This window comes from Nelumbo lutea, chromosome 3 (genome assembly GCF_056320005.1).
Source record: "Nelumbo lutea isolate HS-2025 chromosome 3, American lotus-T2T, whole genome shotgun sequence".
NCBI classification, from domain to species: Eukaryota; Viridiplantae; Streptophyta; class Magnoliopsida; order Proteales; family Nelumbonaceae; genus Nelumbo; species Nelumbo lutea.
Genome location: NC_142686.1, coordinates 63,201,114 through 63,273,202, shown reverse-complemented (window position 1 = coordinate 63,273,202; position 72,089 = coordinate 63,201,114). Strand labels below are relative to the sequence as shown.

The window sequence follows — 72,089 nt, the reverse complement described above, 5'->3', positions numbered from 1 at the left end:
GAGAAGCATTGGATTTGTGATTGTCTTACAAAGAAGAAGATTAATGCCCTTATTGTCAAGCTCAATGATGATGAGCAAAGCGATGAGGAGAAGTCTGTGCAGGCACCAAGAGTGGGCGCCCTACAATTTTTCAATGCTATGGTGAAGAAATTGGTCAATCCTAAATGGCCAAGAAAGCCCAAAAGGGGTTGAAGTATGTAAACAATCTCTCTCTTTGGTGGGAAGCCAACTTGGGCCCTAGTTGATACAAGGGCATCCCACAACTTCATTTTGTCGCTAAAGCTAGGTGACTTAACCTGGATATTACCAAGAAGACTGGGTGGCTCAAGGCCGTGAACTCTAGTGCCAAGGAGACGTGGGGTTGATCTCCAAGTTGAGCCTTGGACAAGGAATTGACTTATCCGTGGTACCCCTAGACGACTTCCATATTGTTTTAGAATGACTTTCTTGATGCAAGTAGAAGCAACACTCATGCCTCACAACTCATTATGCATATTGGATGAGCACTCCCCTTGTATGGTACACGTCAAGACTTCCACTAGAGTCATGCTTCCTACCACGTCATGACTTCCACGAGAAGCAAGTATCAGCGCTACAACTTTTCTATGTTGAAGACCTATTCGAAGCCAACAACAATAATACAACAAAGAAGACATCCATGCTTCCTACCAAAGCAATCACTTCGAAGCCTAACCTCGACGCTAGCATGAAGCAACAACCCATCAAGTCATCTTCAGCATTCCAGTAGCAACGGTCGTTGTGCCCGCCATCAACTGTCAAGCAAAGTAGAAGACCCAACATAATCTCCAACTATAGCCACACCTACTACCACAACCACCAAGGAGAGTGAGTGCCACTCAATCCACATAGAAAACCACTTTTGCACCTTTCCTCAAGCCAAACCATGTAGTAGCCTTGTGAATAGCCATCCTTGGATAAAAATGCATGGGAACAAATCCCCCAACAATTCAAAACATCAATTTGACCATAACCTAGCCCAAACCTTACCTAGAACTAAGTCAAATCATCCAATGTCATACCTTGAAGCAGCTAGGAAATAACATAGCCAAAGGTTTAGCCATAGGATTCCCCAACCTAGCAAGCCACTTCAACCCTACCACCCAAGTGTACATCCAAGCCTTGGACAACAGCATGTTCATGGAATAGCTAAAGAATCCTCCTTCCATTCCAGTAGCTCCAAGAGTTCAATTGATCTTTTGAGGATATAGATCAAATTGAGTGGGGAGACTGTCACAAGTGACTCCTCCACCGTGTCATCAAGCACCTTCCATCATGCCCTTAGTATGCCTTCAAAGTGTCATCATGTGTGTCATGGGTGGGCTATGTTTGTATTTTGTATGGAGAGAATGCTAATGGCATTATTGAAATTATTCAGTATGATTTTTCACCATTTTGATGCTTCCTTTTGTCACTCCCCCAAAAGCTTAACATACTCTTTGATGGGAGGTAGGCAGTTGAGTGGTGCCAAGACCGCATAAAGTATAAGCACGAAATCCCTCAACACAAACTTGTGTGCTTGTGCTTGTCATCTTAATGCAATATAAAGTGCATTTTGACTAATCCATGTGCTTTCTTTGTTGCCTTTTGTGTGTTGTTGCTTTCTTTCGTAGGCTTACACTACCCAATTGAGCACCGCATAGAGCCTCGTGACACATTTGGGAGAACTTTTAGGTAGTGGCTTTTGGCTTTTTGAGGTGGGCCCTAACAAAAAGCCCATACGTTATGTTTGGTGCATATATGGAAGGCCTACATTAACGTCTAAAACACCAGTTGAATGATTAAAACATGAAACTACTATCAACTAGGGGTGAGTAAATGGGTAGGTTCGACCCCGAACTGAGTAGAACTGATCTCATACCTGCCATGAACCGACCCTACCCAATTTATTATTGGGTAGGTTGTGGTTCAAAATATTTAGAACTAACCCCCACCCAAGCTATTTCCAAGGTCTAGGGATTTATCCTAGTTGGCCTTAGTTGGCCTTAGTGGAACCAATCTTGGAACCAAACTTGCATAGAAATAAATCGTAGAACACTTTGAGGATGTAAAAATTTGAACTCAAGCAATCATGGTTACAAAGGCCATGATCTCACTTTACAATTAAGTCACTTAAGTGATTTGATTTTTTTTCTTCACTTTAATATTTGAATTTGTATAATAAGTAATGCAAAAGGTAATGTTTACAAAATTTAAATTATAATGATAAAATTTGAACCATATATTAATATATTATGATAATTTATATATTAAATTACTTAATTTAATTATAAAGATAATATTAGTTGAATTTTTCAACTATATATTATAAATTTATAAATATTGAAAATCAAGTTTTTAAAGATTTTTTTTTTTTTTGGGGGGGGGGGGGGGGTTAAGTAAAGAAAGAACATATTTCACAGGTAGACTCTAGAACCAACCCCAAAACCACTAAGGCCAAAATTGATCTTGAAACCGACCTTCATAGGGTATATTGCAGTTCCAAAAACTTGAAAACTACCCATCTGCCTTGGATCCAAACCAAATCGACCCATGCTCACCCCCTATTATGAATAACTTATCAAAATTCAAGAACACATGATCAACATGATAACATGAGCGGCTTTTCTGTAGCAACTCAACTCAAATGCAGAAGCCCTTCCAAATAGGCCTTAGTCACCAAATTGGCATTTTGAACATTAATGTGGGCCTTTCATATTTTCACCAAACGTAACTTATGTAGGTCCCAGTATGCCAAAAGTCGCTACGTTAAAAATGGATCAAGAGAGTGGATCCGTCTATCCAATTCACGTTTAATAGAAGCTAAACCACATCCAATTCTTTAACCAGTAAATGCATCTATTTTTTCTTGTTATATAGCAAATGTATCTACTTGGGTAGGATATGAATATGAACCTGAGTCATTAACTTTTGAGTTTATTGCTCGCACATTAAAAATCAACTCATAAGGTTCATTTGTTTGTGATGCAAATTTTATTTGCACCGGTGTGAAATGTACAAAGAATGCAAATGGTGTAAATCCTAATTTGCTTTTACTTCAAATGTGACATTGTTTTGTTTGTTTGTAAGAGAAAGGAGGTTAGAGGAAAGTTACTTATTTGGGGGTTTAAGATAGGAAGTAAATCGATGTGATCCCACCTGGATGGTCGAACCGTTCGGCCTGGGAATCGTCCAGGCAACTACTTCCGTTTTACTCCAAACCGGGTCCCTGGCCAAAAACCATTGAATTGGTCAAAGACCCATTGACTTGGGTATCAAACCATCGACCTTTTCGACCCATTCAATGGTTTTTGACCATTTTTTATTTTAATTATATCTTTTTTATTTTTTTATTTTTTTCGTTGTAATGGACCGCCCATTCAAACCGGAGAGCCGAACTACCGACCTAAAAACTAGTCACCATAACGGTTCTGGTTTCAGGTTGGTTTTTAAAACCTTGGTTAGGAGGAAGTGGTGCAAATTTTACATTAGTATTTCAGATGCAAAATTTGCACTACTAATAGATGAAAATGAGTCAAAAAGTACAAAATTTGCATCAGAGGTAAGAGTATAAATGATAATTGCGAACAAATGGGTCAATGTAAAAATGAACTAGGTGAAAATTTTGTATCCAATTGAGATTACCTTGCAAATAAATGGATGAGATTTACTTAATTTCACTCTAATATAGGTAACGTGTGGGTAAATGCATAATTATGATATATAAAATATTATAGGGAAAATTCTGGATTAGTACCTTGTACTTTGGGCCTAGTGCCACTTTGGTCATCAAACTTTAAAACGCGACAAATTAGTACCCAAACTTTCAAAACATGCCAATCCATTATGTGTTGTTAACCAGCCCATTAACTAGCCATTAAGTGGCATTTGAAAAGACATAAATGCCACTCAAGTGTCATCTAATTTTGCTTATCAAGCATCCAAACGTTGATAAAAAAGAACAGTCTCAAATCCTTAACTCTTCTATCCAAGAAAGTTGGGATCACCAGAATGCCTGCTAAGACGTGACCCCGACTTTCTTGAATAGAAGAGGCAAGGATTTGGGACTGTTCATTTTTTGTCAACATTTGGATGGTTGATAAAGAGAATTAAGTGGCACACGAAGGACATTTGTGTCTTTTCAAATTTCACTTAACGGGTTGGTTAACGATAGGTACTGAATTGTCACATTTTAAAGTTCAGGGACCAAAATGGCATTAGGCCCAAAGTAGAGGGTACTAATCAAGAATTTTCCCAATATTATATTATATGAAGGCATTAATATTAAATATGTCTCACCGCCCAAACCCATATCCATTTTGAAACAAACCAATACTATATTTGAGGCATTAATGGATCCAAGTAATGACTTAAATATGGATATCATACCTATTCTTAGTGAAAACTATATTACAAGAAAAAGTCAATTTTACTATATCAATTGTGATATAAATTTTATGAACATTTCATTCAAAATATGTCATTTGTATATTTATAAAAGTTTCATGATAAAAAATATAGGTTTCAGGTTAGATAAGCAACTATATGACACAAAATCACAAAATGTTTTAATGTCTTACAAAATAACCAAGTTACATAACAAGAACGAATGGACCCTAGGTCTATGAAGAATAATATTTTCATCATAAGAGTGTTCATCCAGCGAGATAGAGAGGATAAACACTATTAGAATTGAGAGTTGATGATCTAATATCGTCGTCATCAACTAAGCAGCCTTGTTTTACTATATGGGGTTAGTTTCATGGATCCTATTTTACAATTCCATTCTATTCAATGCTATATCTATTATTAAATTACAAATACTTAAATTATTTCTTATTACTATTTCAGCCCTTCAATTTGCAATAAATCAATATAGTCTTCCATGCATATGACCATATCATCTTAGTCTACTTTTCTCATGTTATCACTTAATTGATGATCTTAATATTTTTAATTTTAATTCCCAATAATTTCTAGTTTTAGGCTTAATATCCTTACATGGATTATTTGTGATTTTATGAACAATTCCAGAACCCATTAGTTGATTTGGTAGTCCGGGACTTTTGGGAAAACAATTAGTATTGTTGGGATGACATTTATTGAAAAGAATTTTTTGTTGACGTTGTTAGGTCTTATTGTATGTGTGTGTGTGTGAGAGAGAGAGAGAGAAAGGGTAATCAGAAAGAATAGATAGGTGGAACAATTCTTCTTAGTATTTCATTAAGATTTTATATCAGTTCCCCTACCAATCGGTTACAATGAGATGCAATGGCACAACTTGTGTAACAACTTCTGTGTGAGCACTCGTCTATCTAATAGAGAGTCTTCTGGACCTTCCAAGACAATGGCAATTGGCAGTTAACATATTTAATAAGTGGGGTGTTGGGTTAGGGCTAATTCCCATACATGCTCCATTATATGGGAGTTGGTGGTCCTGCCAATCGGGATCACCCAATGACGATAGGACATAGAACTAATTAGATTTGGCACACTTGGATTCTTGGGCTATGCATGCGTAGAGTTAGGCCTTGGGCCCATGGAGGCCCATACTAGTTTAGAGGCTTCCATGTAGATCAAATCCATTTATTTGGCTTTGACATTTACATGTTTCTATGATAATCATTTGCAAGAATGGGCCTACTTAATTGACCTCAGTTTAACCAAGGCCTTAGAGACGACCAACGGTTAAATGGCTAGGCTTTCCCCGAACATTATAATGAGCATAAATGTGAAAATTATGAGTGTAAAAGGACTAAGGAGTCAACTCGTAAATGTTTAGAGTTACCTATTTGAAGCTCCTAAGGTGGGACATAGTCATTAGTTAACTACCCAAAAGGCAGTAGTCGACTACATGTGACAGCCAAGTTTGATGTCACACTGACTCTCGCCAATAGACTATTAAAATAGGGGAATTCGACTATGTCTATCAACCAAGAACATGATACACTTAATAGTCGAGTACCAGAAAGAAAAGATTCACACTAGAACCTAACAGTCAACTACCTACTTCTAACAAAGTTAAAACATTTGTACTCAATGGTTTTTTGTGTTCTGGTAAGACTTCAATCTTGTTGGGAACAAGCGCTAAATATTTCTAAAAATAGTTTAATCCCTTCCCAATGGATTTATAATGGTCAAAAGCTCTTTAAGCTTGATTCATACTATAAAATCATGAATTTGAGCTGAAAAAGAATTAAAGGAAGCAAATTGAGCTATACTATGAAAAAAGAGAAAGAAAACAAGCTTGTTTAAAGAGATTCTGAGATAAAAGAGTTTTTATCCTTGGAGAAACAACATGAAAAGAAAAAATATGGTACTTCATTAATTCTCTCCAATAATCATTAGTCTATTCACGTGCATTAGGCCATATTTGTTTATGCTCATTCTTGCATTTGAATAGTTTGTTTTATATTTTCATATCAGCCTAGTTAGAGGCATTTATTATTGTGCTTTGATTATTTATATCTGTTGTAATTGTTTAGTTAGTGGTGCTAATAGTTGTTAATTGTTCAAGGTTCGAACATGATAAAGGTTGGATAGCACCAATAAGTCTCTCCGGTTGAAAATTTTGTTGACACTGGAAAATCCAACTAGTTGTAAAGGTTTTGCTAGCACTTAGAAAGCCCATCTAGTTTAGTGGAAATTCTCAAGTGTGCCTAGGGAGAGGACAGACGCCTGGGTTGGCTAAACCTCTATAAATTTTGTGTATTTTTTATTTTCTTACAAGTGTTATTTATATTTTTTGGTACTTATTATTTAAATTGTTATTGTTTATCACACAAGTATCGTGTTCTTATTACTCTCTAGTATTTGTTTATAGCTATTAAGTATTAGAAGGCTTCAGTTGAGGAAAATCAATAGAACCCAATGCACCCCCTCTTGGGTTAGGCTACCTAGAGCAGCACATGTCGTGTCATGCCGGCCATGGGCCTCAAAACCAAGCCCAGCATGGCACAAGGGTTTGTACCAGGCTTAGCACATCCCAACTACTATAATGACCAGGTCATGCCTTTGTCATGCTGGGCCATGCCAGCCCGTGAGTGGCCTGACCCACTTTACAACTCTAAATCTACCTATCCCAAGACCCCTATATAGCTAGGATGAACATTGGGTAATAGCCTTTTCATCATTTAGGATTTAAAAAAGTGTTGAGTTTAGGAGACTTGGACTTGTGCACAAATACCCATTTAGGTTGATTGAGATTTTTAATTACATTTTAGTAATTTGAGTACAACACTAGAGTTGTTATAATAGGATGCTTTTTAAATTTCTAAAAACTTGATTCAATAGCTTCAATAGGATCACTTACAATAGTATTTCTTATTTTAAACCTCATTAAAAGTTAAAAACTCTAAAACTAAAGACTAGGGTGTGATTGACAACATGGTTTTGGTTTTGTTTTTGAAATCAAATATAACTGCAACATCAGCAAAAACAATATAATTTTGCTGATGTGGTGTTTTAAAGAACAAAACCAACCATACTATCAAACACCCCTAGATTTTCCCATTATTCTTATTTAGTTTCTATGACTAGAGTTTCAACTATACTAGAAGATTGAAGGTGCAAGTCCCTCTATTGTTGTTGACAAAATGACATTAGTAAAATATTTGGCTCTTACCCGATTGTAGGTAAAACTGCTTTTTCATGGTGGATGTTAAAGGCATACCTCTTATTTTTCTTTTTTCTTAATTTCTAAGGATTATTTGACTATGACATAGGAAAGATATGATCCCAAAAAAAGTTATAAACAATCAACTAGTATCATAAAAGTGGTAATCATCAAAATTCACAAAGTTTTGATTGGTCAAAACTTTCCTATATCATACCTGTCACAAATCATAGATTTACCCAATTTTTAAGTTTGGATGAGGTGGTTTAACATCCACCATTGAAAAGCAATTGTATCTACAATCAAGATTCAAAATTTTGATATTGTATCATATCTATAAGCCCCCAAAACCCTAAATAAAGGGTGTTTTAGATCGGATTCAAGGGGAGCATAGGCCTAAAATCAACTTCTTTAAGCAATTTTGAAAAAAAAAAAGAAAGTAAAAGAAAAATTCTTAAGTATCAAAGCCCTCATGTGTATCTAGTGTATCAATACTTTGAACCTTGCCTAAAAATAGGAAGGGGCCAAAGAAACCCTTGGTACTGCAAAGAAACCCTAGGTCTGGTTGTAGAACCCAGTAAACCCTATATCTAGGGTTTCTCTTGGTTGTAGGGCCCAAGGGGAGTTAGTCCCAGTAGCTGATGCCCTAAGAGACACACATAGCAAGTTGTAGCCATTCGGCTAAGTGAGATCTGTGTAGAACAGATCTGGAAGAGAGGAGTGATCTCAGCAGTCCTAGAACAATTCGTGGGTGAGGGTTCAGCCTGCGATAGAAGTGGTTAGCACGTGGTAGAAGCCACAACAACAAGGTCTAGGCTACGGCAACAGTGGCTAAACATAGTAGAAGGGTTTCAGTTCGATGCTTCAGCAGTTTGGTGGCATCTTGCAACAACAGTAGTTAGAGCAATACAACATAGTAGAACTTGGTATTTCAGCCCTGATACGGACCCTCCGGTCTGAGTTTATAGTGCTGCAAGCTCCGTAAGTCTGAAGTGGTTTCATATAACTTGTGTGACAGTTTTTTGGTACTCTTGCAAGTTGGAGAAGATGTCTTCCATATCCGGGGAAGTGTCTTCTAGAGATGTTAGGGCTAGTGGGAGGTCTCCTAATTTGGAGAACCCAAATCTGCACAGCCTATAGATAACAAATGTGTTGCTAGACGAATACAACTTTAGGGAATGGTCTGTTTCAGCCATGCTCTTTATCACATCTTGGGATCTTACCAGCTACTTGGACGGGCAGAAGAAAAAACCCAAAATAGGGAGTGCTGAATATGCTATTTGGAGAAGAGAATGCTACAGTCATGTCCTGGCTACTTGCTTCAATGACTCCAAGGGTAGCTAGGACCGTTCAACACTTTTCCATAACTGCCAAGATATGGGAAAAGGTGTCTAAGACCTATGGGCAGAAAAAAAATAATGCCCGAATCTATAGACTGAATCAAGATATTGTTGCTCTGAGGCAAGGAGATATGAGTGTTGCAACATACTTTGCTACATTAGAAGGATTATGAGAAGAGCTGGATCACCACCTTATCATTGACTGGGAGAATGCCAGAGACAAGGAGAAACATGACAAACAAGTTGAAGAGGGTCGAGCATTCAAATTTTTGGCTGGCCTAGATCCAATATATGACAACATAAGGTCCCAAATTCTAGGAAGAGATGAGATACACGACTTACATCATGTCTACTACCTTGTGAGAAATGAAGAGGTGAGAAGAAAAGAGATGCAAGTTGATGCTCGGACTAAACTAGCTGAACAGTCTATAGAACATTCAGCCATAATTTCTACAAATCAAAGGGGGAACAAGTTCTCTGACAAGAGACACCTGAAGTGTACTCACTGTAGGGGAGAAAAGCATGTGAAAGAGAACTGTTGGGTTCTCTATCCTCATCTGAAACCAGCCGCATTGAGGAAAGATAAGAAGTACCAGAATCTGCAAGTGGTGGAGGTTCCAAACACTCATCCACAATTGCTTCCTCTTCCATGGGACAGACTACTAATTCCTAAGGACATGGGTTTATGGATTTCACAATTGATGAGGTAGAGGTACTTAGCCTGGCACTTGCCCGCCTAAGGACAAATTCCCTTGCTTCCACCTCCCTTGCCAGATCAAGTATTGTCTCCACCTTTAGTGCAACTAGTTCCATTGGTCCAGCCTCCTGAATTATTGATTCCGGTGTGACTGACCACATGACTCACATGTCTTCTTTATTTTCTTCCTATCATTTAATGTCTGGCCAAGACAAGATGAAGGTTGTTGATGGTTCCTTCTCTACCATATCTGGGAAAGGAGTGGTTGACCTAAGCAAGGACCTCTCACTCAAATCTGTCTTGCATGTTCCCAATCTCTCTTCAAACCTTTTATCCGTTTCAAAACTTACTAGAAACTTGAACTGCAGCATAACATTTTTTCCTACTCATTGTGTTTTTCAGGACAGATTGATGAAGAAAACGATTGGGAGCGGTCATGAGCGTAGAGGCCTCTACTACCTTGATGCAGACATCAGTTCGACCCTACAAACATCTACTACTAGTGGTTAATCTAATGTGAAGTCATTAACTAAGCTACACCTGTGGCATGCTATTCTAGGTCATTTACAGTTTTCGTCATTGGAAATGTTGTTTCTAGAATTGTTCTAAGGTGTTTCAAATCAAAAGTTAGTTTGTGAAGTCTGTCAATTATCAAAACTGTGTAGAATTGTGTATTCAACTTCTAGCAATGAACTTCAAGCACCTTTTGACTTAGTCCACTCTGATGTTCAGGGTCCTTCTCCCATTGTTTCTATTGATGGCTATCGATACTTTATCAGTTTTATTGATCACTATTTTTGATGTACATGGATCATTAAAGACACGAGATGAAGTGCCACGGGTAACCATAGCATTTTGCAAAATGATTGAAATGCAATTTGTCAAGAAAATCAAGTAATTCTGGTCAGATAATGTTACTGAATATTTCGAAAGGTCCTTAAACTTGATTATGGAAGATGCGGGAATGATCCATTAGTCATCTTGTGCTAGTACCCCCCAACAGAAAGGGGTTGCTGAGCGCAAGAATAGACACTTATTGGAGACTGCACGAGCTTTATTATTTCAGCACAAGGTTCCAAAAGCCTATTGGCCTCAAGCAATCCTTACTGCATCATATCTATAAACCGAATGTCATCTAAGGTCTTGGAGATGAAGACTCCATTTTCTGTTATTTGTCCTTACCTTCCTATTTTTTCTCTTCCACCAAGGGTCTTTGGGTGTGTATGTTTTATACATGTCAAGGATCCGAAGAATACCAAATTGGATCCTCAAGCTACAAAGAGAATTTTCTTGGGGTACTCTCCTACTCAGAAGGGATACAAGTGTTACGATCCAATCACCAAGAAAAAATGTCACAAAATATGTGTTCTTTGAGTCTCAATCCTACTTTCAATCTTCCCCGGATCCTCTTCAGGGGGAGACTAGTGGGATGGAAGAGGACCCTCCTGTTGATCCTTTTATTCCCTCCTTTGTGCCCCTTTCTGGCTTGGATCTTCCATCCTCTCCTCTTGATCCTCCTAGTTGTAGTATCCCAGGTGAATCTAGTGAGGCTCCAATTGGCCCAACTACTACTAGTGAAGTTGCAAATGTTACTAAAGACTCCAACAGACAGTATAAAAAAATCAGAATCACCTACAATAGAATGAAGAAGAGTCCTCCAACTCATGACAACAACCAATTGGACTCGGATCAAACTATCTCAATAACTCAAGGTAATCCTATCAATTCCTCTGACTTGGATCTTCCGATTGGCCTTCGTAAGTCTACCTATTCTTGTACTATTGGACACCCTATTGCTAATTTTGTGTCTTACTCACATTTGTCCTATTGTTATTGTTCTTTTGTGTCTGTTCTCTCTTCTGTGTATGTTCCTATTATGTACTCAGAGGCAATGTCTGACCCAAAGTGGAAAGAGGCTATGAATGAAGAAATGAAGGCCTTAATGAAAGCAGGGACTTGGGAATTAGTAGATCTACCAGAAGGGAAATGCACTATTGGATGCAAGTGGGTGTTCATTGTGAAGCATATGGAGGATGGGTTCATTGAAAGATACAAGGCTAGACTCATAGCAAATGTATTTACTCAAAAGAAAGGAATTGACTACAAAGAAACATTTGCTCCGATAAAAAAACTCAACACTATTAGAGTTCTACTATCATTAGCTGTAAATTTTTCGTAGGAGTTTCATCAGTTGGATGTGAAAAATGCCATTTTAAATGGTGATCTACATGAGGAGGTATTCATGGATCCTCCACCAGGTTATGAATTTGACAAGAAAGTGTGTAGACTGAGAAAATCACTATATGGCCTTAAACAGTCCCTCGAGCTTGGTTTGAGAAGCTATGTGGAGCCATGAAAAAAAGTGGTTATACTCAAAGCGGGGCAGATCATACCCTATTCATAAGGAAGAGAAATGGGAAATTTACAACTCTTATCATCTATGTAGATGATATGGTAATTACTGGGGATGATAAGGAAGAGATTAAAAGGTTGAAGGAGGTCCTAGCTGCTGATTTTGAAATCAAAGACCTAGGTCAATTGAGATACTTTCTAGGGATTGAAGTTGCTAGATCCAAAGAGGGCATCTATATATGTCAACGGAAATACTTCATTGACCTTCTATAAGAGACAGACATTTTGGGGGTGCAGGCCAGCAGATACTCCAATAGAACCAAACCATGGTCTACAGGAGTCAGTAGGAGATGACGACCCTGACAAGGAAATATACTAAAAGCTAGTGGGAAAATTAGTTTACCTGTCCCTCACTTGTCCTGACATTGCTTATGTTGTTCATGTTGTCAGTCAGTTCATGCACAATCCAAAAATTCCTCACATGAAAGCTGTAAAAAGGATTCTCAGATATTTGAAGTCTTGCCTTGGGAAAGGGATTTTGTTCAGAAAAAACAATAAAATTGAAGTTGAAGGACATACTGATGTAGATTGGGCTAGTTCTATGGGTGACAGAAAATCGACTTTAGGATACTGCACATTTGCTGGAGGAAATTTAGTTACATGGAGAAGTAAAAAACAGAATGTGGTTGCTAGGTCTAGTGCAGAGGTTGAATATCGGGCTATGGCTCATGGTGTTGTGGAACTGTTGTGGCTTAAGATTCTTCTTGGTGAACTGGGAGTGAAGATTGAGTGTCCTCTCAAGTTGTACTGTGACAACAAGGCTGCCATCAACATTGCAAATAACCCAGTGCAACATGATAGAACAAAACATATTGAGATAGACCGTCACTTTGTTAAATAATAGTTTCAAGAGAACTTTGCATTCCTTACACTCCCTCAGAGATGCAGATTGTAGATGTCTTAACTAAATGGCTAACCACAATGAAATTCTTGGACTTACTTGGCAAACTAAACATGATTGACATCCATGCTTAGCTTGAGGGGGAGTGTTGATTCGACTGATATTTTGTTATCCTCTTGTCTGGGTTGGGTATTAAGTTTTTAGTTAATGGGCCTTAGTTACTGGGCCTATTTTTATTTAGTGTCTTATTTGACTAGGTGTCCCATCACTAATTAGGGGCATCCTAGTCTTTTTATGTAACTTTATTTACTGTTATTATATAAGTGAACATGGCTGGCTGATGAACTGTGCCCATTTGAACATTTCTTCCTTTCTCCTCTTATCTTCCTTTTCTTCTTCCTCTTCTACTCTGCTCACTTAACAGATTCAGTTCAGCAAACAGTATAAATACATACAAAATAATATAGAATACAAGGTTTTGCACTCTACATATTTGTATTTGTATTCCTTCCAATCTAAGCCTTAGTTAAAGATTAATCATTTGTTTCTTTATTCACTCTACAAGATTCTATTAGGTGAATAATTCTCACACTCATTTCCTTTTTCTTTTTAATTTTTAAGCCTAACATGGCAAATTCATTGGCTACCCAAAAGAACAACATCAGTCAAAATACAATTTTCTACAAAGTTAGGGCGCAATGACCAAGTATAAGAATGAGAGAGTACAAGACAAATTTTTGCAATAAGATGAACAGCTGCCCTGATCACAGTTTTGGGGGTGAAAGATATTGAGCAATATGGGATTCTTAACATGTAACCTCTGCATGCGCCAAAGTGTGATTGATATGCCAAGGAGGAGTGGAATTCTCCAACAAAGCTTTATAGCATCAAGCGCATCACCTTCAATCAACAATTTATCCACCAGCTAAATATCCACTACAAATTTTGATGGTTAGCAAGACAGATGGGCTAAGGCCTTTAGTTGAATTTGATACACCTGTTCAATCTAGGCTTGGGCCCCAACTAAAATAGATTGCATATTAGCTTGTTTTCCATAGCAATTTTCCATCTGGCTTTCTACATGTGCTATAGAACAATCCTACATTTTGGCAAACAAGGACACTTGAAAATCATAGTGGCATCATGACATCATCCACTTTCACCCAGTCAACCCACCAGCTCATCTACCTCTCCCACTATCCAACCGAATCCCCAAGATTACCCAAACCAAATGGCTTGTGCCACCTTGAATCTTTACCAATCATTTCTCCAACTCATCTTTCACTAGTAACATCTAGAGTTGTGTTTGGTTGCAATGCAAATATGGATATGAGCATTGCATATTTACCCTTTTTTCGGTTCATGAATGCAAACACAGTTTACATTTTAAACCGTTTTTACACTCATCTTATTTGTTTGAAATCGATGCAAAGTGTGGACCCATCATTAATGCTCCAACTATCTTATGCTCCAATGCCTTAACTTTGGTCAAAAAGTTAATTATCAAAAGAACACAAATTTGTATCCAAAAAATAGGTACAGTAACGTTCTATTCTCAGAGTACAAGAGTGTCAGAAAATACATTTTTAATCTATTAATCATTACACTTTTTACATATCAAACAAACACTCACAAATGTGAACTGAGGTACATAAATACCTTCGTTCGATGTTTGTATTACAAAAAAACGGAGCCTAGAGGTATCATTGAATTCTTAGGGGGTATGTGTTTAATGCGCCAAGGCATTCCATGACACATCACCAAAAACTAGTTTGATTGAAGAGCTACTAGGCTCCAGATGTTTTAAGGATTTATAAGCACCTGTAGTAGTTAACAACCCATGCTTTGAATCCATCCAAATTAATTCATCTTCATGGCCCATTGAGGCCTCAAATAATGGGGAGTATCTAGAATTACCTGTATATATTCATGTAAGATATCTTAGAATTTCATCTTCCTTCCAACACAAATTTTCTACATCAATTAACTCAGCAACATTATGTCTCTCTGGAGTCCTATCAAAACTTTGAAAAATATTCATTAATGAGGTAGAGTAACTAGGAACCAAGGATCATTAAGTATGATTGTAGAGAACTCATTGTGCTTTTAAGGAACATTGTTTTTCCAACACGGAACAAATATTGTTGCTTCCATCCTTGAACCCCGATTTGTTCCTCTGCCTCCTCCCCTGTTTTATTTTGTAGAAGGAAACCTACAAGATATTCTTCCTTGTCATTCATTAGCTTAATGCCTAGTTAACTGAGAATCTTCCTTCTATTAGTTGTATTAGTATTTTTATTGAACCATATGGTTGATTTGTCAAAATTAACCAATTGCCCAGACCACTGAAAAAACAATTGGAGGATGCTCTTTACTCTTTCATCTTCTGCCTCCAAACTCCTTCCCATAATTAGGATGTCATCTGCAAATATTAAGTGATTCAGCTTGATTATCCCCATTCCCAACTTAATACCATGCAACAATTGCACTTCCAATGATGCTAGAGAGGACATCCATCCCAAGAATGAACAAATATCGGGAGAGGGGGCAACCCTACCGAATGCCTCACATGAACTCCAATGTAGAAGAGGGGAAACCATTAATAAGCACTAAAACTGAGGCTAGAGAGATACAAATTGCTCACTAAGTTACAAAACTCATTAGAAAAACCCCTCAGGGACAATACATGCATTAAGAAGGTCCATTCCATTTTGTCGTACACTTTAGAAAAATATAATTTTAATAGGAAACCTCTTGTTGTGGCTTCCCTAACCAGAGGGATACGATGGAGTCTCCACCTAAATTTTTGGGAAATGGGAATTTAAAGAAACCAAGAATTTTTACAAAAAATATAATTTTTTTCTTGGTAATTCATCTGCCCAATTGAAATAGAGATTCTTGGGGTTTGGGAATCAAGGTACAGTGTGGGAAGGTGTTAGGCACCCAACACACACCTGGCTAAAGTGGCATCTACTTCACCAATGATCCAAGGAATTCTAAAAAATTTGGTCTTAAAGCTTTATTGAAATATAGCATGCACACACACAAACTTGTTAAAACACAAGGAATGAGAGATGAGAATTACCCAAAAGAAAGTTAACAACATAATTTAAACAACAAGCGAATTAGCTTAAAAGATTAACGGATGAAACATAAAAAAGTTATTGACAAAATGATAAACTAGATATACAATAGGAAATGATAAACTAGTAAGCTAAACATGTGAATGAGAATGACCTGTTAGGGATCGTGCCTTCTTAGCTAAAATTAGTCTCACAACTATGCTATGCAAATGCAAAGTGTGTTGGCTAAATGCTAAATGACTAATAGATGAACTTAACTAGTAGAGTGTGTGCAAATGATGAATGAACTTATTCACTTGAAGTGAATCGACAACCAAGGGACTTATTTAACAATTGAATATCCCGGTGGTCTAAAGAAAGAATCTAGAAGTGACTTAGAGATTTTTTAATAAAAAAATACTATGCAAGTGATACTTCGTCTCTAATGCAGGACTAATGAACAAATGCCTATAGAATTGGACTAAGTGACCTATGGAGATGATGCTAACTAATACTAGGTAGGACTGATTATTAACCTACAAAATAGGTGTATTCTTAACTAGAGAAATTAATTGAAAGGAAAAAACAAAACAAAAAATGCAGTGTTGGCTAGTTGGACAATTCCCTCTATTTAAATCTTACATTTTTTTTTTTATAAATGAACAAAAAAAAAACATTACAAAAAGAAGAGTTTAGCCAAACAAGTAAGCCTATTAATGATACTTGAAACTTTATAACTCGATCTTATTATCGTGGATTGTATGCATGAAAGGTAATACACTAAAATCTAAAACAGAAAATGGTGAAATGGTGTTTTAGTTAAAACATCTTGAATGCTATCACATTATTAGGTAGATGCTAGGATGATACAATGTAGTTGCCAAGTATAATGGTGAATGTGCAAGTGTTCTTAATTGGATTAAAAGACTAAAAAAATGAATGCATAGACCGATTATCAAACGGATGGAACTTGAAAATTGATGAACAACAAAAAGACAAAGAAAAAGTTAAAAATTGATTCATGCAACTATAAAATGATAGAATGAGAAAAAAAAAACATATGAACAAAATGATAAAATAGAAACTAAGAGATTTAACTATGCCATGTTTAACGATTGGACAATCTTACTAAACTATTTTATAAGAGAGCAAAAATTGCCTAAGAAAGTAAAAAGCACCAGAAATCATCATTCATAAGATCTAGAGAGAGTGATTATTTGACAAATTAAAGAAAATAAAAGGGGGAGAAGGCACACCTTGGGGATGGATAATGACATGAAAAAAAAAAATCACCTTACTTCAGACATTCTACCAACATCTTCGACTTCAACAGCCAACCTTTTATGTATTCTTTGAACATAATTTATTCCTTAGGAGACCGCATGGCTTTAGGATGAATTTTGGTTCATTTTGGAGGACCAATGGCATTGGTTATGTAGCCCAAAAAATGGTGTGGGAGCATTTGTATGATTGGTTTTCTGCTGCACTATTCTTGTCATCAAGAGCATTTCAAGCTTTTTTTTTTTTTATTGATCTTGGTGGATTAGATGATCTTGGTATAGTTAGACTCAATCTTGGAATTAGATGATTTTAGTATAGTTAGAATCGGAATTTTGAGCTCTGTGCATTTATAGGGTTGTATTTTTTTTTTATTTCATATGAGATATGGTTCAAGATCAAAATGATCCTGATCAGATGATCGAAAGCAGTTTTAGCTTTGCGTCTTGAGATGAATGGGATAGACGGCGTTGGATTTGATTGATCTTGGTGTCATTAGATTATAAATTTTGAACTCTATGTACTTATGTGTTAGATTTCTGATTTGATATGAGATGAGGTTTAGGATCAAAATGATCCTAATTAGACGATCGAAATTAGTTCTAACGTTGGACCTTAAGATGAAGGGGTAAACAGTGCTAGATTTGGGTGATCTTGGTGTCATCAGATTTGGAATTTTGGGCTCTACATATCTATAGTAGAGAAATTAGCTGAAGCATGCTTGAATTTCAAAGTACTACAGAAAGACTGAAGGACACAAAAATAAGATATCTACACTCTACCCCTGTCCTTCTTTTTTCGTAATGTATGTACAACTTCTACTATAAAGAATTTCACATCTAGGAACAAATGCATTTTAATAGGGGCTAATTAATAACGAAAAGGATGGCTCAAGGTCTATGGGCAATTATTTTTGCAATAATGTTAAACCCTGTGTGTCTAAAGTCAAGCACACATTCAGCTCCATTTAGGCCTGTAAACGGATTGAATTCGAACTAAATCAGGCTAGATTCGAATTCAAAACCGATTATGAACACTAATATTCGAATTCGATTCGATATCCGATGGATATCAAATCTTTGAGTTTGAATTCGATTTCGATTATCAAATCGAATGTTCGATTCGATTTGAATTCGACCGATGGCAGTGGTGGCTGGTGAGCGGTGATGGCAGTGCGGCAACAACGAAGGAGAGATATAGAAGATGTTGGATGTCGTCAACGATGGTGCTTGCCATCGAGACTACTACCACTAACGATGGCAGTGTGGTGGTGGAGAGATAGAGAAGATAATGGTTGTCATTGGTGATGGTGGTTGCCGTCGAAACTATTGTCACTCGACTGCTATCACTGACGTTGTTGTTGCCTATTAGTGATGGTGGTTGCTCAAGCGGCTACGATAATGGATCGAGATTTTAAAGAGACGAGATAAAGGAGAAGATGATAAGATGAGATACAGGAGAGAACTGAGGAGAGGCAGAGGATGAGGGGCGGTGGCCGATGACTGATACTCGATCATCGAGATTCTAGTGTGGCCAATGTGGTTGCTTGGGCGACGACGATGGCGAGCGGCAAAGGGAGGATTAGGGTTAGGGTTTGCAAGGAGATGAAAGAGAGAAAAAAACTTGGGCTGAGAAGAAAATGTCGAGTGATTTAGGGTTTAGGGCTGGCTGATTAGGGGTTTGAGGAACAGATTTCCTCATTTACCCCTAAGAGATTTTATTTATTACATTAATGTACAATAGTATTATATTTATTTATTTATTTATTTATTTATATATTGGTTTAGATAATTATCGGATCGGATCAATGCATATCTGAATTCGATCCGGTAATTTAATCGGTAAGAAATTAATATTCAAATTCGACCAAATATCCAATTCGAATTATCCGAATTTGATTCGGTTGTGTTGAATTTCAGATTCAAATTCGGATTTTTGAATACCATTACAGGCCTAGCTCCATTCTTCCTAGCTAACAAAATTGCATGGTGATTTTTTCTAGATTTTACCACAAGTACCGAATGAAATTAACAAAATCTGGTCCCACTACATTCCATGACTTTTTGATGGAAAACCGCGTGGATGTCGTGGAGCCCCAGGGCCTTAAAGGGGAATATCCATCCAAGGCTTTATTTAAAGCAAAATGGCTTTACATAATGGACATATTGGATCCAATTGGTATAAATTGGCATAACTTTAATAATCGAGCAACTTAAGTGTCTGTTTGGCATCGATGTCATTGCTCCAGAAAATGGTAATACATTAGCGTTACATTGAAAAAAATAGTGCTCTAGGAAATGCCTATTTGTTTGAATTCGTTTTTCCATAAAAAATGGTGCTCCAAACCACGCCTTAGAAATCAAGAAGGCGTGACTTGGAGCAACACCGAGTTTTGTGTTTCCTGGAGGTGCAGCTCATTGCTGCCTATAGGGACATGATGTGGCACTGGATGATAAGTATCAATGCTGAAAACGTTTCTTGGAACATTAGTACCAAACAGAAAACATTGTTGTTGTTCTAGGAAACATCATACCTGACAATAACGTTTCCAAACAAAAAATAAGAAAATTTTCTCATAAAACAGTGCTTCCAACCCACACATTGATGTATCTGCAGCATCCTTGCCAAATACATACTTAGGCTCCGATTGAGAATTTATTAAAATTAGAACGGGCTCGGCTCAAAAGTTTGTTTGACCAAATGCAAATGCAGTGTAAATTTCCTAAACTTTAACCAGTATTCTTACTTCCATCTCCCACAAATCCCAAAGCAGATATTATGAAAAAACATTTGTTACGGCCCACTTCTTATATAAAATCAACATGATATTGTGACATACTTTTAGTGCCCGTTTGGGAAATCTTTATCATGGTAGCTTTTGACTTTATAAGGTCAGTCCCTATCCGGACAGCTTAAAAGTAACGTTTGGTGAAAGACCCAAATTGTCCTTGGGCTGTATCTGTGTTATTTTGGGGGGTTTTACTATTTAGTCCACCTTATAAATCTTAGTTCTACTGTACAGTTGGCATAGGTGTTAACTCGCCATATCGGAATTAATTGATGTCAATAGGGGCGGAGTCAGAAATTTTTTTGTAAGGGGGCCAAAATCTAAAGTGGAATGGGGGAGAGAGGGAATAAGTACGGGTGGACCCATAGGGGGGGCGAACCATTGGGGTGGAGAGTTTGGGAAGAGGGAATTTTACATGGAAAACTCTATTCCAAGTGGAGAATTCTGGACCATAGGGGGGTGCCATGGCTCCCCTAGGTCACCCTTGGTTCGGCCCCTGGATGTCAATACACGGGTGGATATTGATATTTAGGTGGAGGTATCTAAAATCTTGAATTGTTGTAGATCTACAATAAAATTCAGAATTCTAAGATGGAGTGGAGTATACTTATTGTTTTTCTTTTTTTTTTTTTATTCGACTGCACCTGGTTTGAAGGAAAAGGTTGGGAATTGGCATATTACCAAAACATCTTTAATACTTATTATTTTCATGATAAATTTATAATAATTTTACTTTATATGGTGTTTCAATGTTTCCTATGTTTCAATTTGACAAATGAGTAGGTGCCTCAATTATAACCTGGTGTTATCGGATCGGACCCAATACTCCTAGGTATAATTCAGAACTATTTATGCACATTTATTTATCAGTTCGGATCTTCGGAACAGGGTCTAATTAGAACTGGCCAGACCCGACCAAATTGACCGCACTATCTCCATGTGGTGAATTTGGGCCCACATGCCTATGATGTTGACTTAAATCATCTTCTTGTGCTAAAATGTCCCAAGTAGAGACAAATTTCAATGTGGTGAGTTGTGGGCCCACATAATACTCCCTTTGTATCATAATTCAGAAGCAACTCCCTTAATCCCTTTGCATTAGAATTCAGAAGCAAGGTAGTTGCAAATATGTCAATTCAAGCAAATTTACCATCTTCATTAATTACCACATTGATCCTTGGGGTCAACTGCATAGAAACCATCTATGAGAATAAATATGGGAAAATTATCATGTTGATGACAATCCAGAATCCAAGCTTTTAAAACGTGTTAATTTAATATAATCAGCCGTCACTATTTGTTAAGTGTCATTTGATAAGATAATGTCCTTCGAGTGTTATCTAGACCTGTTTATGGGCAGGGTGGCCTGACGAATGGGCTCGGCCTGACCCAATCTCTGAACGGGCTTGAAGAGGCTTTTCGGCCCACGGGTTTAACCTTGGGCTAAAAAGCCCGATCCACATAAAATTCGAGTTGGGCTCGGGCTTTGCCAAAATAGCACGGCTCGAGCCCGGCCCCGCCCGACTTATCGTTAAACCTAAGTTAACCCAGCCCGACCTATAGTTAAACCTAAGTAAAAACCCTATGTGATGTCCATTTGAATAAATTTTTTTGATTTGAGAAGGTTGTTGATTCACTTGTAGGCTCATTGTTCATTTAAGTAAAAACCCTATTGTTCATTCAAATAGATAATGTCTATTTGAATAGGGAAAATTTTGATTTTCTTTTATTAGGTCGGGCTTTGGGCTTTTTAGGTCGGGCCGGGCTCGGGCTAGGGCTCGGACCTGTTATTTTTCTGTTCATGAACACTAAAAGCCCGGCCTGGCCCAGCCCATGAATAGGTCTACTGTTATCTAATTTTTTTTATCAATCATCCAAACCTTGGCAAAAAATGAACAGCCCCAAATCCTTGTCTCTTCTATTCAAGAAAATTGGAGTCACTAAAATGCCCACTAAGGCGTAACCCCTAATGATCCCAACTTTTTTGAATAGAAGAGAAAAGGATTTGAGGCTGTTCATTTTTTTGTCAATGTTTGGTGGTTAATAAAGAAAATTATGACATTCAAAGGGCATTTGTGTCTTTTCAAATGCCACTTAACAGCAGGTACTAGATGGGTATGTTTTGAAAGTTTGGGTACTAAATTGTAACATTTTAAAGTTTGGGGACCAAAGTGGCACTAGACACAAAGTATAGAGTACTAATCGGGAATTTTCCTAATAAATAATGTGTTGCAAATTAAAAGGGTTAAGGATAGATGGAAAGGTGAGTTGAAAAAAAGGATAAATGGAAAGAAATATGGGACAAAGTAGTAAAAAATGATTTAAGTACTCATAATTTAACCATGGATATAGATTATAAAATTGAATAGAGTGATTGGGAGAAGCCATGATGATCCTTGGGAGCCCAATTCAAATGAAAGCACACGATCCATTTATAAGAAATCCAGATTCAAGGGATTATTTACACGTGGTAAGTCAAAGGATATGTCTTGATCCTCTTGGAAGGAGTCCCACAAACTAGTACACTATTGATTTGAGAGGATAGTGAGAGCTACAATGACCTATTGACCTAATGTCTCCTCCTTTCGGGAAATCTGACATATGGTTGGTTAAATGTAAGACGCCAGATTAGGGGTGAGTATTCGGTTTATTAGATTAAAAATTAAATCGAATAAATAGAAATAAAAAAATGAAAACCAAACTAAAACTGAATTACAAGAAAACCGAAATAACTGAAACCAAAATTTTCGGTTTGATTTTTTATTAAAAACTGAATTTAATATATATTATATATAATAAATTTTATATATTATATAAATTTTATAATAAATTTTAAATGTTATATATTATATATTATATATTACATATTATATAATAAATTTTAGTTAATTCGATTTTTTCGATTAATTGAATTTCTAATTCTGAAAACTGAAGCCAAAATTTTCAATTTGATATTTCGGATTTAACCGAATAATGCTCACCCCCTATATAACCTTGCAATTTCTTGGCTACTTTAGTCCCACACGACCAAATGCTAAAATTCACTTCCAACAATCTGGCATATGCTTGCTACATATTTTATATGAAATAGAATTGATTCCTTCTCCTGTTTGCTTTCTTTATGACTTTTTCAGAAAGTGAATAAAGTTGGTGGGTATAGCAATGGCGTACGCATGGGAATTGGTAATGTAAAATCATAAAGGCTTGTCCATTTTATGGATTTTGATAGGGGAGGTTCGTCAATGGGATTTTAGTTCTCATTTATCAAGATATTTATGTTTCTTTTTTAGATTTGTATAGGATTTAAAGAAAATTTGTTTGTCTTTGGTATCGGGTAAGTGACACCCATTACTCAAAGTGAGAAAAATTATCGACATTTGGATGGATAAAATTTTCCGTTTTAATTAACAATGGCTTTTTATGACTAAAATGGTCATTATCTTATTTATTAAAAAAATAAAAGAACATGGATAAATAACTTTCAGGGCCCAAATGTAAAAGTGATTCTATTCTAAAATTAAAAACACCCCAATACAATGATTCGGTGTCTCACCACTTATTTGTAAATGATAATGCATGGGTATTTAGGTGATTATTTTACTCTTTAAAAAATTATAACATACCAGAATTAAGCTGCTTTTAAATGGCATTCAGCAAAAAACTGCTTTTGTACTTAAAATTTTTTACATTCTTTCATCAACAAATTTGGTTCAGATGCTTTGGTTTCATCTGTTTTGAAGAAACTAAAACTTGCCCGAGGGTAGGGAGAGCCCTTTAAATGACTGTACAATGATCAAATTGGATTGTCTGAATGATTTTACCAAACGTTGCTTATAGGCTTTTAGGATGAGCTCCACCTTGAAAAGCCAAAAGCCTTGGTGTGAATGCCCTCCCAAGGAAGCACTCAATTGTCAAACACCACCAAAAGCCAAAATGAGCTCGACTAATAAACTGTTAGGTTCTGTTTGTTTGCAGTGTAAATCTGGACTAGATACAAATTTTGCAACCAGTCCAGTTTTACATTCATTTGTTTGTAAACTAGGCATGACCCCATACTAAGTAGAGGATAATTCTGATATATATTTTTTAACTCATGTATGTTTATCATTTTTGTTTAACACCCATTTTTTATTATTTAACTTAAGAGGTTAAATTAAGTTTATTTTTATATAGATGGGAAACGGTTATTTAGTTGTTTTTTATTTAACTACCCTCGCTTTTGAAAGAATGGTTTGACACATGGCTAAACTTGAAACCTCCTAATTGAAAGTAGAGTTAATCACTCTCAAAATTTTTAGTGATTTGAATTCTACTTAAAAATGGGAGCAAGCCACTTGTGAAAACCCGAGGGGATGATTTGTACTTTTACCTGAATGCAAAATTTGCACCCCCCATCTTACCATCTTACCCAAGGTTCAAAATATTATTACGTATTGGCCAGTATCAGTCAATACGTACATATTGGGGTCTTTCTGATATGCCCCTACAGGATTTGTATCGGGTCAGGCCATGGTTCAGAGGACAGCCAACTGACCCCTCTAAACCGGTTTTGAATAAATAAATAAATACATAAAACATAAGAAAAAGCATCCATACAAGCCGATACACCCTGTATCAATATTTAAAACCTTGATCTTATCTCAATCTCTCACATATAAAATGGTATTCACATTATCTTGCCTTCTTCCTCACTCCCAAAGTCCCAAACAAATAACCCTCTTAGAACCTTCATAGTGGTGGGAACTCAACCTATTTACACTCAACACTCCCATGCATTTACACCAGTACAAAATGAAATTTGCACCACAAGCCTCGATGGTTTTCGTCCCACCACCACTCCATGCAATTGGGTTTGAGGGGGTAGCGTATAGCTGAATGCTCTATGATAAGGTCATTCCAATTCCCAAGTGGATTAACATGCACAAGAATCCTCAATTAGGAATCTACTTTGATTAGAGGGCATCGAATAATCAATGTTGGTCTCCAAAAGTCTTGGGTGTGCAGAGTAACTGAAGAATAATTGGATTTCAAAAAGGGTTTTAAGCATATGTTGTTAGGCTTGTGGGGTTTATAGACCTTTCAATGGTGAATATTGTTCCCCATGTGCGGCTGTGGTGCCCTCTGGGTAAGTTTGGATAGGGTTGTTGTGGGTAGGTGATTCAGTTTGGCTTTGTTCTAAGGGCCTAGATCTGCTGCTCACACCACCATGTATGCTTGATACGATATACCGCATATCGAGTAGAGTCTGATACACATGCTTATATAATGGCATGTGGGGTTTCAAGTATCAATGTACCTTCATCAATACATAGAGATGTATCGATACTTTGAGCCTTGTGAATACGTATAGGAAAAATTGATGTAATTACTGTGATTCCTTACATAGTCTATGATACACAGCGGTGGGAGAAACAGATTACAAGTGTTATTCTAGAGGCTTCCAAACTCTATGACTATAAAAATTATAAATAAATTATAATAAATTAGAGGAGACCCATGCAATGCATGGACTGTTGTTATAAAATACCCATGTTCTATATATAAAAGAGTAATTACATTCAGTTTAAGAAACTGAATTTAAGGTGATCGGGTTATCAATATGTTTCCTTTGCTTGTCCCATTTAAGGTTTTAAATGGTTAAAGGAATAGTTGAGGTGTGAGGCCCAAAAAATTAAATAAAGAGATTAATTAAATTTTATAAATTAAATAATAAAAAACCATGATGATAAACCAAGATAAAGTAGTATCTTAAAATAGAGGTCTATAAGCAATGATTTCTAAGCTATTAATATTTACCAAAATAATAAATAATCAACTAGCGTTAATCATTAACCTTTTATATTTCAAATTTCAAGATTCAAAATTCTCAAATTGCTCAGATTACTAATTATAAAGTTTTAGATCATCAAAATTTCTTTCAATATTGGGATGATCAAATGAATCATCTATATAATTATTGATATTAGATTTCTAATGGTAGAAAAAAGAAACCATTCGGTTGATTTGATCTATAAAAAAGTAGGAAAAAATCCATTAAGAAGAAAAACAAGATAGGCAATATTTTTATTGTTGATCAGAAAATAGAGTAAAATAACAAACCTAGGATAGATAAAGTGTAAAATAATAAGAATATAAATTTCAATTAATTTGACTCGTTAGCCCAACTATGAAATTACCACAGAATATAAATTTCATATTTGATGTCATCATCATCCATGCCTTATCGCAATTATATTAAATTGATTGATTGATCCTATTTTCTTTTAACACACCTATAATCAATTGGCTTGGCCCATTCTGATTTCAACTGATCGGTTGAATAGAATTAGAATCACATTCCCATGGCAAATTCCTATTTGAGGGAATAGCCACTCCCTCCTCCTCTCTTGGGAAGGAGATCTCACTTCAGCTGATTATTCAAATTCCGATTCTGATTTCTATTTGAATCAAATAGACTATGGGAATAGACCATTTCAACAAGGGATTTTGATTCTGATTCCAGTTGCAAAGTACCCTTGGAAATAGACCAGATAGAGTTTTGAGGTCAGAGTAGGTCCAGACCAACCTACAAACATTGTGTTCAAGATGGGTCATGATTCAGACTCAGTCCAACATGCTGACACGTAAAACATATGACAAATATTTTATTATATTTAAAATACAAGTTATATATATATATATATATATAGGTTTGGGTGGACTGAGTCATCCTTTTAGTACCAGTTCAAACATAATTTCTTTTATAGTCAAACTTAGATAGAAGAATTTATAAATTAAGGGTGTTCACATGTGGATGATTTTATCTTTTAAAATAAAAACAATTGCCACCTCAGCAAAAATATATACTGTTTTTTTCTGATGTGGCAAAATAAATTCATTAACAAGGAAACTTCCTTATTGTTAGGACATAAGAACAAATATTCAGCTTTTTTGACTAATGAAAGTCCCCCCTTGTTGGGCAAGCATTAATTAATAACCATTTTCTTTAATCTTTTGAAAGTCCACACATCCATTAACTACTAAAACTCGGGATACATCACAAATCTCTCTCAGCAAGTCATGCTATGATGCTCAAGAACATGTAATTTTGATTTGAAAATTGTTAAAATTCACCCAATAGAGGTGAATCTCCTAAATGGAATAGCCCCAATTTGCTTTTTAGTAATTAAGTTGGTCAATGGGAAAGTTGATCAATTAATCTACACTCGTTTTCCGGTAATTATAGGTTTTACAATAAATCGATTCTTTCACATGGTGATAAATATCTTTTCCATCTAGGAAAAATTACCGAACCATTATTAGATAAAATTACCCTTCTAATAATAAAATATATGGGTAAAAATGGTCAATTATTTAACTTACTTAATACATTAATGATAAAAAATATTTGGACAAAAGCACTTGGTAACCGTGTGGGGCCAATATTCAAGAGCCGATAGTTCTCAATAATCTTAAAAGATTTTTAACACCTAAGTAAATGGAATTAGATATAACTTACATTGGTCAAAAGTATGAAATTTCTTAACAATATATAAATAAAAAATATTTATTTTCTTTGGAAAATGATCTATATATGTATTTTGTAGTTATTTTTTTGTCTATTTTCATAGGGTTCACCATCTTTATGGTTGGCACAATTGGCCCTAGAAACCGGCTCAACCATTTTCAATGTGTGTGTGTATGTGTTTTTTCTAACTTTGCTACTTTGCTTAATTTTCTATGCTCAGTTAGTTTGCAGTGTAAATTTCATTTCTGTTGGAGTAAATTCATGGGAGTGCAAACGGATTGAGTTAAATTCTAATCTGCTTTTGCTTGGTCTCAAGTTTGTTGCTGGTGCAAATTTCATTTACATTGGTGTAAATGAATGGGAGTGCAAATTGGCTGACTACAAATTATGGTATACTTTTACAAATGATTTAACCTTATTTTGTTTGTTTCTAATAAGTAAAAATGATGTGATCCCCAACTTGTATGAAAGAGAGTGCAGGCAACATGAATTACTATTTGCTTGGTAGGAAGCAAATTGAAGTGGTTCCAATTTTATATGAGAGAGAAATTAAGAGCACGTAGTGCAAAATTTGCATCACTTTTTAAGATGCAAAATTTGCACTACTCAGGTGAAAATGAGACAAAAAGAGCAAATATTGTATCCGGTAAGAATAAAAAATAAAAAGTTATGGTCACAAACAAACATATGCAAAACTAAACTGGATGCAAAATTTGTATCCAATTCAAATTTGCATCACGATTAACAAACAAAGCCTTCCTAATTTAGCCTTGTTTTGTTTGTTTGTGAGAAGTAAAATGATATGATCTCCACAGGGCCCACACTTTATATGATAAATTATGGAGACAAAGGAAGATCATTTATTTAGGCTCAGTTTAGAAAAAGTACAATACAAATATATACAAAATAATACAAAATTTAAGATTTTGCACTCTACATATTTGTATTTATACTCCTTCCAAACTGAGCCTTAGGTATTTTATATGAGAAATTTAAGGTAAGAGGAAGGTGGTGCAAATTTTATAAAATTTCAATGACTAATAAGTGCAAAAGAGACGGTAAATGCAAAGTTTGCAAAATATAGGTACAAATTATAATGGATACCAAACTGCACCGACTGCGAAATTGTTTTCGGTTCAGATTTGCATTGCCAACAAACATAGGCTTATTAAAAAAATCCAGCAATTGGTTTCTTCTCATTCCGTCGTCCTGATTGGCTGGCTGTAACGTCTCTTTCTCTCTCTCTCCACTCTCCCTCCCCTGGTCCTCTCTCTCTCTCTCTCTCTCTTTCTCTCTCTCTCTCTCTTACACACCAAGAAAGCGTCTCTGTCTGTGGCACAACCTACGCAGCCGATTGGAACAAGCAGCCGTCCATCCACCCACGGCGCAGAGAACAGCAGGGGATGAACAAAACAACTGAACCTCTCTAACCAACACCAGACATCCAGTAAAAACAAAACCACCTAACCACCTCGAGCCGGAGTTATTCTCCAACACAATTCTCATATCACCTCATTCCTTCATGCCCTCCTCCTAATCTTTCTTTCTAAAACCCTGAAGAAATCTAGAGAATTTGCAGATGGGAGATGTCTCAGACACCGCCGGCCATCGGAAAATCCCCAAACTCCCCATTGAGGGCCGTAGGAACATTCTGATCACCAGTGCTTTACCATATGTCAACAATGTTCCCCACCTCGGGAACATCATCGGCTGTAACCTCTCTCTCTCTCTCTCTTTATGTAAATTGCAGTTTTCTGCTCTCAAATTTTCTTTTGTACTGATTTGAATTTGCTCCCCTTCTTTCTCTAATTGAGTTAATAATTGAGTAATCTTGTTTTTCAGGTGTTTTGAGTGCTGATGTCTTTGCTCGGTACTGCCGTCTCCGTGGATACAACACCATTTACATATGTGGTACAGACGAGTATGGCACAGCGACTGAGACAAAAGCCATGGAAGAAAACTGCACCCCTCAGCAGATTTGCGACAAGTAAGTGCTTTTATTACTTCAAATCTACTCTATAGGTTAATTTTCAATTGACAACAATCTGGGAAGTTCAGAGTGAACCCATGTTGAGCCTAGCTGCCGGGTTGCAGATTAAGTTAATTTTGCCCGGAGCTCGAAGTCAAGGCTTTCATACGAAACCCAATAAATGGAAGGAGAAAATACACAGGATTTAAGTTCGATATACTTAGAAACCTATTACGAAAAAGAAAGATAGATATGGTTAGAAAGTGGTGCTCTAACAGTTTCCAATTAAACTACATGATTTAAAGCATCTTAGCAGGGTAGCCTTGGCTTCTGACCTTTCTTCTTCTCTTCCTTCTCCTTTTAGTCATTCATTTATTCTTATATTTGAACTCGTGTATGTGATCCATGCAGATACCATGCGATTCATAATGAGGTATATAAGTGGTTTGACATAAGTTTTGATGAGTTTGGGCGAACATCTACTCCACAGCAGACTGAAATTTGCCAAGCAATTTTCAAGAAGCTTTCGGAGAACAATTGGCTTTCAGAAAACACTATGCAGCAGGCTAGTCTTCATGTTCTTTCTTTATAGCTTTCCATGTGTTTGTAAGAACCAGTGCTTTATGTCTTCTGTTTGTTTGGTGGAATAATTTGTACCTTATGAATTGTCTTCCCCTTTGACCTGAACTTCATGATATACGGTATTGAATCGCCATTAAACTCTAATGTAATACAGCTCTACTGCAACACTTGCAAACGCTTTTTAGCTGACAGGTTCGTGGAGGGCACCTGCCCTACACCAGATTGCAACTATGAATCTGCAAGAGGTGATCAGTGCGAAAAATGTGGCAAAATGTTGAATCCAACAGAACTAAAGGATCCTAGATGCAAGGTATAATGTGCAGTTTTAACCTGCTAGGATTGTAGAATGAGTTGCACTTGAAATTGATGGAAGTTTGAACATGCTACATTTTGGAGTTTCAATCTTCTGTTTCTTCTACTTCACTTGAGTTTGTTTTGTCTGCAGATCTGTCGGACAACCCCACATATTCGTGATACAGATCACATGTTTCTAGAACTCCCACTGTTGAAGCATAAGTTAGAGGAGTATATCAACAACATGTCAGTGGCTGGATCGTGGAGTCAGAATGCTGTTCAAGCTACAAATGCCTGGCTAAAAGAGGGACTAAAACCACGGTGTATTACCAGGGATCTTAAGTGGGGGGTTCCTGTTCCACATGAGAAATTCAAAGACAAGGTAAATAAGATTGATATAGTGTTACATATAGTTTTCATCTTATATTGGCTATATCCTATATCCTTGTTTACCACATTTTTATTCCATTTCTCCTTTTGTTTTAAGGTATGTACAACTTATGTTATGTATAATTTTACAAAATTGTATGTTCATACTACATATATTGATTGATTTTACTCTAATGATAGGTTTTCTATGTATGGTTTGATGCTCCTATTGGATATGTTTCAATCACTAAATGCTACACAGATGAATGGGAGAAATGGTGGAAAAATCCTGAAAATGTGGAGCTTTTTCAGTTTATGGGCAAGGACAATGTGCCATTTCATACTGTAAGCATGCATAATCCCTTATAGTGCTGACTTCTGTAAGTTATCTTACAATGAGACTGCAGTGGAAAAACCATATATTTTGGTATTTTGGCAAATGATAAGTGCCCTTTTGTTTTGGATGTTGTACATTCTAGTTGAGATTCTTGAGAAACTGGCACAAGAAGACAAATATAACAAATAAAGGGCTAAAGTAGGGGGTCCGGGGACACACTATCTGTATAAGGGCATGGATTCCCATAACTTGTCACTTGGAGTATTTAACCCACTGTCTGATAAGTCCCACTTAGAAGATCAACAAAGTCAAAAATCAGCTTTTATAGAATTCCAACTCTCTGGCTGGTAATACTTTTTTTAAATGACAAGCGGGTAACAGTTTTTCTTAAATTTAAAAGTAGTTCTGCAAATAACACCCCAAATCAGATGGTTAAAAGACATCTAATTAAACTGATATATGGTACAACCATAGTTTTAGTTTAGATCAATTTAATGGTTAGGTCTGATTCTTGAGAAGTAGGACAGTTGCAAGTAATGGGAGCACCATACCCATATATTGGTTCTATGCCCCCAGATCCAAGATTCTCCTGAAATAAAGATGGCAGGTAGGCTGTATTGAACATCTCCCTTCCTCTCTTCTTGTGCCTGGATCTGGTGCATTTCCTCTCTAGACCTGTCTGATGACTAGGTCAAGCCCAGGAGAAATAATCAACATCAATATTAGGAGTCACCATTCAGGCTGATATTTTAGGTTTGGGTTAAGAAAGGAGCTCACATTGTCTAGTCAGTAAACCTAGCATATTCTTGTTGGAAGCAAACAATTAACGGTAGAAAACAGTAAGGGAATAACTGATCGAGTTGATTTTGTAGTAAAACGAGTGCACTACAGTGTCCAAAAAAAAAAAAATGGAAGTAAAAGTAAAGAAAAATAAGTCTTCTATGGTCATAGAAATTAATGTGGTTCTATGCTTTGCTGCCATTGATGTGGAGAACTGCTAGTATTTTCCATTAGTTTACACCATTATCCATTCCCATATTGTTGAGGGGAATAGATTTCTTGTATTTGGGCTTGGGGCAGTAGGATAGCTTAGTATTTCCTTTTTTTTATTAAGAGTACTCCTATCCAGAATTTATCACAAACAGGGGTATTTTTGTAAACACATTTTATTTACACTAATATTGTTAGACAATGTATGCCCTTAGCTCCAATTAGAATGATGTACATTATGACATTTATTGTAAATGAATAAAGTACATATTTGATTCATGTTATTGTGGTGTGTTTCTATGTAATACCCTTAAATTGGACACATATGAGACTCGTGTTAGTTTAGAATGTTCACAGCCATTGGACAAGTCTAGGGAGATTTATCCTACCAAGGCTGACACTAATGTGCTGCCAAGTAGGTTGGGGTGGCTTGTCTCAGCTGCAGGGTGAAACCCGAGGTACATGCAGTGTAAGTTTACTTGAAACCTTGAACCGGACCAGAATTCCAGTATTGCCCTAGACCTTGGTGATTAGTGGGCAAAACTGGAATGTTACACCTAACCCCTAGACTCGATTATTGTTGGAATAATGTTAGAATAACTTAGTTGCAGTTGTTAGGGTCTATTTGTCTAAATTAAAGTGTTTTTTATTTCGTTTTTTATTTATGTTATGTCTGTTGTTGTACTCAGGGGCACAATGGTCTTTTCCCTTGTTATTTTTTGTCGCCCTATATATATTAAATAAGCACTGGCGCCGCCAGTACTGTTGCATTGCAAACCCTCTCTTTTCTCCTCTCTTCTCTTCTCTTCTCTTCTCTTCTCTCCTCTTTCACCTATCTCTGGCCGGCTACACTGTCAAGATGGTATCAGAGCAGGAATACTGATTAAAAGAGAGCAGACCGATCAACCCTACTGTCAAGGGAATAGGTCGATCAACCCAAAGAATAGGTCGAACAGACTAGCAGAAAGGAAATCTGATTCTGGACTACAGAATAGCTACGACTGGTACAGTTCTCCCTCTAATTTTCTCCTCTTTACTCTCCTTGATCATGGGCCGAGTGAAAACCCTATGAATCTGGGGCGGCTGAATGCTATCGAACCTGTGTAACCCTAGTTGTCTTGGATCGTGTGATCCTGTTGGTGTGTTAAGACACCTATAGGTCAATGTTGACCTGTCTTCTCAATGGTTTGAGTTGACCATAAGCAAGAAGGATCTCTCTTGCTGATTAGTGGCTGTTAGCCATTCTAGAATTCTGATAGGTAGGTCTGAAACTACCGAATATTACCTCAATTTTGTCCAGAATTTGGTACGGTTTGTGAACAATCTGGTTGGTAAACCCTAGTGTGTGGGTGTGAACTGAGTGGAGCATTGCTTTGTGGAGTAAGGAGGGGTCCTAAATCCGGTGTGTGGGACTGAGTAACTGCTTGACCATGTCGACTGACAATTCTGCTACTTCAGAAATCTCAGGGAGCCACAATGGAGTGAGTGGGGGAATGGATATGAGCTTTCCCATGACTGTCATTCCCTTTGATGGTCTGAATTACCTTGAGTGGTCTAGGGGGATAAAACATCACTGCTAGGGGGCGAATAGGATACATCAATGGGAGAGTAAAGGAACCGAAGTATGGAAGTGCTGAGCATGATAGGTGGGACCAAGAGAACAGTATGGTGATGTCTTGGCTCTTGGTTTCAATGCTGCCACAAGTAAGGAAGACCTTTATGTGGGCTGAAACTGCTTGTGAGATATGGGAACAAGCGAAGTCCACTTATTCAGAACAGAGACACTATGCCAAGATATATCAACTACAAGCTGAATCTTCTACTTGCAAGCAGGGGGAGAGGAGTCTCTCGATGTACTATTCTGATATGACATCAATATGGGAAGAACTTGATCACTATCAGAACGTGAATTGGAAGTGTGATTGAGATGCAAAAGCCTATAAGTCACTTGTATCACAGCAACGCGTGTTTGCCTTTCTCCTAGGGCTGAATCAGTCATATGAGTCCATCAGGGTACAGATCTTGGGTAGTAAAGACTTGCCATCAGTTTAGGAGGTGTATGCCTTGGTGCAGTCAGAAGAAAGCAGAAGAAGTGTGATGAATGGTGTAGAAGGGGAGTCAGTTGCCCTAGCAGTCCGGGGAAATTCAGATACAAATGTTGGAGGTGGTTTTAAAAGGGGTGACACTCAGAAAAAAACAGAAGATAAAAGCAAGCTTTGGTGCACTCACTGCCAGAAGACACGACACACTAAAGATACATGCTGGGATCTCCATGGAAAACCTAAATGGGCACAGGATTTGGGTAAGAAGTCAGCACCGGATCAGGGCAAGAAACCAGGCCAGCAGAATCAAAGAAGGTATAACTCAGCTAATCTGGCATCGACAATAGTCTTTCCTTAACTCAGGAGAGACATCCCAGTTTTGACCCTAAGGAAGATATTATCAATTCCTTCCGTGAACATTTGGAATTGTATGGTAGGACTCTCCGCCAGGTGGATTCTGGGCCTACTCCTTCTACCTCATTTGCGTCTACATCAGGTAATGCCACAGCCTTCCATGTGTCATCTCATACTACTGATTCACCTTGGATTATTAACTCCGGAGCCTCAAATCACATGACCGGTAAGTCAAATTTGTTCCAGACATATAACCTTCTCTCTGGGAGAGATAAGGTAAGACTGGCTTATGGTTCTTTTTCTACCATAGCTGGCCGAGGCACCATATCTCTCCCACTTGGCCTTACTCTTCCAAATGTCCTGCATGTTCCGAAATTATCTATTAATTTGTTGTCCATTAGTAGTATTACTCACTCTTTGAACTGCTCAGTCACATTTTTTCCGTCTTCATGCGTGTTTCAGGATTTGACCTCGGGGAAGACGATTGGTAGAGGAAGCATGGTGGACGGTCTCTACGTGTTGGAGAATAATGCTGGTCTAGTGGCAACTGAGTCCACAAGTTCGTCGAGTGAGAGTCAGGCCTATTTATGGCATAGTCGTTTAAGTCATCTTTCTTTTGAGTTGTTAAAAGTTATGTTCCCAAAGTTGTTTGAGTCCTTGTTAGTGAGTCAGTTACAGTGTCAAACTTGTCAGTTGAGTAAGCATTGTAGAAGCTCTTTACCTTTAAGAAATAAAAGATCTGAATTTCCCTTTCATATTGTTTATTCTGATGTTTGGGGCCCTGTTACTCTACCTACTGCGGCTGGCTATAAGTATTTTGTTACGCTGATTGATGATTATTCTCAATACACTTGGGTTTATCCTATGCGATCTCGAGATGAAGTGCCACAAATTGTGAAAGATTTCCAACGCATGGTGTTCACTCAGTTCCAAACGGAAATTCATATTTTCCAGTCGGACAATGCAAAGGAATATTTCCATAGTGATCTCACGAAGTTCTTTAATTTGAGTGGGTCACTTCAGCGAAGCTCTTGTGCCAGGACACCCCAACAAAATGGTGTGGCTGAACGAAAAAATCTTCATCTACTCGAAGTTGCTCGTGACTTGCTGATTCATATGAATGTGCCAAAACAGTTCTGGATGGATGCAGTATTGTGTGCGACATATATCATCAATCGCATGCCCTCTCGGCTACTAGAGTATAAGGCCCCACATCAGCTCCTGTTCCCTACAGCCCCGCTGTCCACCATTCCGATGCGTGTTTTTGGGTGTCGTTGTTTTGTCCACAACCTCTCACCTACTCGTGATAAACTTGACCCTCGGGCTATTCCTTGTGTTTTTCTTGGTTACCCCTCATCTCAAAAGGGGTATCGTTGCTATGATCACATTGCCCGCAAGTACTATGTTTCCATTGATGTCTCATTCTTTGAGAGTCAACCGTTCTTCTCGATTTCTCCTCAGGGGGAGAGTAGGGTTGAGGAGAAATAGGCGACAACTCAAATTCAACTACCTCCTTTACTCGATCCTCCTCCGTTCTGGGTTTTCCATCGTCGTCATAAGATCCAGCAGAGTTCAAGAGCCGTGGAGCCGGACACTATGCAACCAACATCATCGGATTCACCCAAGGCAGATCCGTCTCATCAGCCAGGTACACTTGCTCCCATTGCTCCTTTAAATGTTGATTCACATGTCCCCAATGATCTTAATATTCCTATTGCTAAGAGAAAGGGTGTTAGATCTTGTACCACTAATCATCCTATCTCTAACTTTGTGTCCTATGAGCATGTTTCACCCTCGTACCGTGCCTTCCTCTCCTTTGTGGATAGTGCTCCCATCCCTAAGACCGTGGCAGAAGCTTTGTCAAAACCTGAATGGACAGATGCAATGAAGGAAGAAATCGATGCCTTACATAAAAATGGTACGTGGGAGTTGGTAGATCTTCCTGAAGGGAAGGAACCAGTGGGGTGCAAGTGGGTGTTCACAGTGAAACACAAAGCTGATGGAACTGTTGAAAGGTACAAGGCTAGACTGGTAGCAAGAGGCTTCACACAGGTATATGGAGTGGACTATGCAGAGACTTTTGCCCCTGTAGCGAAGATGAACTCCATCCGGATTCTCCTTTCCTTGGCAGTAAATCTTGACTAGGATCTTCACCAATTGGACATCAAGAATGCCTTCCTGAATGGTGACTTGGAAGAGGAGGTGTACATGACCCAACCCCCAGGGTTCTGTGCCAGAGGCAGTGAACAAAAGGTGTGCAGGTTGAAAAAGTCCAACAAATGGGATTCAAACAATGCCAGTCAGATCATTTGTTTGTAAAAAGAGGTGAAGGTAAAATTGCAGCTCTTATTGTGTATGTGGATGACATAGTGATCACAGGAGATTGGGAGGCTGAAATCCAGAGACTAAAAAAATTCTTAGCCACTAAATTTGAGGTGAAGGATTTAGGCCCCTAACGATACTTCCTTGGAATTGAAGTTGCCCGCTCTCACAAGGGCATCTTTATTTCCCAACGGAAGTATGTACTAGATCTACTAGAAGATACAGGCAAGTTGGGGGTAAAACCATCTGATTCACCTATTGAACCTAATCACCATCTGGGAGACAGTCAGGGAGAGTTTTTGAAAGATGTAAAGATGTTCCAGAGACTTGTGGGGAGACTTCTGTATTTGTCTATGACCAAGTCTGATATTGCCTATGCAGTGGGTGTCCTTAGTCAATTCATGCATAGCCCGATGACAACTCACTTTGAGGCTGCAGAGAGGATGGGAGATTTCTGTATTTGTCTATGACCAAGTCTGATATTGCCTATGCAGTGGGTGTCCTTAGTCAATTCATGCATAGCCCGATGACAACTCACTTTGAGGCTGCAGAGAGGATCTTGAGATATCTCAAGAAGTTTCCTGGAGCTGATTTGTTGTTCCAGAAACACAGTCACTTAAAAGTGGAAGTATATACTGATGCAGATTGGGTAGGAGCAGTCAATGACCGGAAATTCACCAGTGGTTATTATGCCTTTGTAGGAGGAAACTTTGTCACATGGAGAAGCAAAAAACAAAGTGTGGTGGCTAGATCCAATGCTGAAGCAGAGTATAGAGCGATGGCTCATGGGGTTGCGGAAATCATGTGGATAAGAAATCTGTTAAGTGAACTGGGTTTTGCAGTAAACAATCCTACTTCACTCTACTGTGACAATAAAGCAGCCATCAATATTGCTGCTAATCCAGTTCTACATGATAGGACGAAACACATTGAAGTGGACAAGCATTTTATCAGAGAGAAACTTGAAAGTGGAGAAGTGTGCACACCATATGTCAACTCGGAAGAGCAACTTGCAGGTATTTTCACCAAAAGTCTTCATCATGTGCGGCACAAAGATTTGTGTGACAAGTTGGGCATGATTGACATCTATGCTCCAACTTGAGGGGGAGTGTTGGAATAATGTTAGAATAACTTAGTTGCAGTTGTTAGGGCCTGTTTGTCCAAATTAAAGTGTTTTTTATTTCGTTTTTTATTTCTGTTATGTCTGTTATTGTACTCAGGGGCACAAGGGTCTTTTCCCTTGTTATTTTCTGTCGCCCTATATATATTAAATAAACACTGGCACCGCCAGTACTGTTGCATTGCAAACCAAAGGTAATGATCGGGGATGCACTCTCTCTAATGGAAACCAAAGCTGCCGGCAGCTGATTTCAATAGTTTAAATTTGTTTTGCAAAATATATTTATATAGAGATATACATATATATATTACGGTTTCAAAATGTTTGCAAAAGGTTTTAATTCCCGGGATCCATGTGAGTAGAGAGTGCAACACCGTTCCTTGCAGTCGAGGGAGAGGTCCTCTCTTGTCGGGTAGTGTTTGATCATTATGGGTTGAGAGGTTAAGTGTAAGACCATTGAGGGTAATACCTGATGGGCTAATCTTGTATCTGTCCACAGTCCCTGGGTTTTTATAAGGTGGCTTGGCCCAAGGACCACTTAGTGTAAGTGTTGAGCCCATTAAGAGCCCATGGTGATGGGCTCAGGGGTTCACTGTCCATAACAGTGAATTCGGCCAGGCCTTGTAACAGAGGTTAGGCTGAACCCATGTGGCTGATGTGTAGATCAATGTTTGGGTCACATGCCATACAAGGAAGCCCACCTGGTGAGCAGTTTGAAGGCCGAATGAGCACATGGACTTATTGGGCCTAAAGCCCAATTCGAACTAGTATAATTAGATTATTTAAAGAGGGGTGGTTCTGGGATTTGGATCAGCAGATAGGATAGGGACACTCAAAGAGTCTAGATCCAAATAGAGATTTGGATCTGGAAAGCTCCTAATAAGATTAGGAGGGCTGATCTAATCTGCAGATAAGGGCTTTCCTTATCTCTTAAAGAGAGTCCAGATCCAAATAAGGATTTGGATTAGGAAACTCCTAATGAGATTAGAAGCTCTCTTTAAGCCTATAAAAGGAGGAGGAGGGCGAACCTCCAGACACATCAACTGAATCTGATCTCAGATCACAGAAAGAGAGAAGAGAGCAACAGTAAGACTGCACCATCTTCTGCTCTTGCTCCCTCCTCCTGCTGCCGCCATTGCCAGTTCGTTCTCCACCTGTAGGAGCAATCAAAAAGGGTTCTTGATATCAGTTTTTGGAGAAAAACTTATCTGAAGTCATGCTCATATAGCCTTCATCGAATTCTTGCTGAAGGATTCGGTTCTTGGGAAGAACCACCTGCTGATTATACTCCACCCTACACTGTGTCATCTTCAGTGGGAGTAGTTTTTGGAGTTTTCCTTGGGCGTGAACACCTTTGTTGGGAGTTACTGTTACTCCGTATCAGGTATATCCCTCTCCTACCTTTTGGTTTCAAATCTGGTTCGGTTTAGGTTCAAGATTGATCATTGAAAATGCAGATTTTCTAAAACAGGAAATGTGATTCCCAGATGGGAGAGAAATTTTTGAAATTTCGCCCAACCTACCTGTAGGGTTCGGCCATCCATATGATGGATCTCTCATCCCTTCAAATATAAGTAGTGGGCCAACTGGTTTAGAGGATTAGCGACTTCTAATCTATTCTCCAATCAGTTTGACCTAGTTCTCTTCTCTCTGTCTTCCTCCTTTCTCTTTGTCTTCTTCTCTGTTCTCTACTTTCTCCTCTTTTCTTTTCTTTTCTTTTCGTTATTTCTGGTTGCTGCCTCCATTACTTATTGACAGTGATTACCATGCTTTCACATATGATTTGACCCTTTCTACTAAATCCTTAATCTTACACACTGGATCAAACAAAACATCGTTGCAGGCTGGCTATACATTTTTGCAATAATGATTAACATTGTAATTATAAAAACTGATTAGCACCATGGAATTAAGTATATCTTAATGAGGTGTTGATTTTCAGGATATGCTATTTTCAGGTAATGTTTCCATCTACACTTCTTGGAACTGGCGAAAACTGGACACTGATGAAGACTATCAGTGTTACAGAGTACTTAAATTATGAAGCAGGTATGTGCCTAACCATTTCTTTGTGGCTTTTCCATTATTTAGAGGTTGCCTTGTTGTCATACTTCATGGCTGGCAGGTACCTGAAAATTTTCAATTTTATAATATTATAATATCTGGGTACTGAAATACTTTCAGTGAGGTGTTTTGTTATTAATCTAAGAAAAAGAGTGATCAGACTTGTAAGAATTGGATCTTGGATGATATATCTATATTTGAGAATTGAGACTTATTTTGCTCAAATCTTACAGGAAAGTTCTCTAAAAGTAAGGGAGTGGGAGTTTTTGGTAATGATGCAAAGGATACAAAAATTCCTGCAGAAGTGTGGCGATATTACTTACTAACAAATAGGCCAGAGGTAAGTCTGTTATATGGTATCCATGGTGGTTTGAAGAACTAAGGTCATGTTTTCTGTATTGGTCTCTGTAATTTATTTTGTCACTATTTTCCAAAGGTTTGATATTATGTAGGTATCAGACACATTATTCACCTGGGCTGACCTGCAAGCCAAACTCAACACTGAATTGCTTAATAATTTGGGAAATTTTATTAATCGAGTTTTGAGCTTCATAGCCAAGCCTCAAGGTTAGTGAATTTCATTCTTATGGAATGAGATTGGTACTGTTCTAATTTAAGGCTGTGCATAGTTCAATAGGTCTTCTGTCTTACTAAATACTAATATAGTCAGCTAGCTTATTTAATTGTTTTAAAGACTGAATCTGAATTCTATTTCCATGTATTATTGTTGCTATTGTCTTGGTATTTATGTCTTAAGACCAGAGCTTAAGATAGTAAAACTGATATAAGAAGCATTTATAATTTGAATTGTGCCTGGGATTATTATAGAAGTTGAAAATTTTCAGCTCTGTTTATACTTTTCTATGGCCCTGTATTTTTATGTTTTATTCCTCCTCTTTTGTTGCTATTTTTATATAGAATCAGAAAGACATGTTTTTCTGAAATATAATTGACCCATCAATGTGTTTTAACTTATTGTATAAATATACAGCAAGAGACAATTTTATGTTATCAAAAGGGAGCGTGTTGGGTCTACAACAAAAGGCTTGTGGGCAGATTTGGGACCCCCTTAATTTTCCACCTACCCCTTGTTTCAAGAATCAGAACCAACCAATAATGGGTCTCAACTAACACTATTCCTTGCCAAAAACAAGCTTAATCAACTAAATGTATCTGATTTGGGCATTATATGTAAATTTGCATTTTAATTTCAAGAGACAGTTTTAGTGATGAAAGAACTTCATTGAAATCTTACTAATGAACCATCTTAGATCTCTAACATGGTGGATTGGGCTTTCTTCTTGGTTTGTTAGAGAAGGTAGGGTTGGGGGAGATGGAGGAACTGGATAAGAGGATGTATTAGCTCAGTACATTTCTCAATCATGGTTCTAAGTATCGATAAGTGCAATATGCAATTTTTTATCATGTGATTCAAAGGGGGCAATACTCAGATTAAAATAATAAAATTGTTTCAGCTTTCAAGCTTTGAACCATGCTATCTCAGGGAAGGTTACTAATTGTTGAATATAGCCATGTGTTGTTAAAGTCTTGTATTTGGCACATCGATGACTTGAAAACCAATATGTATCTTACGATACAATGAGATGTGTAACAATACCTTAACCTTTATTCTCAATCCTGATAAATGGGCTTGCTAGATGCGCCTTTTTCCCAACAAAACAAGGTTTGAGACAGGGAGGTCCCTTATCCCCCTTCTTGTTCACTATAATTGCTGAAGTCCGAAGTGGAATGATCAAGGGTGATTTGGACAATCTGATCAGGGGTTGGAGGGTAGGTAGAAATGATACGATTATCTCTCATTTACAGTTTGCAGATGACATAATAATTTTCTATGAAGACAGTAATAAGGAGAGAATAGGAAATCTAAGGGACTTAGTCAATAATTCCAAAGGATTTCAAGTCCTAAAGTGAATTGGTCGTGTGGTAGGAATCAATATGGAAGAGGGAAGCATTCAGTTATTGGCAGGAATTCTGGATGTGAGGTGAAAGAATTGGCCCCTAGAATACCTTGACCTACCGTTGGGGGAAACCCAAGATCAAAAAGTTTTTGGAAACTTATCCTAGAAAGAATTGGTAAAAAACTGGCTCTGTGGAAAAGGAGTTACATTTCTTTGGGGGGAAGAATAACTTAAGTCCAAATTAGTAAATATGCCTATCTACTACCTGTCCGCCTTTAGGATCCTGGTCAAAATAGCCAGGCAGCTAGAAAAGATTATGAGGGATTTCCTTTGGGAACTAGGGGATAAAAGGAAGGATCACTTGATAAAATGGGAACATGTAAATCTAAGGAGCAGGGTGGATTAGGAATAGGGAATATGATCAAGAGGAGTGCGGCTCTGCTATGGAAGTGGCTATGGATTAGGAGAGAATTGCTGGGATGTAAAGTCTGACTCACATACATCTTCAAAATCCCCATGAAAAGCAATAATAAAGGTACTCCCTTCCTTCTTTATTCGGTTTGATGTGGGTTGTGAGAATAAAATATATTTTTGGGAGGATCTTTGGGATGGTGATATGCCCCTTTGCCAACAATATCCAACAAATCACTCCCTTTCAACTTATAACTTTGAACCTATTTCCAAGTTTGGTGTAACCTCTCCAACTGGGGTCAATTGGACTTTGGGTTTAGGAGGGGCCTTAGGGACAATGAATGTGAGTGACTCATTTCTTTGCTTTCTTCTTTGGAAACTGTTTTTTTGGAACAATGTTAGGGTATGGACCCCATCCTCTAATGGTTTGTTCTCTTGTTCTTCCTTCTTTAACCTTTTAAATCACTCTACTTCGGGGGGGGGGGGTCCATTAAAGGAAATCTAGTGTAAACATGTCCCACCTAAATTACAACCTCTGTGTTGGGAAGTGTTCCTTGGTAGAACCAGCACTTGTGACATGCTACAGAAAAAGAGGCTCAATTTTCTTTGTATGGCTAGTGGTGAAACCATTCCTCACTTATCAATCTCCCATCCTCTTATGTTTTGCATTTGGGAATATTTCTGTTGTTTCTTTGGTTGCAGATGGCCCCTCCACAAGAAGTGGCAAGTTTATTGAACCCAAACTTCCCGAGGTTCAAGGAAAAGAGAGGGAAGAGCCTGGGTCTGTTTTTTTGGGGTGATGAGGAGGTTTCTAAAAGGCCTTTGAGGAATTTGAAAGAAGAAAAAGAGAAGAGATAACAAAGTCCATCTGGAAGGAAGCAAGATATGGGATGAGGATGACTCAATCCAGGAGGATATGCTCATAGTTGAAGACTGATGACTTGGTGGTTATACAGGGAGGGATTTTGCTTCTTGTCAATTGATGTGCTGGTGATGTTTGTATCCATGGGGATTTGTATTGGGTTTATTCCTTGAGCTTTGCTTTGAATTGGCTAGGTAAATCTTTATGTTTGTAAGTTGTGGGGTTCTGGGTCATTATGGAGTTTTGAGGTTGTTTTTCTTCCTTTGGTGATATCTTATCACCTTTCTGATGTATCTATTTTTCCTTTTTCTTTTAATAAAATTCCATCTTTATCCTTAGGAAAAAAGAAGAGAGGGAAGACCATGTGGAGGACAGTAACAACAACCCTGGTATGGTCGATTTGGGAAGAAAGGAACTGTTAGACAGTTTTGTATGCCCTTAGCTTCAATCAAAATGATGTACTTTATGAGTTTATTGTAAATGAATAAAAGTGCATATTTGATTCATGTTCCCCTGGTATGTTTCTGTGAAATACCCTTAAACTGGACACTTAATGAGACTCGTGTTAGTTTAGAATGTTCACAGCCAGTGGGTCGGTTTGGGGAGACCTATCTTGATAAGGCTGACATTGTTGTGCCACCAAGTCGGTTGGGGTGGCCTGTCTCAGCTGCTAGGGTGAGACCCTAGGCACATATAGTGTAGGATTAATTGAATCTTTGAACTAGACCAGATTTCCAGTGTTGCCCTGGACCTTGGAGATTAATGGGCAAAATTGAAAAGTTACACCCGACCCCTAGACTCGATTATGATACTGCACTAGGTGTCGGATTGGGCTGTCTTTGATGTACCAATCAGTGAGATCCTTAGCGGGGGTCAAAACCTGGGTATGTTAGGACAGTCTAAGAATTCATCTGAGTGGGTGATCATAGTGATAGGATCAGCCCCTTTGTTGGATAAAGGTAATGATCGGGGATGCACTCTCACTGATCGGGGATTTAGTCTGAGAATTCAATTAATCGTTGAGATTTGTTTTTGCAAAAATATATTTTATATGAGATATAAAAGTATATATATTATGGTTTCTAAAATGTTTGCAAAGGGTTTTAATTCTCGGGATCCATATAAGCAGAGAGTGCAACACTGTTCCTTGCAGCCGAGGGAGAGGTCCTCTCTTGTCAGGCAGTGTTTGATCATTATGGGCTGAGAGGTTAAATGTAAGACCACTGAGGGTAATACCTGATGGACTAATCTTGCATCTGCCCACAGTCCCTGGGTGTTACAAGGTGGCTTGGCCCAGGGACCACTTAGGGTAAGTGTTGGGCCCATAGAACCCATTTGATGGGTTTCAGGGGGTGCACTGTCCATAGTAGTGCACTCGGCCAGGCCTTGTAACAAAGGCTGGGCCGAACCCATGTGGCTGATGTGTAGATCAATGCTTGGGTCCCACGCCATACAAGGAAACCCAACTGGGCAGCAGTTAGGAAGGCTAAGTGAGCACATAAGTTTAATGGGCCTAAAGCCCATTTCGAACTGGACTATTTTAATAAGTTAAATATGGGCGAATTCTGAGATGGATCAGCAGATAGGATAGGGTCTTAACCCCATCCACTCAGAGAGTCTAGATCTGAATGACTCAGATCTAGAAACCTCCTAATGAGGTTAGGAGAAGGCTGATCTAATCTGTAGATAAGATAAGGGTTTATCCTTATCACCTAAGGGGATGTCTGATCCAAATATGATTTGGATCAGCAGCTCCTAATTGGATTAGGAGCTGATCCTTTAGGGTTACAAAAGAAGGAGGGGGCGGCAGCCTTTAGAAGACAATTATTCACATCCTCTTCAGAGCTGAAATCACAAAAGGAAGAATTAAGCAACCCTACAGAATTCTTTCTTGCCGCCTCCCTGTTCTTGCCACCCAGTTTGCCAGTTTGATCTCCAGTTGTGGGAAAAGTCAAGATTCGATCTTGACATCAGTTCTTTGAGAAAGAATTGATAGGAAGCTGTGCTCACGTGCCATCCTGCTGTTTCTTGCGAATGACAGAGTTCTTGGAGAAGTACACTGCTGATTCTGCTCCATCCTGCACTGTGCCATCTTCAGTGGGAGCAGTTTTTGGATCATTCCTTGGGCGTGAACACCTTCGTTGGGAGATATTATTTCTCCGTATCAGGTATAATCCTCCCCTACTCCTTTTGGTTCAGATCTGGTTCAGTTATGGTTCAAGATTGATCATTGAAAATATGATTTTTTATATAGGGAATGCGATTCCCAGTTGAAGGGAGAGAAAATTTTTTAAAATTCGCCCCTTTATTCCGCAAGATTTGGGCGTCTATATGATGGATCCCTCATCCCTTCAGGAACAATAGAATTTTCAGTGAGGAGCAGGTCTAAGGAGGAGCCAACGGAAGCTATCTTTGTGAGAGCTGCACATTGGGTAAAAACATTGGATCTATTCAGAGTTTTCTCAGTCAATGACATTATTAGAACTTAGTCTTAAGTAGTGCAAAAGGTGTACACATTGAAGGTGACTCAGAGATTTGGAAGTTGAAGGTGACTCAGAACTAGTAATTCAATGGGCAAAGCAACTCAAAGCAGCACATTGGAAATATAGACATGCTTTTAGGGAAATGATGTCACTGCAAAACAATTAAATTCAAATTTCAGCTGGGTGAGAAGAGCTGCAACTGGGGTAGCAGATGCTCTAGTTAATCAGAGAGTTGACAGACCAAATCTATTCTGGGCAAACTTGTAAACTTTTGTTACCAAGGGGTGTTGGAATTCTCCAACAGTTGTACTAAGTTTAATCTTTATTATTTAATGAAATCTTTTCTGATAAAAAAAACAGTCTACACTAACACATCAATGATAAATTACTTGGACTGGATTGTTTGTTTCTTGTATGATTCAATAAATTACTTGTTTCATGTTTCTGCTCCTTATAAAAGTAACACTATTAAGTATAGTTTTACTTCATTTGTTTCTCATTTTTTTTTCAATGGCTTTTTCTGGAAAAAACAAGTAAATTCATATTTGTTCTTGATTCTCATAAACTTGTCCTAGTGCAAAATGTGTGTCGATACAGTTCTTGTTAATATTCTGGCTTCTGCAGGCCTAGGATATGCTTCCATCATTCCTGATGCTCCAGATGCAGAAACTCATGAGTTAACCAAGATATTAGCAGAAAAAGTTGGTAAACTAGTTGAGCAATATGTGGAATCAATGGAGAAGGTAAATGAATGCATCTATAAAGTATGCCGTTTCTTTTGTTTAGTTCATTTCCTCAGAAGGATTTTGCTTAATAGAAAAATGTTTTGCATAGGTCAAATTAAAACAAGGTCTTAAAATTGCAATGAGCATTTCTAGTGAAGGAAATTCTTATCTGCAAGTAAGTTTCTTAACGTTCCTACTCCTTTCTGTTTAAGGAACTTTTTAGTTTTTTTTGTTATTGATCAGTGGGTTAGTTATTAATTGTCACTGTATGTTAATTAGTTTTTAAATGGTAAATAGGATAGCCAGTTCTGGAAGCTCTACAAAGATGATCAATGTTCCTGTTCCATTGTTATGAGAACTTCAGTTGGTCTAGTGTATCTTCTTGCATCTCTATTGGAACCTTTCATGCCATCTTTTTCTGTTGAGGTATTTTGTCACTTTCATACCAAGTAGACTTGTGTAAAGAAAACACTTCTTTAATGTTTAATTGTTGATTATATTATTTTAGGTATTTTACATATTTACTACAGTTATCCATTCTGAGGTATCTCTTTTTGTGCCAACATTTAAGGTTTTGAAGCAGCTTAACTGTCCTAAAACACAACTTTCACTTTGTGATGAGAAAGGAGATCTGGACAAGGCAAGAAGACCTTGGGAGATTATACCTGCTGGTCATGAGATAGGGGTGCCTTCACCACTATTTAAGGAATTGGTATAAATCTTTTACTGTTAACTTTCTGTATTCTCTTGTTCTATTCTTGTTCTGCATAATGGCATTTTGGTCTTATTCAGGCTGCTGATCTTCTGAATCTTGTTTATTGTACAGAAAGATGAAGAGGTGGAGTTCTTTAGGGAGAAGTTTGCTGGAAGTCAAGCTGATAGGGTTTTGAAGGCAGAGGCTGAAGCAAACAAGGTTGCTGAGCAACTGAAGAAAACCAAAGTTTCAGGTAATAACTTCACCTTTTCTTTTCTTTTTATGTGATCAAAATAATTTCCATATTCATAAAAAAATCTAAAATAATTTCAAAATCTTCACAACTTGGAATGTATGTAAAGAATGATTCAGTTGTCTTGGTAGGTTAGAAAGGCTTGAAAATATTGCATATGGCTCATGTGCGTAAAATCTTACACCCACATACCCAATTCCAAAAAAGGTCCATGGTCCATGAGTTTAAGTCTGTTCTAGCAAAGACAAACAAATAATTTGTCCAACTCAAGTATGTAGATCCTTAGAACTTTCTGAGGGTTCAGTAACTGTTGAATTTGTGGAAACTTATAGATGCCATTTGGCAAGTCTTTAGGAAGATCTTTCAACAGCCCAGATGGCTAAAAGATGTACTAAGCTTTTGGGGTCTTGTCTTTGAAGTGTTTGGTAAGTATCCTGGTCTACCAGGCTGTTAAACGAAAGATTATATGGGTGGAAAGACTGGAAGCTTCATTTGAAGCTTCTTTGATTTTCAATCATTTTGGGATTCCGTGACCCTTTTAGTGCATTAGTCTTTCCGGCTTTCCATCTTTCATTGCCAAATGGAAAAAGACCAAATTTTGGTCTTTCAAGTTTTGAGAAGCCCGAAAGACCATGTAGAAAGATTTGCCAAACACCCCTAATTACTTACCAAAATTTGTCTTGGTGAATATGTAAACAAGTTGGAAGCAAACACCATAATTTCTGAAAGGCCTATTGAGCTGACTAATGTAGTCCAGATTATTTCATTTTATGACTATTTTATACATCATCATCATCTAGCCTTTTCCAAAAGGGTGATCCGAGCATGGATTATATAATTAAAATAAAATATATGTAGTAAATCAAGTCAAACATTACAAGTTTTGACACCTCAAATTTAGGTTGCAATAGAGAGATGGACTTGAAAGTAAAACATTACAAGTTTATTTTTATTTAATAAAATTTTTCTTCTTTACTCTTCAAAAAAAAAGTAAATTTGGTATATTGCAGCAAACCAGTAAAGTGAAGACTACAGAAAAACAAGATAAGAGAATAGAAGGGAAACAGTAGAAGAGAAGAGAAGAAGATGTTAAAGGAAAAGAACTGCTGATCTGATTAGGAGAGGATTAGAAAGCTTAATCCTCCTTAGGCGGTTGGCCCACTATATATATTAACCTGATAAAAAGGAGATTTACATAAATAACCCTGTTTATAATCAATTCTGGACTGGAGTGTCCTTCATAAGCTAAATTGCCTAATCTACCCTGCCACCAATATAGACATAAAATATCACTCTTCTCAACACCCCCCAAGATAGGGTTTTATTAGTGATACTTGTATCTTTGCATATATGTTATTGGTAGCCCTAGTCACTTCTCTATGCTATTCTCACTCATTTTTGGGGAGTGGAGATGGCTTTGATTATTTGCATAAGCTAAAATGTCTAAATATATACCAATAGTCTAAAACAAGAAATGGAATAAATCTCATTGTCCCTTATATATCCAGGATATGGATGGGAATGCTTGTTTCCCATCCAATATGTGGTTATATTAGATTAGTTGCACCTCTGATGTTGAAGAAGTTCCACCCACTAGAGAAGTATCCTTGTATCTAGTGTTAGAATCAGTAATCTGTTCTATTGTATGGAGTATGCTAAGCAAGTTGCCATGATTCCGAGATCCCTGTGTTGGATAAAATGTGTTTCTAATGTGATACCAGATATTGCATGGACATTCCTAGAATGTATAAAGTCGACACTTCTGAAATGGTCTGTTTTAATAAATAATATAGAAAATTTAAAGATGATATAAGCTTAATGAAAATTCATGATCAAAAGTATGATGTGAGCTTATTAAATTGGATAGTAATATTGTATTCCTATGTCTCCTGGATCTCAAAAATTGGATTCATCATTGGTTACTCTGTCCATGCCTGTCTTGGCATCTTAAGCATGTTGAAATATCTGCTGTCTTATAATTCATGTGACCGGATACGGATGCCCATGTTGAACTATCCTGTGTTTGCAATGTTTGAAAATTATTTTCTGCATAATGATTACATCATTAGAAGATTTAGTGATACATTGGATTTCATGCCTAAAATTAGAAAAGAACATAATTATTCACAAACATATTACAGATGTAAAGGATCTAGGATGAGCGAGTAAAAGGGATTTGAACCAGTTCAAATTTCGTGATTTGAACTAGTTCTTTATGTAAAAGAAGGTGAAGGCTATGTATTAGATTGACATACATGAATAGTAATGGCCTTCAGTATATGTGGTAGATTTTTAAGGTACATGTAATGAGCAGCCACATACATAAATACAGAAACTTCCTCTGGGAAAAAAGCTTTGACAGTTTGTTTACAGCTTTTATTTTGGGTACTTGGATGAAGTTTCAACGTTTTTCCAACAGATGGTGATGACAAAAAAAGACCAAACAAATCTACAGTTGTAGCCAAACCAAAGGCAACTGCTGAAGTAGAAGTTTCCATCAGTAGGCTTGATATCCGTGTTGGCCTCATAAAAAAGGTTCAGAAACATCCAAATGCTGATTCCCTTTATGTGGAAGAGATTGATGTGGGTGAAGGATCACCAAGAACAGTTGTTAGTGGCCTTGTCAAATACATTTCTCTTGAAGAAATGCAGGTTCTTTTGTTCTCTTCACCTTGATACTGGCATTAGTCAAAATTCTGCCTTTTGTTTCTATACTGTTTCAATGCTTTCAATATTTTTTTTTTCATTTTAATCATCTATGAGTAAGCACCAATATTATCTATGGACAGAACCGGAGAGTCTGTGTTCTTTGCAACCTCAAGCCAGTGACCATGCGAGGTGTCAAATCACAAGCAATGGTTCTCGCCGCTTCCAACAATGACCACACGAAAGTAAGTAATAAAATAATCTTCTAATTAGTATTCATCAAAAGAAAAAAAACTTCTAATTAGCAACATAGCATTTGGGTTTTTGATTACCTCACTGCCATGTGATTATTCAATATTTTTTTCTTGTTATTCATAAAAAAAATCTCATGAAGCATGATGGTTCTATTTTTCTTATCATCCTCTGGAAGAGAGTTTATATCAGCTAATGATTATTAACGTTAGCATAAATAACAAAGTTATACTTAAAATGGGAGAAGGTGGGAGAGTTTCTTATTTACGGTAAAGTCACACAGGAGGAAAACCAAAACTTTTTCAATCATTTGGATATAGTTTTTCTCACAAGCAGAGCTAAGATCACAGTCCTATATGGATAGGATTAAGCATATTGAGGTGGACTGACACTATTCCTTCCCACCCCATGTTTAGCAAACATATCATAAAAGACATTAGCATCTCTTCTAACTCAATTACAAATCACCTCTACCCCTTGTAGCAATTTAATAACTTTCCCCTTCTCATATATGTAACACCACCAACCATCCTCTTTTCGGAACCAGCTAATTGCAAGTTTTGGATCACCTTCAATTAACTACTTTCTGATATTCATCTCTTTAGCCTTTTGAATCCCTTCCCTAACGGCCATGATTTGGAAGGGATTCATTCATGAAAGAGTATCTACACAAATTTTTCTTCCTGCTGTTACTTCTGAGATGAAATTGGCTGATGTGTTTGCAAAAGGGGTTGAGAAGTTAATAACTTAATACTAGAAACTGATTTGGGCAAGCTGGATATGATTAAAATATATGCCCAGCTTGAGGGAGAGTGTTGAGATGGTTAATTTCTTGAGTTATTTTCTTTGTTGGTGCTGCTTTTCTTTATTTATTTTTCTTGTTGAGATGGCCACCTAAACTTTTGGCTTTCCAAATCTCTCTTCTTTTCTTCTCCCCTTTTCTTCTTCATCTCTCTTGGTTTCTTACTTTTCTTATGATTCACACAAAACTGGATTCAGTAAGACAAATACAGGTTCTTAAATTCCAAGTGTATGTTATCTTCTGATATCTACCATTGTTATGTATTATCTCAAGAGAAGTCAACAACTGGATGGGCATTTAACAATATGCTAAATATTTCTTTGTATCAGTCATCCATCCATACAACTTATATTTAAAATACAAGAGATGTAGAAGCTAATACTAGATTGATTAATATGATTGGTATATCTAGAAGATAGGGGTGGTAATAGGGCAGTTTGAGCTCCTGTTCACCCATTTAACCCATCAAACTATTAAGCGCCCATTTAGAGTATCTAAATTTACCTGTCGCACATGTTGCACCCATTAGAGAGAGGGAGATAGTTAACAAATTGGGTGTTATGATCCATGTTGAATCAAGATTCAAGAATTGCCACCCCTATCATTGTCTGAAATGTAAGTGCTAATTGCATCTTCTGTACATTGGTGTTTTCTTTCACCAGGTTGAATTGGTAGACCCGCCTCAGTCTGCTCCTGTGGGAGAGAGAATTACATTTCCTGGGTTTCATGGTGAACCTGATGCTGTTCTCAACCCTAAGAAGAAAGTCTGGGAAACGATACAGGTAGATCTGCACACTGATACTGAGTTAGTGGCTCATTACAAAAATGTTCCCTTTACCACATCAGCAGGTATTTGTAAAGTGGCATCCATAGCTGGAGGAACCATCCAGTAGATCCCTATATTTTATGAGTTTCCAAACTACATTAATATTCTTGTTGTTACGTTCATATTGTTTGTTGTTTATGTTACAACAAAAGCATTTTCCTTTCAAAAAAAAAAAAATGAAAGAAAAAAAGAACAGAAAGAAAGAAAGAAACAATTTCCTAATGAGGGGTTTGTACATGTTAATATGTGAATTTTAACAAAGTGACTTTTGTTTCTTTTTATGTGATTCCACTATGACAATCTGTTCATTCCTGATTACGTGAAAGAAGGAAATCAGGAATGACCATACAAGACATTGAAATAAGGGTAGCGTTTGGGAGCTACTGGCTGTCTCAACGGGGCTGCTTGTTGGCTGAAATGAAAACCTTTTGGGTATTTCTTGCCTAATACCATTTGAAAGGAATGGAAATGCTCAGTGTTTCCACCTTTCTTCCTCTATCACTATTATCCACTAATGACAAATTGTGGACGTTTAGGTTTACTGTTTTCTATGGAGACAAGGCTGAACAGTTGTTACCATGCAATATCCACATGTATACTGCACAGCCGTATCTATGCTTAAAAATACCTCGGATGATATAACTGCAAGGGATCTGTGCGTTGCACAGATTGGTTTTAAAAGCACCAATATTCCACTGACATCATACTTTTTGCTTGTGAATGAAAACGGGGGAATAAATCGGGAGATATTCCCAATACAAGGCCGGGATGTGCTGTGGGGCATTGTGGGGCGCAGATGTGAACTCAATTAATTAGTGCATTCGCAAGGTCCTATCTAGCTCGTTGGTAAGTTCTCCTCCTGCTTGTAGCAGAGACGTAGGATTGAATTCCGCCTACACTCACATATCGGTTTGGAGGATGGGTTAGGCTATATTGAGCACAGGTGGAATGGCATCATTTGACTCCAAAATTTAAAGTTTATGTCATGTAGGGGTGCTCACGGTCCCTTAATGGAATCGTGGGCCTTTTCTTTAAACGGTGGTATCGGTTTTTGGAAAATCGGTAACTAAAACAAAATCGAAGCTGATCAGTTAACCAGTCGATTGACTCAGTTAACCATCATTTGGTTCATCGTTTTTTTTTTATAATATTATATAATAAATTTAAAATATGATATATATATATATATATATATATATATATATATATATATATTATTACAAGGTTTTTAAAACCGACCTAAACAATGAACCAATCAGGGGTCTGGTTCCTGTGTCGAACGGCCTGATTGTTCGAATCGAACAATCGCATTTTGACAAAAAAATAAATAAATAACGGTCAAAATCGTTGAATGGTTCAAACGGTTCAACTGCTTGGGTCAGCTATTTGCTGACCAAATCAACGTTTTTTGGCAAAATTTGGGGAAAAATGGAACCGGTCACCTCCTGGGTTTTCCGGTCTCCGGTCCAGTCCGGATTTGAAAATCATGTATTATTATATTATAAATAACAAATAATATATCATATATTATAAATATTTCTAATATATAATATATATAAATATATGTATACCGGTCAGTTTAGTTAACTGAAACCAAACCGATATATTCATCGGTTCGGTTAACCAGAATTTTTAGTTTAGTTTCATTTCAGTTCAGTTTTTTTGTTTTTCTTGCTCACCCCTAGGGGTGACAAATTGGTGGGTTGGGTTGGGGGTGAGTTGAGTACCAACCCACCCATATTGACCCAATAACCCATTTGTCACCCATGTTAGTAGGTCAAAGTAGGTCATAACCCTCTTTAATCCTAACCCACCCTAACCCACCCATTTGACCCTTTAATTCAAAATAGATTTTTTTATACTTTTTCTCTATTCTAATTGTATAAAAGAATAAACTATATCTTTCAACTTAAAAGATATAAAACGTTCATTTTTTAAATAAAAAAAATGCATAAAAACAAATAAAATGGCAAAAAAAAAAACATATATTTCATGTAAGACAAAAAATTGCAGAAAAAGACAGAAAATTGCAATAAATTGCAGAAAAAAATCGAACAAATGCAAAAGAGTTGTAAAAAAATACAAAAAAAATGCAAAAAACTAAATATAAAAATTGAAGAAAACAAAAATTGCAGAAAAAAACAACAGAAATTACCAAATACGGAAAAATTATAGAAAAAACATAGAAATTGCAGATAAATAACAAAAACTACAGAAAATGTATAAAAATAACAAAACAGAAATTGCAAAAAAAAAACAAAAATTATAAAAAATATTGGAAATTATAGAAGAACACAGAAAGATAGGAAAATGCAAAAGTTTTTGAAATTTGAAAAATAAATGTAAAAACTTGATCAAGTGTATATACATCATATCCATCAAAAAACAGAAAATGAGAGAAACAATTCAGAGATTATATATTTCAATAAACACAAAACAGAAGAAAAATTGAGGAAAATATATTTTTCAAAAAAAAAAAAAAGAAATTACAGGAAAGTTACATAAAATTGTGCAAATTATATATTTCTGAAAAAATTGGATAACCAGAAAACACCATGTTTACAGTGTAAGTTCTGGATCAAACGATTGAGCAAAATGCGATTTTGTTTTTCTTTTTTGAGAAACCAAGAAGATTGATAAAGAGAGATAACAAGTCTGCTATATATTTTTATATTAAACCGTACTTTACCTAATAGTCATAATTGTATGGGCTTAATCATTAGAGTGTATCCGTGCATTTTATATTTTCCACCATATCCATATGTACCTAAATCATATCTGTTAAGCCTCTTTATATTGTATTTTTAATACTTTCAATCTTGCTTCGTCATATATGTAATGCTTGTTGTGAAGAGAATGTAGAATGACAAAGAAAACAAGATGCAGAAGAGAGATGAGAGACCAATGGAACCATAAATCCTTTTATTTTTGTTTTATCTAATTTCCCCTCAACCCTAAGTTTGGGGATGTGTAACTAAGTTGTAGTTTTCTAAGTTTGGGGATGATATCTGATCAAGGTTCTTATTTGCCTTGTAGATTGCATCAAAAGGGGGGATTTTGGGTTTTATAGAGTGTCAAGTTTATCTTCTTGTGTTTCAACTTTTTGGAGTGCAAGAGGAGGGTACGAAGAGATAGGGTGAAGGGACGAAGCAAAAATTGGGTGCTAACAACTGCCCCTCTTTGTTGGAGGTAGCAAGTTGCTGAACAACAAAGAAAATGAAGCACATGAAGATTTTTATGAGGGCCAAGAGTTTGGATGAGGAGATTTCACTACTAGAACTTCAGTCAAAGTTGAAGTTAATGTAGTGCAAAACCTTTGCTTTGAAGGTATTGTATCATCCCAAGCCTTTGAAGTCAATTGCAACTATCAAACAAATACGAGAAAAACATAGTGGTGCCATCCTGAAAATAATTAACCTTGGTTGATGTTTGATTTTTGATTGGTGCATAGAGGTGTAAAGTGGGTGCCTGTGGGCAGCCCGTACTTCTTGTGGGTCGTGTCGTGCCACCCTCTCTGAAGAAAAATTCGAGGATCAGCCCAACAGGCCCGTCCTGGGCCGTGCCATGCTACGGGGCAAGCTGGCCTATGGGCCAAACCTTGGGCGAGGTCAGGCCTTGCGTCAGGCCAAAGCTATTTATTTAAAAAGAAAATTGACAAAAAAGTTAAAAGTTTAATTTTACATGAATTTTATGTATAAAATTGCTTATAAATGTAATAATTAAATAAATTAATATAATAACATTAAAAAATACTTATTTTATTAATATTTTATATACTATATATTATTATATAATTATAATTTATATAATATTATATAACCATATATAAAAAATATATAAATGTATATAAAATATATATTTAGGTTATGCTGGCCCATAGGCCGTGAGCGGCATGGCCCGCTTGGTCGTGCCATGCCATGCCTGCTTGGGGACCTAAAATCCTAGGCCTAACACGACCCAATTTATGCCTCTATTAATGCATGCATATGTTTTGAAGGATTTGATACTATAAAGTATGGGATGAAACTTGTTATGTTTTTTTCTTTATTTATTATTATTTTTATAGATATCAAATTTGTTATTTGTTGGATGCAGATAGGTTAAGTTTGTGTGTTTGTCCTTTCTAGATGTGGCATTTGAATTAATAATTTGATTTTTTTTATTGATTTAAGTTTTTGATAATTGATGTTGAAGATTGAATTTGTTATTTGATTCAAATAACATGGTCTTGTGATCACTATAGCGCATGTTGTCATTCTGAGATGTAATAAGATCCCTTCATATAGGAGTTACTTATGCATTAAAACTTCAATAATTCAAGCAATGAAAACTATGCAGTGCAAAGTGTGTGATATTAAAGTAAGTCCAATGCCCCCAACAACAGTCTTGATTCCTTAGAAGGTGGTTTGAGGATAAGGTGGTTTGGTCACAACTTATCAAGCTCTTTATGCTTCTGGACATACTACCATGCATCGGGGGTAAAAGATTTTTGAATTCTACGAGTGATTTGCTCGAAAGTATCTCACATGGGATTTTTTAGATTATACCAAGTGATTGCTTTTGATTGACTCCAAGATTTTACACGAAGGCGTGCCATATAAGGTGATAGATTTTTATGGTTTTCGATGGGTAAGGGATTATGCTTGAGAGATTTTGATGAATTTGGATAAGTTCTTGATTATGCCCGAAGGTGAAGTGAAATATATTGATGAATTTGGATGAGTATTTGATGATTTTTTATGGATATTTCATTATGCCTGAAGGTGGATTGCGCAAAGTGAGAGATTTCGATGATATTTGATAATATTCGATTATGCCCAAAAGTGGATCACACAAAGCAAGAAATTTTGATGATTTTTTATGAGTATTTGATTATGCTCGAAAGTGGATCGCACAAAGTGAGAGATTTCGATGATATTTGATGGTATTCAATTATGCCCGAAGGTAGATTGCACAAAGAGAGAAATTTTGATGATTTTTTATGGGTATTTGATTATTCCTGAAGGCAAAACACACAAAGTGAGAAATTTCTATGATTTTTTATGGGTATTTGATTATGCCCAAAGGTAAAATGTATACAGCGAGAAATTTTGATGACTTTTTATGGGTCTTCAATTATGCTTGATAGATTTTGATGATTTTCGATAGGTATTCGATTATGCCCAAAGGCTGATTGTATAAAGTGAGACATTTAGATGATATTTGATTATGCCTGAAGGCAGATTGCACAAAGGGAGAGATTTTGATGATATTTGATGGTATTCAATTATGCTCAAAGGCAAATCACACAAAGTGAGAAATTTTGATGATATTCGATAGATATTCTATTATGCTCGAAGGCAGATAGCACAAAGCAAGAAATTTTGATGATATTTGATGGGTATTCAATTATGCCTGAGGGCGGATCGCACAAAGTGAGAAATTTCAATGATATTTGATGGGTATTCAATTATGCCCAAAGGTAGATCATACAAAGTGAGAAATTTTGATGATATTTGATGGATATTCGATTACGCCCGAAGGCAGATGGATTTTGATGATTTAAATGAAAGAAAATTAGGTGATTAATGAATTTTTAAGCAACTTCCACAAAAGGATTATGAAGATGATGCAAAAAATTCTGGACTAGGTGCATGCTAGAATTTTGGATTTAATGAAAGATTTTTGGATAATGGTGGAGATTTGTTTGAAAATTTTTGAATGGTTGGGATGAATGATTTTTGGATTTTCTGAAAAAAAATGGATGATTTGAAAGCAAATTTTTGGATGCTTTATATGCAAGAAAAATGATATTACTAAGCTTTTTGCTATATAATGATGCAGGGTTTTTTTTTTTTTTTTGCTATAAGGGATTTTGATGTTGCGAGAAACTTTGATGCCATGAGGGACTTTGATGCCATGAGGGGCTTTAATACCACGAGGGACTTTGGTGCCATGAGGGACTTTAAAACAAATTTGATGATCAAACATTGATTTATATGCCAAAGTGCAAAAAATAATATGACTATTTGGAAGAAGGATGATTTTAATAAGCATAGTAAGCATACGAGGACCCTTTTCTTATTTCCCTGAAATGATTAGCCATTTTGAAAAAGTTTGATTGGAGAACAGGATAATGCGTATGATGCTGAGTGGGAAGGTGATGACAAGAGCTTGTGAAAGGTCATAGATTACTTCTAACAAAACAATGACATTCAAAAGAGCCTGCTTACCCTTAACCGTGGTGTGAGATTTGATGATAGCAGCACTATTGGTTTCAGAGATATGCGTCTTATAAATGTTGGATGCCAATTGAAATTCACTTTGGAAAAATGTTCAAGCAAGAGGTAGTTGCCCCTTAGTGTAGAAATTGAATCTTCATTACTTTGTTGAATCGAACTTCTTGTGCTTTGATATGCTTGCCCCGAGTTTCGAATGTATCTTTCCTTTTTTCTTTGCCCCTAGTTTAGTGTTTCTAGGTCTGATTTCTTTTCTTCCTCTTCTTTTATTCTCTCATTTGATGTGCTTATACTTAATTCCATTATTGTCAATGGGAAAAGGTGTGTCCAAGGTCAGCTTGCTAACCTCTCAAAGATCGAGGAGGTCTTATTAGATGGGACGAATATTCTTTTGATATAGGTTTTAGATGCTTGAATTGACCAATGGAGCCTTTAGCACTTTTTTGGATTCATTTTTTTTCTCTTTTTTTTTTATTCCCTTTTGATGAAAAATGGCTTTCATATCCTTCAATGCCATGAGCCATACGTTTATCTTGATCTAGGAGGACTTTTCATTGGGGTGGAGAGTGAGGTGGGGTTAAGATGGAATTGAAAATAGATGTTTAGCTTAACTGTCCCAATTTTTTTCCTTTACTTTTTTTTCTTCAAAATTGCACTTTGCTACATTAGTTTTTCCTCTTTTTTTGACTTGTTGCAAGGACATTCAAATATTTGACATCTATCTCTTGAAAAAGGGGTTTTACTCAAATAAGTGGTTCAAAGAATTGGTAGTGGATCAAAGACAATGTGAAATGACTAATAGATAGCCTCCCTTCATCTCTTGATTGTATGTATGACTTATGAAATAAAATACATGTTAAGCGTGTCCCTAATTGATCCCTTAAGGGAGAAGTATTATTCTTTGACAATGTTGGGGCCCTTCAGTGAACTTGCCCCTAGTTCTTTTTGTTTTTTTTTTATGCTTTTTTTCATATTTTTTTTTCTTTCCTTTTCTTCTATTTTACTTTTTTTTTTTTGCCCTTCTGATTTTTCTTTTGATTCAAACATTTTTGGAAAGTTGTGGATTTTGTCAAAAAGAGGTTTAGATGAAAGGCTCAAATGGGTTGACTATCATCTGAAATGATAAGGGACTGAGGAAAAATGATCGATCGAAAATGGCCTCTAGTCCTTGCTTTGATTGATCAACAATTGATAGTGGTTTTGATGACTTGATGTTGACTTAGGAGTAGCCAGTATGATTTGACTCCATTGCCCTTATGCCTTCAGTGCTTGTGCTACCCAGGGTTGTTTCCTTCTCCAAAATTTTCATTTTTTCAATTCCCATTCAACAACCAACTTTTCTCAAGAACATATCGATGAGACTTGTTGCAAGTTTTCAATCATCACATTTAGATACACGGGAATGATAAGTTTGGCCTAGTTGATTTTGTTGTTTTCTTGGGAGTAAGCATTGGAACACAAACAAAGATTGATAAAAGACAAAATAAGGTTTCATTAAGTAAAAACCGAGTATACTGAGCTTTAAGGCACAAAGAAAAACAAAGTTCAATGCAAATGTACTTTAGGTGGCAACATGTCCATAAGCTCAAGTGTGGGGTTGTATTGACCATCATGAATGAGGCAGTAGATAGCATACTTCAATTACCAGCATTCATTGGTCTCATGTCCTAGTCCTTGATGATAGGCATAGTAAGCTTTCTAATTGAAATTCTTTGCATCTATAGGAGGCTTCCAATGCAATAAATGAAGGTATCCTTTTTCGACTAAGATGGGCAAAAGTTGGCAAGGTTGGCAAGGTAACAGGGTGAACTTCTTTACTTTTTTCTTAGATGGTTGAGGTAGTGACATTGGATTCAAAACAAAAGCTAGTGGTATTGCCCTTGTACGAGAGATTAGCCAATCAACTTTGAAGGTTAATAGGCTCACTACTTTTTAAAGCTCTTCGATCTCTTGTTGGATTTTGAGTTGATTCTTAGTAGGTGTGGTCATATTTCTTGTTGGGAGAATTAGACTTCAAATGGAATACAAACATGCATGGAACGAATGCAAAGATGATGCAAGCAATGCCTAGACTATTTGTCTTTGGGACCTAGAAGGTGTTTGGGTAGAAAACCTAGGGTTTTATGTGTGTTTGAGGGCCTTAAGGTTTTAATATTTTCATTGATTACCGAGTTGCATTGAAGCAACAATGCCCAAGCTACCTACGTACCCCCTTATGAGGGATTAGACTAGTCGTAGTTCTTAAATTTGATTACATATTTTAGTTATGTTGTAAGGGATATTCTCTGGTATTGATTAGATCTTGGATGTTGATTTTTAGAAAAGTGCAATTGTTCATTGAGTGCCTCAGTCATTGAAACTCTTTGGTAGGGGATAGGGAAATTGGTTTAGGTAATAAAGGTGTTGGATATCCACTCTTGATCAACTGCAAAGGTAGGGAAGCGAATTATCTCTTAACATTACTTTTGAAGGGATTAGTTAAAATTCAATGTTTTTGTGTTAAAGAAGAAGGTTGATGTATGGTGGCAACTACAATAGGTTCTTTGATCTCAAGTAGTGGATTTGTTGATGCTAGGTAGATTTTCTCGTCCTTAACTCCCCATTCGATGTGACAGAAGCATGAAAAAGTATATCTAAACTATACTCAACAATTGACATTTGTAAAATAAAGAGTTTAAAAGTAATATTTTTTCATAATAATTTTATAAATGTCAATTTTATTATTTTTGCAATTTTTATGCTGAAATAATTAAAAATTGAATGGGAAAAAAACCCAAACATAGGTGAAACCCGAACCCAAGTTCCATGGCCCAAGTATGAGTGCTGATTCGTTTCCCGTTTTACTCTAAATAAAGTCTAGTATTTTGGACATATCTTTCTTTACATTTGTCAAAATTTTGTGATTCTTGAGGCTATGGATAGACAAGAGAGAGAGCTACAATTCATCTGTTGATAGATTTCTCTAAATCAATATCTATTTAGGCAAAAATTGGGGGATAAAATGTGGATTCGGGCTGAGCAGATTGAGGAGCCTAGTAGAATAATAAAAAGGAAAAATCTAACCTAAAATGGGGACAACTTTCAGAGGTTATGTGGCATTATTTTCTCTGTCTTTCACAGAGGAGAAGAGAGGAGAATGACATCCAAGTGCGGCACAGAGGAGAAGAGAGGAGAATGACATCCAAGTGCGGCTAAAACTTTAACAAGGCTAGGGAGGATCTTGATCGATGAGTTTTACTTGTTATTTTTACTTTGATTCCTTAAGAGATTTCAATGTTTAATTCTATTCTTGAGATATTTCTTTTATTATTTTGATAAATCCTAAAGTTATATTCTTCAATTTTCATGTAAGATTAGTCATACTCTTTTTATATGCAATTTGTTAGAAAATAAATGATTGGGTAGATTTATTTTATGGGTTGATCCTTGACTGCAATGTTGTCAATATGATATATTAGCATTTTTGGGTAGCTTGTAAGAATAGATGATTTTTTTCTTTATCAAAAATTAATTCTCTCAGAACAAATACTTTTGTTCTTATCATTACATTCAAAGTTATATTTTTCAATTGTTTGTTTGGGATGTAAAACTTGCAAGTGAGTGATAAATAGGAATCAAAGTTGAGACTAGTTAAAGCAAATCGATCAAGTGAATCTTGAAACCTTGTTCATCACAATACTTTTCATCCTTTAATCATCATTACTTTTATTCAAGTATTTTTGCTCTTCTTTTATTTTTAGAAAATCATTTTTCTTGGTTATTCACTCTTAGCGATAACTCATTTCATTGGTTTGATCAGCTTCTCTGTGAATTTGACACCTAAAGCTACGCTTCAGCAATCACTTAGCTAAGGGTAATAATTTTGGGCGTAACATAAAATTTGGCACCATTGACGGGGAGGACAATCCAACAACTAAGTTTGAACATTCCTTACTTCTCTTTTATTTCCTTTGTTTGTTTCATTTTCTTTAGTTGTATTTTATTTTCTTAATCTTATTTTCCTTTTATTCTTTTTGTAAGCCAAAAAAAAAGGAGTTGAGGGTGTATGAATAGACTAAGGGACAAAAGAGGAAGATTTGCTAGATAGATACAAATAGACCCACCACCACTCTCTAAAGAAGAAGAAGAAGTAGCATCTACTTCATCTAGTTCATCCTCTGATTCTGAAACCATGAGTCAACATAAGGACAACCTTGTTAGGTCTTTAAAAGACTACATGCACCCTACCCGAATAGCCACACCATCATGCATCATGTTCCCTCCGAATACACTACAATTTGAGTTCAAACCTGGAATGATCCAACTCTTGCCTAATTTTCATGGTTTAGACAGTAAGAATTCATATGTGCACATTAGGGAATTTGAAGAGGTAGTGGCCACCTTTCATAACTAAGCTAATATTGCAAACATTGTTAGGCTGAAATTTTTTCCTTTTTCCTTGAAAGAGAAGCTAAGAGTTAGTTATACTATTGAGACCGAGACCCATAGGTATATGGGCAGAGATGACCCAAGATTTTTTTAACAAGTACTTCCTGCACCATAAGGCCAACAACCTTAGGAGATAAATCTCAACCTTTTCTCAAAAGGATAGTGAAACCTTATACCAAGCCTGGGAGAGATTCAAAGAGCTACAGTACCTGTGTCCGCACCATGGGTATGAAAGTTGGAGGTTAGTTAGCTATTTTTATGAGGGTTTAACTAACAAGGAATGCCAATTCATAGAGATGATGTGTAATGAGGAGTTTTTGCAAAAGAATCTTGAACAAGCCATAGATTACCTGAATGAGTTAACTAAGAAAGCCCATACATGGGCTGGACCTAGTGCTACTGATAATACTAATAGGTCATGTCCAACTAGGATTTACCATCTTAAGGAGGAAGACAACCTCAAAGCCCAATTAAAAGTTGTAACAAAGGAACTTGAGGCCTTAAATATGAGAAATAATAAAGTCACCCACACAGTTGCCAAGGTAGAAACTCAAACTTCATGTTTTCTTTGTGGGGGAGTGGATCACTTAGCTCAGGATTGCCTAACCTATGGTGATATGAGAGAGGTTTATGAAGAATAGTGTAATGCCTTAGGAATGTATAGGAAACCTTTCTCACCCTATTCAAAGACCTATAACCCTACCTAAAGGAGCCATCCCAATTTTAATTGGAAGGCTAATAAGAACCAACCTACATCATCCAACAATAATTGAAGTGAAGAGGTGCAACCATCTAGATTTCATCCTACACCTCAATACAATGCTCGATCGAATAGTAATCCTTTAGAGGAAATACTTCAAGCATTTATGGAGGCACATAATAAAACTAACCAAAATTTTGAATCTATTCTTGCGTAGGGGGTTGAAGAGAATAAGGATATCAAGCATCAGATAACTAAGCTTACCAATGTTCTTACTATATATGAGAGAGGCAAAATTCCATTTCATCCTTAGTCCAATCCGAAGGGGTCACATATGGTATAGGGATCCACCTTTGAACCAGAGAACATTAAGGAGGTCTACACTATCACTACTTGCAGTGATAATGTTTTAGATAGGCCTTTTCCAAGCCCACCTCACACAAATGTCACCATTTTGAGCAGAACTAAAGATGCCCCCTCAAAAGAGCCAGAAAATGAGGCTACGATCCAAGTAACCTTTCTCCAAGCTCTTAGATCTGGAGGAAATTTTTCAGACAACCAAGTTGAAATTTTGGAACATTTGAAAGAAGTTAAGATTAATCAACATTTGTTGCTGTGATTAAGCAAGTACTAGCTTATGCGAAGGTGATCAAGGATCTATGTACCATGAAAAGGAGACACCATGTAAAGAAAACTGCATTTCTGACAAAATAGGTAAGTGTAGTGATTAAGCAGAGAATGCCGCTAAAGTACAAAGATCTAGGGAACCCCACAATTTCCTATCATATTGGGATCTTGGATCTAGGAGCAAGTGTAAATTTAATGCCTTATTTAGTTTACTTGTAGTTAGGTCTTGGAGAGATAAAACCCACGTCCATGGTGTTATAGTTGGCTAATCATTCTATTCAGAAACCAAGGGGGATAGTGGAAGATGTTTTGCTTCAGATTGATAAATTCTATTGTCCTGTTGATTTTTTGCTTTTAGATATCCAAGCTGTAGTTGACAATGAATCGAAGATTCTGCTTATTTTAGGAAAACCATTCCTTGCTATAGCCAATGATCTTATTAATTATTGGAATGGCTTCATGAAGCTTTCATTTGGGAATATAACACTTAAGGTGAACATTTTTCATTTTGGCAATCACACTTTGAGGAGTTGCCACATGAGAGAACCATCCAAAGACATCTTCTATGGAGATACCCAATGTAGAGTTATCCCCAATACCTAAAAGATTGAAATATGCATTTTTGGACCAGGTAATATCTTTCCTATTATAATATCTTCTGAACTTAGTGTTGAGCAAGATGGAAAATTGATAAATCTATTAAGAGAACATAAGACTGCACTAGGTTGGACCATAACTGACATTAAAGGTATAAACCCATTGATATGTTCTCATAGGATTCATTTAGAAGAATGAACTATTCCACATCGAGAACCCCAAAGAAGATTGAACCCAATAATGAAAGAAATTGTTAAAAATGAGGTCTTGAAACTGTTGAGACACAGGAATCATATAACCTATATTTGATAGTAAATGGGTTAATCCTACACAGGTTGTGCCAAAGAAATCAAGGGTCACAATATTTGAAAATGAGGAAGGAGTTCTTGTTCCAACAAGAGTAGTAACTAGGTGGCACATGTGCATTGACTATAGGAAATTAAATGCATCCACTCGAAAAGACCATTTTCCATTGCCATTTATTGATCAAATCTTAGAACATGTGATTGGCCATCATTTCTATTACTTTCTTGATGGTTATTCAGGCTATTATCAAATTGAGATAGCTTTAGAAGATTAGGATAAGACTACTTTTACATGTCCTTTTGGTACTTATGCTTTCCATAGGATGCCATTTGGTTTATGTAATACTCTATATACTTTTCAATGTTGCATGTGTGTTTTCTAATATGGTTGAAAAATGCATGAAAGTCTTTATGGATGATTTGACTATTTTTGGTGATTCTTTTGATTCATGCTTACTTAATTTGAAAGCAGTTTTGACAAGGTCTAAAGAAAAAGGGCTTGTGCTTAACTGGGAAAAATGTCATTTCATGGTGTCTTCAGGTATAGTTTTGGGACACATCATGTCTAAAAGAGGAATAGAGGTTGACAAGGCCAAAATGGAGTTGATCTCTAAATTACCCACTCCTGAAATGGTAAGAGAAGTTTGGTCTTTTCTCAAACATGTTGGTTTTTATAGGAGGTTCATACAAAATTTCTCTACTATAATACAACCATTATGCAAACTCCTAGTCAAAGATGCTGAATTCGATTGGACCTAGAGTGTGAAAAAGATTTTAGAATTCTCATCACTAAGCTAACCACCACATCGACCATGCAATCACCGGATTCGAAGCTTCCATTTGAGATTATGTGTGATGCCATTAACTATGCAGTGGGAGCTGTTTTAGGCCAATGAAGAGAGGGGAAGCCCTTTGTTATTTATTATGCTAGTATAACTCTTAGTATTGCTTAAAGGAATTATTCTACAACTAAAAATGAGCTATTAGTTATTGTTTTTGCTTTAGATAAATTTTATGCTCTCATTTGTTCACCTATTAATATGTTTACTAACCATGCAACTCTTAAGCACCTTCTATCTAAGAAGGATGCTAAGGTTCGCTTGATTAGGTGGATTTTGCTTTTGTAGGAATTTGAACTAATGATCAATGATAAGAAGGGTGTTGAAAATGTGGTGGCTAATCATTTATCCCAATTAGAATTCAATAATTTTGTAGATGATGACCCACCCATTCGAGATGACTTTCCCGACGAGCATTTGTTCACTATTAGCCAAGTGCCATGGTATGCCCACATCATTAGCTACTTGGTTTCAGGTGAAGTTCTGTCGAACTGGAGTGCACAAGATAAGCGTAAGTTCTTGGTTGAGGTGAGAAATTTTTTTTGGGATGATCCCTACGTGTTTAAGTATTGCCCTGACCAAATCATGAGGCATTGTATTCTAGAAAGTGAGATTAATAGTGTCCTTAATTTCTATTGTTCTGAAGCTTGTGGTGGCAATTTTTCTATGAAGAAGACTGTTGCAAAGGTTTTGCAAAGTGGTTTTTACTGGCCTACTTTGTTTAAGGACACTAATGCCTTTTGTCATTCTTGTGACAGGTGCCAAATTTTAGGTACATTAACTCTCCGTCACATGATGCCCCTTAACCCCATCTTGGTTATTGAGATTTTTTACTGTTAGGGTATTGATTTCATGGGGCCATTTTCACCTTCTTTTGGTTATCTATGTATTCTATTTTCTGTTGACTATGTGTCTAAATGGGTTGAAGTTGTGTCGTGCCATACTAATGATAACAAAGTTGTTGTTAAGTTCTTAAAAGAAAATGTATTATCTAGATATGGTATGCCATGTGCGATCATTAGTAATCAATGGGCATATTTTTGTAATCATTCTTTTGAAGCTTTGATGTACAGGTATGACGTTATTCACAATGTGTTAATTGCTTACCATTCACAGACCTATGGACAAGTTAAGTTGGCTAATAGGGAGGTTAAGCAAATTTTGGAAAAGACGATCAACCCGAACTGTAAAGATTGGTCTTTATGCCTTTCTAATGATCTTTGGGCATATCCTACTGCTTACAAAACTATCCTTGGGATGTCACCATACCGACTGACTCATTTATGGGAAAGCTATCATTTACCTATAGAGCTCGAGTATAAAGCTTATTGGGCTATTAAAGCACTTAATTTTGATTTAAATGTTGTAGGTATTCAAAGAAAGTTACAGTTGTTAAACATAGAAGAACTGAGAAATGATGCATAAAATAATTCTAGGATCTACAAGGCTAAACTAAAAGCGGCTTATGATAAGCAGATCCTAAGGAAGAATTTTGAGCCGAACCAACAAGTGCATCTGCATGATTCCCATTTGCATCTCCACATAGGAAAGCTAAGATCTAGATGGACGACTCCATTTGTACTAAAGTGAGTCTTTCCTAACGGTGTTGTTGAGATTGAGGATCCAATCAATGGGAGAGTTTTCTAAGTCAATGGACAACAATTGAAGCATTATGTGGAGAGGGTAGACCAACCTGAGAAGATCACTCTAGTATCTCCAGTCTACAATTCTTAATCAGGTTCTATCTTTTTGTACTACCACTTTTATTTTTCTTTTCTTTTATTTGTTTTTGTTTTTCTTTTATAAGTTTCTTTTTTTTTGTTTCTTTTTTCTAGTTGATAAAATTGTAGGCCCGGTCTTAGTCCATCACTTAGGTGTCCCCTACCCTTTGCTTTATTATTTCTTTTACTTTTTTATGCCATTGAGGACATTGTCTCGTTCAGGTTGGGGGTGGTAGCATTCCATGCACATAATATGCACACTTTTTATATATATATTCTTCTTGTGTGAAAGAGAGACAACCAACACTTTACTTATTATTTTTATTATGGTAGTTTTTGTGTGAATAATTTTGCATTACATGTTTGAGAAGCTTAAAATGGATTTTTTGCTCTTCTATCTAGGTATGATTTCAAAAATGTTTGATTGAAGTCACTTTTCTATCTTAATTATCAAAGAATAACTTCTGAATTTTTTTTGCACACAATACTAAGCTTTGTGGTTAGATGGATGTTCAATATATAGCTAAGAGAATTGTCATGTTTAAGCGCACAATTTTCTAGACTCACACATCTTTTGTGAGTGAGTGGAGAGTGGAGGAAACAACTTATGAACTTTCATCGATCTATTGAATTGGTTAGTTGCTATTAGAATGGTATTACTTAGTTTGAGGAATGTTTAGATGATGATATTAGTCAATTTCCAAAAAAAAAAAAAAAGAGAGGGTGACCTAGTTCATGTTATGTTATGTGAAGCCTTTGGAATAACATATGTAAAATTAGTTATGTGAGAAACTCTACACTTTTCCTATTTTGCATTATAAAAAAAAAAAGACTTGTCCTATGTCTTCCAAAGGTGTGAGAAACTCTGCAATTTCCCTAATTAGTTATGTGAGAAACTTTGAACTTTCAACGATCGTTTAGCCAAGGGTAATGATTTTGGGCGAGACACGGTGCACACACGAACTTCTTACAAAGTCTTAGAAGACTTGTCCTATGTCTTCCTAAGGTGTTATAGGTCATCAAAACTCTTGATAAAATATTCACTAATTTACTCCATGTTCTCCAAGTGTCTAGGTTGAGTAGGGTATTCCAATCCAAAGAAACTCCTTTTAGGTTCTTAGATCCAAGTTGCAACATATTTGTACAATAAAAAGAGATGTGAGCTTAGGGACAACTAGACCCTTTGTATTTGTGAAATTTTGGGATTTTAACATTTTTAGGCATGTCAAGGTTGGGGTGAGGGGATAAATCATTGAACTCAATTATTTATTCTAGTTGGGATGTTTGTATGTTCTTCATGTCTTCTTTCATCCTGGCCAATTCTTCATGGTAAAGCACAATTGACAAATCTTACTCAATGGGAGGTTGATAAGAGGCTTGCTCCATGACGATTGCAAAGGGTTCTTTATGGTTTAAGAGGGATTTAGAATTTTGTTTCACTTGTATTGATGTTTTAAAATTGGTTGTCTAAAGGGCCTATGTTGTTAGTTCTATAAAGGTACCAATTTAGATTGTAGGCATCTGATGGGTGGGAATAAACTGGTGTGGGCTAAGGACTAGTTCTAGGGATGAAACATGCGATGACATAAGATATGCTCATGCAAATGATGAAGTGTGGGAAAAAACAATAGAAAAACATGACCAAACCGACTTACCCCTAGTATGCACCTAGATCTATTGAGGCTTCTATGGCTTGGCTAACTAGATATTGGATCCTAAGAAAGAATGGGTCGAGGTTAGACCTGACTTATAAGGGTATAAGATGCTAGGGGGAGGTTGAGGTAATAGACTTGGTGTAAAATTCTAGGGTTGTCAATTCTACGGTGACTACTGATTAAAGGAGTCCTAAGAAGGCTAGATGTGTAGGTGATTAGATAGGATGGATTCATTGGAGTGGGTCAAGGGAACTTACCAAGGATGTAAAAGAGAGAAAGAATCTATGGTCAACAACAATGGGTCCTATAAGGGGAATGTCTTAAATTTGTAGACCATTGTCGAAAATTAAAGTGCATTTAGGAAGTGAAAAAAACTAAGATTGAGCTTGAAGTTGGAAAACAAATACAATGTTTAAAGAAGCATTGAAAACTTTTTTTGTGTTTGAGGAATTTGATCAAGATTTGAAAGTGCATTCACGAAATTTGTTCAAATTTGTGGAATGTTAATTTTTGTAATTGACTTGAAATTATGGACTTGAGATTTGATAAAGAGACTTTATTTGATAATCCTTACAATAGAATCCCATGGTTTGATAATGGGCCTTTCCCTTATTGTGTTTTTGTTAATTTGATAGTTAGATATTAGGATTTGATGCTAATTGATACATTTGTTCTTTTCCCTTATTTTATTATTATTAATTTTGAGACCTGAGCAGCTAGTGGTGTAATTAAAAAAACTCTTGGGTTTTAGATAAGGTTAAAACTTGAAGGAAACACTAAGAGTAATTAGTTCCTATACCATGTTTGTGAAAACAATAACCTTTTTTTGATGTTGCTCCCCAAGAGCAAACACGTTGGATCAAATACCTACTCAGTTTGGAGAAGAGCAAGAAAGATATTTGCTTGAAAGTTTATGAAGGATCATGAGTATGTCTTTTCGATACTAGCTAAGGGAATATCAATCCCTACACCATATATGTACCTACTTGACACCCCAGAGTTTTGAAGATGTGAAGGTCCAAGTGGCCTTTTGACGTTATTTCTCAAGAGTAGCTCATAGAGATAGACATCTACCTAGCTTAGGTTCGGTTAAGGGAATGAAGTATCTTTTGATATTAGTTAAGGGAGGATTAGACTCTTACCATATATATCTACTAGATCCTCTCGGAAATTGAATACTTAGAATAGATCGAGGTGGAATTTTGATAGAGTTTGTTACTTGCTTAGCCAAGAGATATTCATAGGATAGAAGAGACCCCAAAAGGAACGGCCTTTTGATGCTACTTCTTAGGAGCTGAGCTCATAGAGTCATGCATCTACTTAGCCAAGAGACATGCAAATGATGAAAGGAGTTAAAAATGGCCTTTTGATGCTACTTCTCATGAGCTGACCTTATAGAGTCATGCATCTATTTAGCCAATAGATAGATACGGGACAAATGATGAAAGGGTTCAAAAATGGCCTTTTAATGCTACGTCTCAAGATCTGAGCTCATAGATTCATGCATTTACATAGCCAAGAGATGGACATGAGACAAATAACAAAAGGGATCAAAATGGCCATTTGATGCTACCTCTCAAGAACTGAGCTCATAGAGTCATGCATCTATTTAGCCAAGATGTGAAACAAAAACCTGGAGTCGAAAGATGGTCATTTGAGAGTTTTAGATTCTGATGAATATAGTTTTGATTTTGATCTTAACTCTTAGGTTTCTTATCCATAACTTTTTATTATTGTAGTTTGAACCTTAAGTGAAATTTGTAGATTTGTTTAATTGGTTTCATTTTTTTTATCTTACACTATTATTGTTATTTGGCTTTGATTTTATATTTTTATATGTTGAAGCTTACTTGGGATCTAGCTTAGACTAGGATAACATTTGGAAATTTGGGCCTAGATGTTGCATTCGGTGACTTTCATGGTGTTTTAGTGTCTTTTAATAGAAGATCAAATCTTCTTTTTTGCTATTTATTTTTAACAGGTTGAAAGAGTTCAAGCTTTTTTTTTTGTCCTACTTCTAAAGATGGCAACTATATAGTGTAACACTCACAATGTACTAGTCCTAATTGCACTACAATTTGTTTATCCCACTTTCATCCAAGGCTTCAATGTATGGGTATTCTAGGTGTGTGCATGGAATTGTTAAGTAGGTTCTAGACTCTAAGGTTCCAACAAGGTTGTTAACCTTCAAACCTCCACCCATGGATAAATGGACTTTTTTTGTTAGTGGCTAGTTTGAAGGTTTTGGTGGAGCTTTTGAAGACCAAAGTCAAGAAGCACAGACCTACTATCCTTCCCCTAACAAGTAAAATGGGATTCTAATTCTATTTACCTAAGAGTGTGTGGGTTGTGAGTATTCAAGCATGTAAGAAAAATGAATAGGAAAGCAATAAAAAAACAAGGGAAGAATGCAACCACATGTTTAAGTTTGCAAACAATCCTATAAGTATTTAGGAGGCCACATTTGGGGATTTAATAGAAGCTAAGTTCTCTTGCGTGCTAGCGCGTGCATCCATTTTGAATCTTGCTGCTAGCCGCGCTAGCGCTCAAGCCGTTGCGCTAGCGCGTGCATCCGTTTTGAATCTTGCTACTCCGGCAAAGCGCATTGCGGCCGTTGCTTGTTGCGCTAGCGATAGAACTGACGTATAGTGCAATAGGTAGGTTCCAAGGTGCGATTAGGAGGTTCTGATTTGCAATGAAATTGAACCAAATTGGGATAAGGTTGAACTATGTTGCGATGAGGTTGATCTAAGTTGCCATGAGGTTGATTTGAGTTACAATAAAGTTGGATTGAGTTGCGATTTTGGGATTTTGGGTTGCGATGAGGGTGATCTAAGTTATGATGAGGTTGAACTAATGAGTTGCAATTTTGGGCTTCTGGGTTGCAATGAGTGTGATCTAAGTTGTGATAAGGTTTGACTGAGTTATGATTTTGGGCTTCTGGGTTGTGATGAGGTTGAACTGAGTTACGATGAGGTTGAACTGATGAGTTGTGATTTTGGGCTTCTGGGTTGCAATGAACATGATCTAAGTTGCGATAAGGTTGGACTGAGTTGCAATTTTAGGCTTCTGGATTACGATGAGGGTAATCTAAGTTGCAATAAGGTTGGACTAAGTTGTGATTTTGGGTTTTTTGGTTGCAATGA

The 72,089-nt window shown here is 36.7% G+C and overlaps 1 protein-coding gene and 1 non-coding gene across 2 annotated transcripts; one reads left to right on the top strand and one right to left on the bottom strand.

The window, feature by feature from the left end:
• Positions 1 to 28,647: 28,647 nt before the first annotated feature.
• Positions 28,648 to 52,134, top strand: LOC148865313 (putative methionine--tRNA ligase). Its single transcript, XM_088977898.1, has 17 exons — positions 28,648 to 29,249; positions 29,380 to 29,524; positions 29,918 to 30,071; positions 30,243 to 30,398; positions 30,534 to 30,764; positions 30,953 to 31,096; positions 39,875 to 39,965; positions 40,214 to 40,320; positions 40,433 to 40,547; positions 46,280 to 46,398; positions 46,490 to 46,555; positions 46,678 to 46,806; positions 46,952 to 47,092; positions 47,207 to 47,327; positions 49,747 to 49,979; positions 50,117 to 50,218; positions 51,690 to 52,134. Exons 1-17 carry the CDS (start codon positions 29,117 to 29,119, stop codon positions 51,918 to 51,920), a joined length of 2,418 nt encoding a protein of 805 aa, XP_088834024.1. The 5' UTR covers positions 28,648 to 29,116; the 3' UTR covers positions 51,921 to 52,134.
• A 10,487-nt stretch (positions 52,135 to 62,621) lies between these two features.
• Positions 62,622 to 62,728, bottom strand: LOC148865312 (small nucleolar RNA R71). The gene has a single exon (XR_016112063.1). It is a non-coding gene; the product is annotated as a small nucleolar RNA R71 (small nucleolar RNA).
• Positions 62,729 to 72,089: the final 9,361 nt, after the last annotated feature.

What these genes read in the sequence shown, in the direction of transcription:
- LOC148865313 (XM_088977898.1), top strand. Translation starts at nt 29,117, where the DNA reads ATGGGAGATGTCTCAGACACCGCCGGCCATCGGAAAATCCCCAAACTC. An exon ending in CAGAAAACACTATGCAGCAG is followed by an intron (nt 30,072 to 30,242) that starts GCTAGTCTTCAT and finishes AATGTAATACAG; the next exon opens with CTCTACTGCAACACTTGCAA. An exon ending in CACCACTATTTAAGGAATTG is followed by an intron (nt 47,093 to 47,206) that starts GTATAAATCTTT and finishes TTTATTGTACAG; the next exon opens with AAAGATGAAGAGGTGGAGTT.